The 66802-nt window shown below is 41.5% G+C and overlaps 3 long non-coding RNA genes across 4 annotated transcripts; 2 read left to right on the forward strand and 1 right to left on the reverse strand.

Moving 5' to 3' along the window:
- Positions 1-15795: 15795 nt before the first annotated feature.
- Positions 15796-39392, reverse strand: LOC116093899. Of its 2 annotated transcripts, XR_004119880.1 has the most exons (5): positions 39226-39392; positions 26764-26988; positions 21168-21263; positions 16486-16614; positions 15796-16111 (listed from the first exon to the last, which is right to left on the reverse strand). It is a non-coding gene; the product is annotated as an uncharacterized LOC116093899 (long non-coding RNA). The 2 variants fall into 2 exon arrangements; XR_004119879.1 differs by lacking the exon at positions 26764-26988.
- Positions 39393-39469: 77 nt separating this feature from the next.
- On the forward strand, positions 39470-47503 carry LOC116093900. Its single transcript, XR_004119881.1, has 3 exons — positions 39470-39550; positions 42326-42493; positions 47387-47503. It is a non-coding gene; the product is annotated as an uncharacterized LOC116093900 (long non-coding RNA).
- A 1362-nt stretch (positions 47504-48865) lies between these two features.
- On the forward strand, positions 48866-55998 carry LOC116093901. Its single transcript, XR_004119882.1, has 3 exons — positions 48866-48980; positions 55807-55880; positions 55981-55998. It is a non-coding gene; the product is annotated as an uncharacterized LOC116093901 (long non-coding RNA).
- Positions 55999-66802: the final 10804 nt, after the last annotated feature.

The raw sequence follows: 66802 nt of genomic DNA on the forward strand, positions 1-66802 counted from the left end.
TCTGTCCACCTTGGCGTGATCATTGGTATAGAATTGAGGCCCCGTGGACTCTCTCTGTCCACCTTGGTGTGATCCTTGGTGTAGAGTTGAGGCCCCATAGACTCTCCTCTGTCCACCTTGGTGTGATCCTTGGTGTAGACTTGAGGCCCCATAAACTCTCCTCTGTCCACCTTGGCGTGATCATTGGTATAGAATTGAGGCCCTGTGGATTCTCCTCTGTCTACCTTGGCGTGATCCTTGGCATAGAGTTGAGGCCCCGTGGACTCTTTCTGTCCACCTTAGCGTGATCCTTGGTGTAGGGTTGAGGCGCCGTGGACTTTCTCTGTCCACCTTGGCATGATCCTTGATGTAGAGTTGAGGCCCTGTGGGTTCTCCTCTGTCCACCTTGGCGTGACCATTGATGTCATCCTTGTTCAGCTTGTGTTTGGGCAGTCATGTTGGTGAGGGCCTGATGGGCATAGCCTCTGATATTTCTAGGAGACACAATCTCATAGCAAACTTCTCCATCTCCCTGGCTCTTACAGTCTTTCTTCCCTTCTTCCAGAATGTTCCCCAAACCTGAGGTACATGAGTGTTTTATAAATGTATCCAGAAACTTACCTAACTACTGGGTGCTAGTGAAGTCATGGGGAATCTAAAACTACTAATTTACTAAAGCAGTGTAGTTCCTGACAACCACCTATAGACTTTGTTCTTATACCACAGAGACATGTAGTCTTCACTTCTTAGCAAAGAAACCCCTCCTGGCAACAGATGGAGGTCACAACAGAAAGCCACAGCCAATCAGGATGGAAAGTTGTAGATCCCGATCCCCATGGGATACGGTCTTTATTATTGTTAGCATGAAGTCAAAGAAAGACCAAAGATCTGTTTCCTGTCTCCTCACCACCAAGTGCTGCTGTTGGGTTCTTGGAAAGGGGAGGAATGTGGCTTCCAGGAATGAAGTGATTAGCATCCTCTCAGACAGTGACTTAAGAGCATTGCTCAAAGGAATACTCACTCATTCGTAAAGATTATTCAAACTGGCTTTATTGGTATTGTAACTACTCTGGAAGCTGAGTCAGGAAGATTGAAAATGCAAAGAATAGAAGAAAAGAAAGAAGAAAGCAGAGAGGGAGAGAGAAAAGGAAAGAAAGAAAGAAAAGATAGAGAAAGAAAGAAAGAAGGAAGGAAGGCAGGCAGGCTGGATAAACAGCTCAACAGTAAATCTCCTGCCTACATGTAAGTTCTAGGTTCAGTCCTCAGTACCACAAATAATAAATATAATAATAATAGCAACAGTAATGACGCTGATGACAGTGTCAGCAGCAGTAGTAAAGTCATTCATGTAATGACTCATGTAATGAGTCTATGTAGCCCAGGCTGCTCCTGAGCTTGTGGCTCTCTGCATTAGTCTCCTAATTTTTGGAGTCAGTCATTTTCTACTTCATCCAGCTTCTGTTTTGCTTAAAGTAACACAGTTGTGACTGTCAGAAACTGTTTCCTTCCTTCGTTGATTCTCCTACGGCCTTGGGATGTGCCCTCGAGAGCTCCTGAGCACTCCCTACTCTCTGCTGGTCAAAGCAGACATACATGCTGTTCCTGTTGGTGTCTTAGGTCCTACAGAATGCTTTGCTAAGTACTAGGTACTCGGGTGATGGATGTGGAAAGAGATGACTGCCCATATTTGTGTTTTAGATATGAAAAAAAAAAACAGAAACATGACAGAATTAATGGTCATGGCTGCAGTGTGAAACAAATTCTAAAATTGGCATTTGAGCTTGTCTGTGGCTCCAGAAAATTCAAGTTGTGCATGCAGAACCATCTTCCCGCTGTAGGCACAGCAGAGCAGGAGGTGGCTCTTAGCTGTTAAGCACCTGTTACAAATGTAATCCGTGAATGACTCACTCACTTTTGAGGGAACTGAGGACTTAGAAGTCAAGCCACTCAGCCTCCTCACACAGCTGGCACACATCACTATACCCGGCCTCTGCTCCATCTGTGCTATTTAAAAAGACATTTAAAAAGAAAGGTAGTGACTTCTTGTACCAAAGATGCCCTTATTTATGAATGATTTCTGTTGATGTCCTGAAGTGCATTTTCATCAGAGTAACAAGTCCATAGCCTTTAAATATTTGCATGTGCAGTGTTTGAGCTAGAGTGTGAGAGGAAGAGACACAGCATCCCTGCAGTTGGTTCTTTGCCACCAGCGATCTAGATCCTGGGAATTTCACAGTCTCTGTGCTTCGTGTTCCCTGTGAAGCACTGAGTCCCAGCACTCATGAGGCCCCAGAGTCAACACCCAGTGTCCCTGAGCACTTTTTGTCTCCCAGCTTCACAGGACAGGGAACTGTCTTCCATCTGAGTTTTTTGACCACTAATAAAGTTTTGGAAGACAGTAATTCCCCTTTTTGATTGGAATGTTGAAGTTTTAATCTAAAACTTATGTTTCTAAGTTCCTGAAAGTACTCTTCTGAGTTATGTAATTCTGTTCTATTTTTGATTCCTTGGGCCCTCCTCCGTCTTCCCTTGCTTCTACTTAAGTAGGCTTCTCTTGTGTTGGTCTCTGGCCTTCCTGCCATCCAAGCCTCACAAGTGAGTTTCAGGTTTCCTCCTTATGGCTGTGCGTGTTCAACACTAGCCAGCAGCTTGCAGAGCACATCTGCTGAGTAGAGGCAGAAGTGCTGAGTGCTGAAAGGTGTGGGGACCTCAGTCCCCGTGGGCCTGTGAGCCACTCTGCCATCTGCCAAGTCAGCGACGGACTCTTCTGCCCACAGACTCTCTTGGTTATAAGCGGCCATTCTTTCTCAACTACAAAGATTGGAAACACTTCACTAGAGAGGCCCCTTCAAATTTTTCTCAGATCAACAGGTCTTGTGAGGCACACAACAAATGAAGTCTTATTCTTTAGAAGTGAGTCCGGCCAGCCATGACTCAAAGACTCTCATCTAGCTGCTGACTTTGGATTTATTCCTTTTTAGAATTTTTAAAAATATCCCCAAAACTGTGTTCATAATGAACACAAAATATTTTTGCTTGCATATTTAATTTGACAGATGTTTGGAAATTTCAGGGATGAGGACAACCTGCATGTCTCGGTAGGCTGAGGAAACTACTCAACCTCCTGTTTGTTTTGCTTATTCTAAATTTAGCAGTTTTATAATTTTAATGTTAATTTTCTACTCAGATAAATAAAAATCTTGAAGACTCCTTAGGTGGAAGGGAGTGGGGGGGAGGCGTTATTGAGATGCTGTGATCTAAGAAGGAAGTGCTGTGATGTGACTTTCAAAGCTGTAGTAAATTTAGACAAGAGTGAAAGAGTCAGCTTCCTGACATCAAGATAATGGCCACCAGAGTGAGGGTATAGAGAGATGTTGAACCCTGAGATGGTAAAGCTGGTTTGGTGTACCAGGAGTCAGAGTAGAGTGCAAGTGCGTGCCTGTGTTTATTGACTGTGAGAAGAAGCTGGTAACTGGTAAGGAATGGAGTTGTGAAAGTTCCTCTGAGTTTCTGTCCTCAGCATGATCCCTGAGGGCGGCGTGGTCTGCTGCTGCCCAACACCCTCTTCCTCACACAGCAGAAGCAGCTTGGCTTCCTTGAGAGCCAAGCTTCCTCCTTCCTTCCCACTCTCTTCTCCAAAAGCTTCTTCCCCTGCTCTTGCATCCTTGAAATTCTGTTCCTCTCAGGTACCTCCCTTTTCTTTCTTGATTGACAGTTGTTGATTTGTGTGACTATTTGTTCCCACACTTCTCTCTTCACTGCTCTAGCTGTGTCTGACAGAGCCTGGCCTATAACAAGAAGCAAATACAGGGCTACTGGATGGCCGAGTAGGTGGATGGATAGAGTTGCCTAAGGAATGGGAATACTCCAATGTGAGAGAATGATTAACTGTATGCCACCACCCCCCGTGCCCCCAGAAGTGGTCAGTTCTATCAGGCCTTCTCCTCTGACTGCCCTCCAAGGATGGAGTGGGCAGACTCAAGGGTGGATACAGGAGTTTTATTTGCCACAAGGAGAAAAAGATCAAATTGGGAAGTAGAAATCTGAATGGGAAAGTAGCAACAGATGCCCAGAGCAACAGGGTTCCAACTGACAGAAGGTAGAAGCCTTGAGCATTTGGGAGATGTGCTAAGCACTCACAAGGCCTCAGGAGTAGTCCCTTAAAGAGCAACTGCAGAAGGCTGGTCACTGTAGAGCCTAGCAAGAGAGTAGCTATTCTGACTCTTGACAAATCTTGAAGACTAAGTCTCCCTGCTTGCTGCTAAAACAGCAATCACAGGCCTCTCTGCTCTCAAGAGCAGTCCTCCTTCTGGAGCATCCCAGAGCCAGGCTAAGAGTCACACTTCAGTCAGGAGCCAATTTTGTAGAAAAGTGATTCTGGGCCCTGTCTTACCTAGTTTTATGTCAGACTGACCCAAGCTGAAGTTATCTGAGAGGAGGGAAACAATTAAGAAAATGCCTCCTTAAGAGCCAGCTAAAGGGCTTTTTCTTAGTTAGTGATTGATGGTCGAGGGCCCAGCCTGTTGTGGGTGGGACCATACCTGGGCTGGTGATCCTGACTTCTGTATGAAAGCAGGGTGAGGGCTAAGGGGTAGAGGCATATACCTTTAATCCCAGCACTCAGGAGGCAGAGATAGGCAGATCTCTTGAGTTCAAGATCAACCTGTTTCTACAGAGCAAGTTCCAGAACAGCCAGGCTACACGGAGAACCCCTCCCCTCCATCTTAAACCAAAAGTCAAAAACAAACAAACAACAAAAAAATAAGAACAAAGAAAGCAGGCTGAGGCTGGAGGGTAAGCAAGCACCCTTTCATGGCCTCTGCATCAGCTCTTGCCTCCCTGTTCTTAACCTGTTTGAGTTCCTGTCCTGACTTCCCTCGGTGATGAACTGTTACCTTGTAAAGGTAAACTGAAATAAAACCTTCCTTCTTTGAGTTGCTTTGGTCAGGGTGTTTCATTGCAGCGACAGAAACCCTAACAAGGACAGACCCTATTGTGTAAGTCTTGTGAGTTGTGATTGGCCAGTGTGTGTATACAAATGAAGTGTAAAAATGTAACCAATCAGGAGAGAGCTGTCTAACCTGAGAGGAATAAGAAAAAGTCCACCAAACCCTTACAGTGCCCTCGAAGCCACCACTCCTGAACCCACACTCACTCATGTCAGAGCATGCATGGAGACAGTGGCAGGCAAAACCCTTGATTTCTGTCCTTCTCGACAGGGCTCCAGTTGCCACCAGGTGAGAGTAGCCTGTTGAGCCAGAGATTTGGAGTTTGTTTTTAGCTGCCAGGTCTCTGGTCGCTAGCCATCAGAGGGAAAGCTATATTTGGTCACAGGCCAAGGTTCAGATGTTAAATCTGCTGTGATTGTTGGTCTCAGGACCACTTCTATGAGGGTCTCACTACCTTCAGCCATGGTTATCAAACCTCAACTGCTGCTATCAGCAGTGTCCAGATCACCAAGGGCTGAATGAAGTTCTCTTGAAAAGGTTAAATTTGCTTTCAGCAGAGAGATTCAAGAGTCACGAGACCTTCCTCCTCCTAATCAGATATGCATCCAATAGACTAGGGGTGAAGATGTTTGAATTAGCCCTGAAGGTGAGTAGAATCCATAGCTTGAGAAGTGCTACTTCCTCACCTTTGCTGCCCCTCCCCCTTCCTTTCTCCTCTTTAGATAGGGCACCAATTGTAACTTCCCTCAGCCAAAAGCCAGTTGATTCAGACCTTGCCCTTACCGCAAAGCAGCTACTCCACCTAGGATGAGGCTTCCTGAGATAAACAAAGCCTTTGTTCTGCCACTTCTCTGCCTTTCTCCAAGTTCCTGCTAGGAGCTACGCTCTGCTGAGCTGCTTCACCTGCCTCCAGGAACGAACATCAAGATATTAATTTGGCCACAAGATCCTGGCCTACTGGAGGATGGTTTTGCCTGCCTGTTTAATTCCCAGATTAAAAATACACATCGGACCTAGATCAGAAACCATGACTCAGTCTCATTTTTTCCCTCACTGTCTGATTCCCTTATTTTCTCAGGCCCCTGCCTCTCTTCCAGAGACCTGGTTTGCATAGCTGCTTACGGCTACAGCAGCCAATAATAAACCAAAGAAATAATTCTACTGAAGTCCAATTTGACCAACTAATGAGGTTAATGGAGTTTCTGTAGGAGTACGATTGACTTAAAAGGCAGCCACATCACTAAAAAGCCTACTCCAGAGTGTGTGACAGTCCCGAGTGGGAACCCTGGACAACATGCTTCAGTGGGACCGGTCAGCCTTTTCTCTCTCCAGTCCTCTACTGTTTACCTAAACTTGAGACTGGAGGGGGGAGGGTCTTGTGATTCTTGCAAATTTGGTGCAGTTCCTGAGACTTGGTAGTTGTTTACTTCCTGAGGCTTAATACTTAGTATTTATTCCTCTACTATGGAATGTTTCAAATTGGAATTAAAGTCTTAAGGATGCTTCCTCCAGGATGGAAATCTTTCAATTCCGATGCTATTGCTATAAAACTTCCTTCACTCCCTCCCTCTCTCCTTCCTTCCTTCCATTTCCTTCCACTTTTTTTTTTCTTTTTTAAGAATGAAAATCCTCGGTGTGGGGGTTGCTGGAGAGATGGCTTAGTGGTTAAAAGCACTGGATGCTCTTGCAGAGGACTGGGAATCTATGACCGTCACCCATAGGTGGCTCCCAAGCCCTGTTAACTCCAGTTCCAGCTAATCTGATGACCTCCCTTGGTCTCTGGAGCACAAGTACTGACACAATGTGTATATACATGTTAAACAAAACAGCCACATACATAAAATAAGTTTAAAAATATAGTAAAAATCCTGTGTGTTACGTTTCCCAGGTAGTGGTGGCACACGCCTTTAATCCCAGCACTTGGGAGGCAGAGACAGGCAGATTTCTGAGTTCAAGGCCAGCCTGGTCTACAGAGTGAGTTCCAGGACAGCCAAGGGCCAAGGCTATACAGAGAAACCCTGTCTCGAAACAAACAAACAAACAAACAAAAACAAAAACAACAAAAAAGCTTTCTATAACTAAATGTAAAAATCACTTTTAAAAAAGGAAAGTAAGAGAAAGGGCATCTAAAGCCAAAGGTATACAGGGGGAAAAGGTGTTTTCATTATGACAGTGATAAGCTGATGGCCATCTTTTTTGGTGCTGTCTTCCCAGCACCTCCTGTCTGTGAAACACTCATTGATGAGCTATAGCCCCACTTCAACAATGCTTTAGATGCCAACTTAGTGCAAAGTGAGCTAACACTTGTCATTTGTCTATCTTAAATTTGTTCTGTTTCTATAGGCAAATATAGTTAATTACCATAAGGCCTCACAAATTTGCATTTCTAGGCTAACAGTTTAACAGCCTTATAATTCTGAATTTGTCTTATTTGAAGAATTTAACTGTCTTTCTGAAGTCATCCATGTACTTTAATTTTTATTTTATAAATGCTTATAGCTAGAAGTTGCCTTGAGTCTCAGTATTTAAACTTAGACTCTTCTATTTTATTTATTTATTTATTTATTTATTTAAAACACAAATCCCATACAACACAAGCTGGCCACAAACTTGCTATTTTTTTAATTTGGTTTATTTTCTATTTCTTTGCATGCTTTTAAAGTTTGACAGTTATTCTCTTTTGATAAAAATATTTAGCCATTTATATTTAATTTAAATATAGTTCAGTGTATATCTACTATCCTACTCACTTGCTTTGTTCTGTTTGATCTATCCATCTATGTTCCATTTTCTTTCCTTGTATTTCACTTGTATCTTGTCAAATGTTTTAAATTTCACTTTCCTTTTGTCTTTAAAAGGCCATAAGAACTACAGATGTTATGATACATCTTTCAAACAGGACATACTTTCAGCAAGGCAAGTCTCCCTTTTGGGGTGTGGGGAGGCAGTATTAAGCAGATTATGTAAAGAGGCACAATGATTGAATTAGATTGTGGGTAGCACTTTATATGTCAAAGGCCTAACCCCCAACATCTTAGGATATAACTGTACTGAGACAGGGCATTCAAAAGGTAACTAAGTTAAATGAGGATGCTAAGGAGATTGGAGTACAAACTAACTCATCTGTCCATAGAAGAAAAACATGCCAGGCAACACAGGAGACGTAGAAGAAGGACCGAATATGTACAGCCAGAAGGATGCATATGTGAGATGACAGGAAGGGCTGGGAGAAACCAAACCAGACGTTGGCTCTTATTGCTTGTTTTGTTTTCATTGTTGCTAGATTCATGCTTTTTATTAAAAATTTTCAAACACTATATTTTGATCATATTTTCTCCTCTACCCAACTCTTCCTAGACCCTTCCCACCTCTCCAGCCACCCAATTGCACGCCCTGTGCCATTTTCTCTGTTCTCTTTCTCAAAACAAAGACAAATAACAACAAAAAGAAATAAAAACAAAAAAACAGTAAGAACAAAAAATGTTACAACAAAATAAAATTAAACAAAACACCCATCCAAAAAGTCCATTAAGTTTATTTTGTGTTGACTAACTTCTTCTGGGCATGGGGCCTGCCCTGGAGTGTGGTTGATACATCCAGGACAAGGAACCTGATTTCCCCTTTCTTAGCATTGATCAATTTCTGACAACTTGGCTAGGGTTGTGACCTCCTGTTCACTCCCTCCTCCCCTCAGTCCTAGGGCCCTGTCTGGCTTAAAATGTTCAGGCTTTGTGTGTGTGTGTGTTCAGATGTGCTTCACTTTTGCTGGGTCTGGAACACACTGTATTCTTGGAGTCACCTGTGACCTCTGGCTCTTAAAATGTTTTCACCTCCTCTCTTGCAGAGATTCCTGGACCCTGAGAGGTTTGATCCCATTTAGACTAAGTGCTCCAAAGTCTCTTGCTCTCTGCACATTTTCGGTTTGTGGCTCTCTGCTGATTACCATCTCTGTAGGAAGAGGCTTCTCTGAAGAGGCCTGCATGATGGTGGATTTCTGTGCTTGAGGACTACAATAAAATAAATCTCAGTCATGAGATGCTATGTGACAGCATCTCTAACAAACCCATACATCCAGTTAACATATTTGGATCTGCATTATTGTCTTCATTAAACACATATTATTTTTGGCTAAATGTATATAAGTGGTGTGTTCTTTGGGACTTTGGTGGGAATGTCTAACGAATTGTCTTCCATTCAGCTTTGACAGGGAACATGTAATTCTGCCCCGTTCTTTACAACTTTCCAGGCTAAGACTTTAGGCAATTTCCTCAGACAGTCTTGATTTCGGCATACATCTTGTATGTTCAAGACCATGAGCTGCATTTATCTTCAGTCTTTCCTGTATTCCAGTCTAACCACCAAAGCCTCCATCAGGTTCTGATATCCTTTACCCTCCTGAGGTGGCCTGTGCCAAGGGCAATGCCTGGTTTAGCAGCTGGTAGTCATGTCTGGAACTGATATGTGTACCCTTGGAAAGTGGCAACTCCCTCCAAAGCCTCCAGCCCTTGCCTCCCACTTGTTGGAGGGCTCCTACCCTCTCTGTAGGTCTTGGTCTTTCATCACGGTGACTGTGTGAGTCTGTATGAAATTATGCTTTGCTTTTCTGTGGTTTTCTGCTTAGCTCTTTAGTCTCCTACCCTGCATAGCTTCAGAACCTGACAAATATGTTGAAGTATAAACCAGCCATCCATTTGACTGGTTTCTGCCTCCAACTCCAGCCATGTGAGATCTCCAAAGCTTTTGCCAGGGTGCTGAGCCCCAGCTGTGGCTCCATGCTTGGCCAAGCCAACATTTTTAGCCTGTGCCCTTTCTGGGAAAACACAGCTGGGAATCCTTAGCTTACCTCTGAAAATGAGGTCCCTTAGTTATCGTTGTTTCCATGGCTCTCTATTGCTTTTTGAAAGGATTTATATACTTGACTGGGGCTTTCTTGTTCTTATAGAGTGGCCACCTATCCAGGTTTGCTTAAGAGTGAGACGTATTTTGGGAGTGAGGGCTTTCAATGTCAATACTGGGAGGCTTTTGGGAAACCAGGATGTTGGTGAGCCTAAACATCTTCAAGAAGTCTGAATGGCTGCAAAACTCTTTATCCCTACTTGGAACAGGATGTCTAATCACCATGATGTAACTCTTCTCCCAGCATTAGGAAAACCAGTCTTACTGCCCCATACTTTTGAACAATGGGAAGGAAGAACAGTTTTCAGAGAACACAACTTTGATGGGAAGACTTAACAAAACAAGCTTTTCTGTGCTGTATCCATACCCATGAAATCGTCATGACTGATTATGCTGGAAGTAGGGGAAGTGGAGGGAAAGCAGGAGAGTTGTTAATGTAAATCTTTTTATGGACTATAAGCCACAGGAGGGAGTGCTGACTCCTTTCTTTTTCATACCATCAGACTGAAGGGGAGTAAGGAAATGGGAAAACTCTCAAAACACATTGTGAGCATGTTGCTGGGCTTGATAGTGATCATGGGAAGATAGTTAGGGCCTCTTTCTGTGACTTACGATAAAGCTTCTAAACTTTTTGAAAACCATGGCACAAAGTTTTAAAATATATATTTTAATGTAAAACCATGTTTTAAAAAGTCCATGTGGTTGTGCATAGGTAGGCATTCTGGATCAGTCCTCTAGTCAATATAGGTGGGATTATCCAGATCAATTCTGAATTCCACCTGAGACTAATATCGTTCACAGTCATTACTTAATTGTGTCTGAATCTGTTCACTGGACTTTTCCTCTTCTGTTCCAGGCTTTCCTTAGCAGGTATGTGAGCATCTTCTCATGTGCCTGGGGAAGCTATGGTACCAATCCATAGCTTTGATCCATAAGAGGGTTTTGGACCTGAGATTGGGGTGTATATGTATGTGTGTGTGTGTGTGTGTGTGTGTGTGTACAAGATATGTGTGTGCATATATACATATACATGTTCTCTCTCTTCTCTCATTCTACCCTAACCTCCCATCTTCTCAAACGCGTGTGTGCGCTGATCCCATCACATCCCTTGCCAATCTGGACTCCTATAGTACACCACTCACCTGGTCACACAGAGGAAAGACTCCTATAGTACACCACTCACCTGGTCACACAGAGGAAAGAACCATTGTCCTATCAGGCAGTTTTGGCCTCAGCCCTGTCTTTTCTCTCTTCATTCTGTATTGAAAGTAGATGTTATCTGGTCTGAAGAGACTGTGCATTTGGTAAATTGATTACTATGCACGTTTGAAGACCTGAGTTTGGATCACCAGCACCCACAGAAGAGCCAACACAACTTCGTCTTAGAAGGTAAAAATAGGCAGATTCCTGGGCCTTGCTGGTCAGGTCTAGTAGATGCCATCTCAAAACTAAGGTGGAGAGCAATAAAGGATGACATCAACATTGACCTCTGACCTCCATATGGGCCTGAATAGTTGAGGGCACTGTATACACAAACCACCATCCACAACCCTCCTCCCATTAAACCAATAATAATTAGTGATGGGTATTATTATTGTGATACTTAACTGAGGATGATGTGCAAGTTTGACAGCATATATTCACATATAGGAAATCTATTGGTTTGATCTGATATCTTTTATAAGATAAATATATAGGGAAAGTTAATTCTCTCTCACAGAATTGTCTCTGGGTAGAATTAGATTATAACTGACAAGAAAATCACACAGGCACTCACACTGAGCAGTTGGACTGGGCCGGGTAGTAAGGACCCAAAGCAAGTCTTCAGAGTTGGTGTTGATGTGAGCCTCGCCTGTGATGGGCAGCAGAGCTATGCCAGGAGCATGCCTTCAACAGGCAAAGGCTGCTTAAGGAGGCAAGGTCATAAGCAATGGTCAAGGCTGAGTTCCCATATAGAACTTTCCATGGCTGCAATGACCTCCCAACCCCAGTGGCCACAGATGAACTTGCAGCTTCATGCTCATCAAAGGTACAAGACCTGGATGTGATTCTCCAGCTTCCTGTCATTCAGTGATTCTGTAACCACACTCAGTACATGGCTTTGAGACTCCTAGGGAAAGTCATGTTCAGCAAAAAAAATAAAATAAAATAAAAATTAAAAATACATTGCTTGTAGTAGTTACATTCATAAATTGGAGCTGGAGTTACAGATAGTTCAGATGCAGGAAACTGAATTTGGCTCTTCTGCAAGAAACAGCAAGTCTCCTAAGTCAGTGTTACTTCACTTTGCAGTCTGCTGATGGCTTTTCTGTGTCTTCCCTAAGTTGGCTGTCCAGATTGTAATGACATCATAACAAACACACTGTTACTTAGCATAAGTTCCAAATATCCTTACAAATAAGGTTTGCTCAGATCAGGGCCTACCATGCTGCCTGGTAGAAGAAACTTCTGTCATCTGTAATCATGTTTGCCTTTATTTTCCAGACTTTTACTGGATCGCTCACCATACGCTGTTTCCCACAGTCTGAGCTTGGTTATTTCATCCTTAGGACGCTGTATCGCTCACCATACGCTGTTTCCCACAGTCTGAGCTTGGTTATTTCATCCTTAGGACGCTGTCCAGTATGCTTCTTCTTCTCTGCTTCCTGTAAACTAGTAGTTGGGGCCAAATCCTGATTGGATTCAGGTTAGCTTTTCCCCTAAGAAATACTTCTTAAGTACTGAGCTTCCAGTCCTTGGTGTATCCCATTAAGGGCCCTGTGACATCTGCTTGTCCCTTCCATTAGTGTTAAAATGGATGTGTTTCAGGTGAAGTCAGACTTACTAGCCCTTTAAGACAATTAGGTCAGATTTCTTTACGCTGTGCTTTTAGGCAGCCCCTGCTGACTTTTACCCAAATCCATTATTCATTAAGAAGTAGTGGAACAGTGATTTTTTTCTATTGTCTGTCTATATTTATTTATTGTGCTTTGTCTATGTGGAATTTTTCTTCATCAGTTGGCTATTCTGACACAAGGACTACAGGAGAAAATTCAGAGGGTTGGGATGTGTGACTCCTCCAAAGAGTATCAGACATCCCTCCCCCCATGACATGCCGCATTTATATTTTGTTTTATTTTGGTGAATTTCTACAGAACATGGAGTAAAGACAGATCCACTCCAGTATATTTTTACTTCAAATCAAAGTAATACTCAAAACGTTTCTTGTTTGAATTTAGTCACATCTTGGGGGTGGGTTTGTTTGAAGCGTGTTTATTTGTGTTCCATGTGTAGAAATTTTTCAAGGTCTGAAACATCAACGTCTACTTTCTTGACTGATTTTCATTTCTTCAGTGATGTTTAGCTCTTGCAAAGCTTGAGACGTCATTCGCTGTCAACGCTTATGATTTTTTTTTTTTACTTGAAGATAAATGGAAATAGCGCTAAGGAGCTCGTTAGAGAAGCACACCATCAGCTGCTTCTCTCTCCACGGCCCTAACCAGCCGCCTGCCATGCTTCCCTAACTGAGAAAGTTCACTCCTTTGAGTAGTCTACTGAGAGGAGAAACAGAGGTTTCCCAGAGTGTAAGGGACAGGAGCTTCAGCGACACCCAAGATTGAAACCATGAACCCTGGAAGTGACCAGCCTGACGAGTGACCTCATGGCAAGTGATCACTTTTTCTTTGAATTTCCCATTGTTTCCTCTGAGTCAGAGAAGAAACCTCACTTTGAAGGATGATTCTCCCCGTTTCTGGTAGCCATAGCAGGACCTTCTAGCCACACAACGTAGAGTTTTAGTCATCTGAGTCTATTTTAAAGTGTTTATCAGAGACATTGTAAGTTGTATTCATCTTCATACAATCCTTGTATAAGGCCATGCATTACAGTACTGAAGCCTTAAACTAGGCCGTGTACACCCGGCAGGCAAGGCCTTGACTTTAATTGTTTCCTCACCAGAATGTCAATTATGCCAAGTGCTTTTTAATTAACCATGGCCCACACGTCTATTCTTAGTAAGAAGCTCAGGCAGGACACTCCTCCGCCACAACAGTCAGCTCACCACTTAGCAACCCCACCCATGACAAAAAGGCCCCAGTGATTAAAAGCTACTAAATTAAGAGTGTATTTTTAACAGCTTCAATTTTAAAGTCAATTTTTGGCATACAAGTTGAAGGTTTTTTTTTTCTTTCTTTTTTTTTTTTTTACAAAAATGCTATGTTGGCATTTCAGGGTGTTTCCGGAATGCAGCTGGTTGTTTGGGGCTGTCCCTTTTACAGAACTTAGGCAGTTTCTTAGAGTAAGCTTTTCTTTGTTCTAAAGGGGATATAGCTAATCAATTTGCCCTATCCCCTTTTTACTTTTGTACTATTTTTCACAAAGCAAATTCTGAGCCAAGAAAAATAATAGGAAAAGACTGTGTGTATAAAAAACAGGGACACATGAAATAGTAGTGTGTGGAAGGCCAGGGCAAAGAGACAACACAGGAAGTTGGAGGTCATCCTGGGCTACAGGAGACCCGATCTCAAAGATCAAACAACATCCCAGTCCTAATGCACACCAAACAAAAACAATGAAAAAAGTAGGAGTGGTATTCATTCATAAGGCGGAGCTGTAGGAAGGGGAGTGGTCTTCGTTCATGAGGCGGGGCTGTAGGAGAGTGTGGTCTTCATTCATGAGGCAGAGCTGTAGGAAGGAGTGGTCTTCATTCATGAGGCAGAGCTGTAGGAAGGGGAGTGGTCTTCATTCATGAGGCGGGGCTGTAGGAGGCGGAGAAAGGTGGAAGCACAGGTGTAATTGGTGAAATGTCTGACTGAAGAGGAAATCGATGAAAACATTAAGTACAAACTGAAAAGACAAGAGAAAAAAAATCACACAGGATTACTGGTTTTGTTTACTATATTTAATTCTCAGTGGAAAAAAAAACACTCCATTTTTTTTTCCAGATATAAATCCAAATATGTAGCATGCAAAGCTGGGAGGAAATGATTGTACAAGAGACATGCATGTGATATTGAATGATCTGTTCATTTGAGAAATGGTTCCTTAGCATCTATGACGTTTAAGGCTCTCTTTGCCATCCACAGTCTGATCTGGAACAGGAGTAGAGACCGTTAGCCTATCACCACCTGTTTTCACCCATTTAATAGCTTTATCTATTAAACGGGCCGGGTTGTTTCTCCTTGTCTTTTTCTATTACAGGTGTTGGGTTAGCTGAATATTCAGTTTCCCCAGAATTTCTTACAAATAAATACTGCATGAATAAGCAGAGGGAAGGCCATTGATGCTGCACTGCAGGCCCTTTCCAGCACGTCTAGAAGCGCTGAGGCTGTCTGGGGCAAGGAGCGATCCGTGACGTCACCAAAGCAGCTATACACCGCCCACGCTGGGATTTCTGAGAGCACAAAATAAGCAAACTGGTAGCTGCATGAGTTAATGAGGAAAAAACAATCAAGTGGCAATAGGCATACTGCAAGGTCATAGCTGAAGTTGTGGTGATCATTCTCTAAGATAGGTCACAATGAGCACAGTCTTCTTTATACCCAGTGCGGTTCCTCTTCCATTTGGTACCGGGGCCAGCATGTGGGCCAATAGCATACAGCAGCAATGAAGGCGTGTGACTTCTGAGTTCTGATTCATCTAGTTTTGGAAGTCTACAGTCCTCTCTCTCTTGGACACCCCTCTCGCCCTCCTCGTTATTCACTCTGGAGAAACTGGCAGCCATGTTTTGTGAGCGCCCCATAATGCCTGCCACCATGGAGAGATCCTGTGATGAAAAGCTGGAGTCTCTTGCCAAGGCTGCCTGGAAGAACTGATTCTGTGGTCCTTTCAGATGCCTGAAGCCCTGGGAGAGAGCCAGTAGACTGTGATCCAGAACCACACAGCCGACCTCTCTCAGATTCTCGACTCTCCCTCCGTATGACATATAAACATTGCTATAAGCTGCCGGCATAAAGGCAATTTATTACTCACCAATACAGAACCAATAAACAGATGGATTTATTATTGTGCTTTTAATAGTATTCTTTAAAGGTATGCAATTTATAAACATTTGGGGTAGAGTTCTCCCACAGGACATGGGGGATGGTTCAGGAAATGGCCATATCCTGTGTGTGCTGCACATGCTTTTGTTCATATGAAGACTCATGCCTTGACAGGTTGCTGCCAACAACTTCCACCTGCTCAGTGCTGAACTATCTTCCATCTTCGAGCACCAGTGTTTACCATTCAACTCAGAAATGCTATTTTAAAGTGGAGTGCTGATCACTGAACACACTAACAAGCAAGGCAACTTCTCCTGGTGCCAATCACTGTGGGAGCAGAAGACACAGAATGACAAACTAGGACACGGATGACACATTTACAGAGGGAACAGTTTCATATAAACCTGAGTGGGCAGGAGACAACATAGAGGTGACAGTCATCCCAACCACAGGGCGGAGGGAGTTCCAGGGCCTCGAGGTAGGTCTTAGCTTGTTCAGGCAGTGGGAGGCAAGGAATTGTGAGTGAAACACAGTGAAGGAGGAAGAGAGTAATGGCAGGTGAGACTTTGTGGGAAACAGCATAGCCTTCCCCAGTTACCCCAGGCACACATCCTCATTTGTCCTGCTTGAAACTCTCCATTTTAGCCTGTTAGCTTTGGTCAGGAAAGGAGAGTTAATTATATCTATTCTTGTGGGCTTACCTTTTTAGCTTTATGCTATTGTTACTTGGGGTCCAGGACTGAAAGGAAATGTATCTTCTAGCTTTGTGGTTTGCATAAGCCCCAGCGAGGCTCTCTTGGTGCATCTCTGAGTAGTGTTGAGTATAACTCCTGGAAAGGGAAGCATTTGAAAGTTTGAATTCACCTCCTTGAGCATCTGACACCTTTCCTAGTTGTCTAACCACATGGCTATCATGACACGGAGTAAAAGGCAAGAACATGTGTAGGAACTAGCTGTGCTGAGCTCATGGTAGGAGCTGGAGGAGAAGGTTCATGAATAAGTAAAGTTGTTGCAATCAGAGACGCACTTGGGTCAGTGTAATGGCTGGGGGGATATCATTTCACCCATATGATTTTCCCTTTATTTTGTGAATTGCTATGATTTGAATGTGAAATATCAGCTTAAGCTTCATGCATGTTTAAACACTTACTCTCCAGCTGATAGTGGTTTTGAGAGGTTGTGGAAACTCTAGGAGGTGGGACTTAGCCACACCTGTCTGAGAAACCAAGCGATGGATATTACGCTGGGCCAGGATCAGCGAAGGAGAAGATATTTGGGAGAGAAAAGGCCCTGCTAGTCTAGAAAGATCTTTGTTGTTCTCAGTGCAAATTGTACTCAGAAAATGGAGCTGGGTAGTTGTCCGCCTTACCATAAAAGGTCAGGGCAGAAGTAGTAATCCCAGAGCCGTTAAAGATGTCGGAGAGACTCCTAGTATTGACTGGTTTATCATAGATGCCCAAAATCAAAGTTAATGTTGTGCTATGTCAAGCTGAGGAGAGCCATCATAACTGACATGAACTGTGCAGATCAGGGTAGATGACAGTACTGATGAAGTCTAGCTCAGTGGTACTGCAAAAAGCACCCCACGATCCTCAGAGATGCTCCAACTTGACAAAATACATTTTCCTATTTCAAGTATAAACATATTTCAGTGGAAAAGTTTGAATAGTTTGCGCATCTTGTAGATCTCTTTTGTTGTTGCTGCTGCTATTGAAACTTTTCCAAGTAAACGGACACAGTCCTGTGTCTCAGAATCCTTTTGGCTCAGCCTTTTCTGCATCAGATAGACACATGGCCTTCCAAGCCTCCTTAGAACCACTAGTCTTTGTTTCCAAGGTTGTGCATGGTTTTTATTATTTTAAATTAAAATTTTCATCGTTGTGAATATATGTGAGTATGGTTGTATGCATGCCTCAGCACGTGTGTGGAGATCAGAGGACAACTTTAGGGAGTTTAATGGAAAGAGTTCCCCTTTTCCATAGTCTGTTCCAGGGGTCGAAAGCAGGTCACCAGGACTGCAGAGAGTGTGTTTTCAGCTAAGCTGACTGAGCAGCCCAATTGCATTTGTTTTTGGATTGTTGGTGTGTTCAAGAAAGGTTTGTGTAGAACTTCTTGACCCAGCCAGCATACAAGGGAAAGAAACACGTGGAAATTTTATGCTCTAGACTTACTGTATTGCCTGGTTCAGATCTGTTAGCAACAGGGAGCTGTGGCTTCTCGCTGCAGGTGTGATTCGAACCCTCAGGTGTTCTTGGCATATCATACACACACACACACTTGGCATAGCTGCACACACCTGCAGTTGTCCAACTTTCACACTCTTCCTGGAGTTAAGAGTTCTCATTTAAAATATTTAGCTTTGCAGAACAGTAACAATGGAGGTAAGTTGTTTACTGGAAGGCAATGTAGGTATCTAGACCATCTGCTGAGAGGAAAGGATTTCACTGACTGGAGGTGAAGCACTTTCAGGATGTGTGTGGAGTTAGAGAATTGCAGCCAAGATTCCCTGTACAGGTACGCAGGCTAGAAAAGCCCCCACTGTGTGCAACTTAATGACAAGAATGATTTCAAAGTAGCAATGGCTGTACATTACATTCAGAGGTATTTGCAACAACCAGTGGAAGGATGCTTATGTCTGTTTATTATTGGTGACACAATCAGCTTACTCTGCTCATTGTAATGTGATCTGAAGTTGGCATGAATGATTCAAAGAAAGGCTGAATGTCAGTAGTTTCTGAAGATAGAACTGAGGAGGTGCCTCAGCTGGAAGAATGCTGAGCTAATCTGCTCAAGGCCCTGCATAAACCAGCACTCCATAAACCAGCAATGGAAACCCATGCCTGTAATTCAAGCACTGTTCACATAAGAGGACCAAAAGCTCAAGGTTATCCTTGGCTGCATGGAGCATTCGAGGCCAACCTGGGATAAATGAGACCCTGTCTCAACAAAGTTAGTGAAAATAAATATCTCATTTCCCCCTCCATTTATATTTACATGCACATCCAGGGACCCTTGTCAGTCCCTTGGCTTCAATGTAAACTAAAATATTATTCTTGGCCACTTTAACATTTAAAATACTTCCCTTTAAGGGGCTTGTACTTTTATTCCTCCACCCAAATTAGAGCAAACTAAGAATAATAGGTCCTGAAATAAAATATAAGTCAGTTTGAAAAGTTTTACTGCAGATGGAGCTGTGTGAGCGAGCCTGCTCACAGACCCTTTATGGAGCCCGATTCTAACATCTGTGAAGCGTACTGCCTACCCTTCCCCTGCAGTCTTGACCAGAGAGAGCCACTGGCAATGTTCCTCCAGCACATGGATTCTTAGTCTCCTCTCTGTAGACACAATGCATTTGCAATGTGTAATCCTATTTTTTAGCCCAGCAGATGGGTTCCTGTTGGCACCATGGTTCCTTAGGCACTACGGTGTCTGTGGCTTTCCAGTAGCATTAACAGTGTTGAATACCATCCAGAACCAATAGAAGTGGCATCTTGCTGAAAACTGGGGTCAAGCTGTTAGGAGGAATAGAGGAGTAAAAACAGGTCAGATGGGTTCATCTAGAATATTAATGCCCAGAAGTCATGGTTCTGTGAGCATTTGAGATGCAGAAAACAAGATGCTTGCTACCCAGAGCCCACTCCTGATGTGCCCCTAAGGCAGCTGGAACTCCCTGAGATCATAACATAGGAAGTAGACAGTGAGTGCTCTCACAGGTGCCACAGGCTCCTGGGAGCCTTCGTACCAGCTGCTGTCCCTATTGTCCTGGACCATGGTGTGTGTGGCCCCTGTTCTCACATCTTCTGTCTAAACCATGGTGACTGAACAATGGATGTTCTGTGTTTCCCACTCACTTGCTGGTGCCTTGTGTGTCAAGCCACTTCCGGAAGGGAACTTCTCCTCCTCTCTAGTCTCTGACACCTTCCTACCAGCAGGCAGTTCCTGGGAGACAGCTGAGAAGGACATGTGGAGAAGACAGGCATAGGACAAGGTCTCTTCCCCTGCCATGATGAAGAACGCTCAGGAGGGTGGGAGAAGCGAGAGGCAATGGCCGATGAAACACTATGTTCCCAAACACTGGCAGGAAAGCATGTCCCTTCCTTTAGCATTGCTCCATGCCATGGTTAACTAGCTTTTCAGCTCAGCAGTTCAGGAAAGGCGATGAAGTGGACACGGGGTATCTTTTCTTGCTCTTGTGATAATATTAGCAAACAAAATCAACTTAGGCAGAAAAGGGTGGTTTTTAGCTTATAGTTCCAGAGGGATCCAGAACATCACATAGAAGCAGAGATTATAGCAATCAGGGAAGCCATGGCGGCACATGCAAGGAGGCTGGTTGGCTGGCCACACTGCATCCACACTCGAGGAGGAGAGAGACCTAGCACAAGTGGGGTCTCGTGGTAAGCCTCAGGGCCCAACTGCAGAGAGCCACTTCTTACAGCACGGTCCCACCTCCTGAAGTTTCCATACTTTTCCAAAATGGTGCCACCAGCCCTGAACATGTGTTCAAGCACACAAGCCTAGGGGGCATTCCACATTTAAGTTACAATACTTTTCATCTCCATAATACCTCCCATCATGACTCTGGCAGGACAGTGGTATCTTGAATTGAGCATATGAAGGCTAGACTGGGCTCATTCACTCCTCTACCCCAAGCTCAGGATACAAGGCCTGTCACTGACTATAATCACAAATGGCTATTTTTAATATAGACTAGTTTCTAACATATTCCATAGTGTATAATATATTTCCATAGTTCACATTAGCTGGTGAACATTGGTAGTAGAAATTTCACTTGTAAAAATATAGTGGATAGAGGAGCAAAAATAGATTTATGAATTGTGCTTGATTTTTTTTTCTTGTATTGGGCATAGCTAAGATAAACATGGTACCATATGTCTACCATGCGCATTGACTTAACTCACATATTTAGCCAGTATAAAAACATTAATAATGCTATTCCAAGCCACAGAGACACCATCATGAAATTAAGTTCCTTCCAGTCATCACCTTTAAATGCTAAGAAATTGGAATTAATTTCAAAGAGAACATGTCTGGCTGAGGTATTTTAATGATGGGGAAATTACAGAATATTCTATAGAAGGATCAGTTTTATATCAAACTAATGCTCCAAGCAGAACCAAGTTAGACTTTTCACCACCTCTCAAATGGAAAATATTTCTTCCAAAATGTTTTAATTTTAAAAGTTCTTGGGATGTGTGTATATAGAAAACATTTTCTTTTAATTGTAGAGACAGAAGGTTGACCTTTTGACCTGAGATTGTCTTAGTATTTGAAATTGTGTAGCTACAGTTTGAATGGTTGAGAACATGGTTAGAAATTTTTGGGGCTCTGATCTAAAGTGATTCAGGAGGCAGAGTCATACCTCTCAGATCTTCTCCATCCAAAATGTGCTACAGAGCTGACTCCAAAACTTCCTTAAGTTGAACAGGATAAAGAAGATTGGATAAAGCCTAAAGACCTAGAAAGGAGACCAAGACAGGGTAATATTAGGTAATGAGGAAGGATAGGGGTGTAGGCAACAGGGCACACAGAACTTGAAAGAGGGAGGAGGGGAGTGGTGGAGGTGGCGGAAAAGGGGAAACCCACAAACACACTTGGTTCAAAGAATCACAGTGATATAAAACACATATGCTTGGTCTAAAGAAGTCAGAGAGGCTGAACCAGGACGATAGATCAGCTGGCGCAGTGGGCATCACGTGGCACACACATGGGGGCAAGGATAAGGGACCATCATGTGCTGCTGATTCCAGCTAAGACTTTTTGTTGCTGTCTCTATTGTTAACTGTAGACAGTAGCTGTGCTTTTTAGTTCTTTTAGTGACATTGTGACCGGAGAGCCAGCTAACACTTCTGAGTCTATGACAGCTACACAGTGAGGGGGCAGGGTAGACACCTATCGTATCTGAGACCTGAACACTACTGCTTCTGGTCTGTTCACTTGGAGTGTAGGCCGGGTTTTATTTAACTTTCATAACCAGCATCCTGTGTATACTGTATAGTGCCAACTCAGAATGAGGTCACACTTCTTCCTTAAAAATATATTTATATAATAAAGAAACCTTCATGTAAGCAGTTGTCGACTGAAGTATATAGAAATGGAGGCCCCTATGAAATATGGAGTGCTACCACCCAGTCCCTTCTCAGCCATCAGAGGTGGTGTGAAAAGTCTCATCTGGGATTCCAGAGTTAAAAGCCAGGAACTCAGTTGAGACTTGGGAAAGGTTTTTCAAAAACATAACCATCTATGTGAAGTCTTGAAGGCTGTCTTAGTTAGGGTTTTACTGCTGTGAACAGACACCATGTCCAAGCCAAGTCTTATAAAGGACATTTAATTGGAGCTGGCTTACAGGTTCAGAGGTCCAGTCCATTATCAACATGGAACAAGACAGCGTCCAAGCAGACATGGTGCAGGAGGAGCTGAGAGTTCTACATCTTCATCTGAAGGCTGCTAGCAGAATACTGGCTTCCAGGCATCGAGGACAAGGATATTGATGCCCACACTCACAATGAGACACCTACTCCAACAGGGCACACCTTCTAATCGTGCCACTTCCTGAGCTGACCATATAGAAACCATCACAGAGGCGAGTCTAACACAATGAAGAACCAGTCCCCTGAATTTACTAGACACACTTCATTGTTTAGTTTCTGTGCATTGGCTTCACTTGGACTCTGTCATAACAGTGCTTGAAGGACTGGTAGCTTTGTCTCTGGTCAGGCTCCTTGCGACCTGTTCTGAGTGCGGGAGAGGGAAACTCAGAAGAGGGAACAGTCAGCACTCAGCTCGGCTCCTGCAGGAGGCAAAGAGACTAAGAAGAGGGGAGGACATGGGACAGAGCATCTTGGGGGAAGCAGAAGGGACACACAGCTTTAGCTTCAGAAAAGGATCTACTTTTGAGACATCTTTGTGGATATAGGTCCCATGTATGGTATCTGTTTCCACCAGCCATGGCTTCTTTCTCTCTGGAATCAGCAACCTATGCTGGCCCTCCTCTTCATCCTGTCCCTGTGAGATCTCCCTCTGCCATCTCTGTCCTTTCAGTTATGGCAACCCCAAACTGGGCAGAAACAAGATTCTTTAAAATGCTGTTATGAGGCTGAGCAGTGGTGGCACATGCCTTTAATCCCAGCACTTGGGAGGCAGAGGCAAATGTATTTTTGAGTTCAAGGCCAGCCTGGTCTGCAGAGTGAGTTCTAGGACAACCAGGGCTACACAAAGGAACCCTGTCTCAAAAAGCCAAATAAATAAATTTTAAAATGCTCTTATGAAAACTTGTCAATTACACATTTCCATACATCTTTAAAAGCTATTAAAACTATTGATCCAATGTGAATTGTTATAAACTTTATAAATAGTTCAAAGGAACAAGAAAAAAGTGGCAATTTGGTCTTGTGGAAAATTGGCTTCCTTTAGTTGATTTTTGGCTAATTGACTTTGAACTAGACTCGAAGGATTAATACACATTTACTTAGCAGAGTTGGGAAGGACTCATTCTGGGTGTGGAAGACTCAAATCGGAGAAGTAAACAAGAAATAAACATTTTTATTTCTTTATCAAAGGCAGCAGAGCACAAATGCAGAGCATGCAAACAAAATAGGGGAATATTGTAAGCAGTGATTTCATGAACTTTCCTTCTGTGCTAGAGGAAAACCCATGGATGAAAAGCAATTGACAATACATCAGGAGTCAGTGAAGAGTGCTGATTTCCATAGATACCAATCGACGAAATTCTTCATTTCCTCTAGTAAAAACTCATGGTAATGAGAAATAAACCTGCATGATATAATTATGAAGATTTTTTTTTTGTAAAAAACCAACTACATAAACAAGGCTGTGCCTATTACTAAAGGCTGCATATGTGTTCACTAAAATGAGGACCAAGGCACAAAAATAAGTATTTAGAGCATCTCATTGTGAGCTTCCTCAGAGCATCTCATTGTGAGCTTCCTCAGAGCATCTCTCATTGTGAGCGTCCTCAGAGCGTCTCATTGTGAGCTTCCAGGCCTCTGGTGGGATTGGCATTCTGCACCCCTATGGCATTAACATTTGATGTGGTTGTTCCTGCCAGAAGTGACATATGGCTCTGGTAAGACTTTGTCTCGGCGTGGAGACCCCTACTGTTCCCTGCTATGATAGTTACAGAAGCGTATGTTGAGATGGTATCTACAAACTTCTGACTCCTGAGGGACCTCGATGAACACTCATGAGTCTGGGCTGACTATGGATTTGAGGGAGAAAGAAGCCAGCCTATCTACTAGACTTGGGTAGGAGATCTCCGAGGAGTTCTGTACTGCCTCAAAGTATTGATTGTACTGAAGCCCATGCTCAGCTAGGATGAAGGGTAATTTATATTCCCTAGGCATGGTAGGAGGCTCTCAAAAGTCAGGCATAAAAATAGGATGATTATAGACAATATATTATGATAATAGTTATTTTAAACCTATAAATTACCCATGAAGTGTTCCATCCAACATTTCCAGGCCAAGTGCAGGGGATTAAAGCAGCAGAGCATGCACCCACACTTAGCACCCACACTTAGCACTCCGTACTCTATGCACACTGACTGGCTGGTGGCTGCACAACCTTCTGTCCTACTGGTTAGGGGTTGCTCTTGATAAAGGACACTAGGATGGGGCAATCAGCAATGCAAATGAGATGCAAAATAAATTAGATGTGAAGAATGGGAAAACAGAAAGTCTTAAGACATCTCCTAGGTCAGGCCAGTGGAGCAGAGATGTCATAGACCAGGTGGCTTGTAAACAGCAGAGATGGAGTTCTCTGCTTTTTCCAGAAATTCAGGATCTGCGTACCTCATGGTGAGGTGCTGCTTGGGGTTCCCTGTGGAGCTTCAGATGGCTGACTCCTCACTGTCTGGGACAGCGAGTGCTTTTCTGATTCATAAGGACACTGTTGTCATTCATGAAGTCTCTACCTTGATGACCATTAAACCCTAATTACCTTCTGAAGACTCCACGCCCCCAGGGCTGTCCTGGAGGGGAGAATATAGTTTCAGTGTAAATTTTGGGCAGCCACAATGTTCAGTCTATAGCAGATTAAGAAGCCAGAAAACAGGGCTGGAGGGTTGGCTCAGTGGTTGTGAGTACATGCATACCCACCTGGGCATTTCACCTATTCTGCTGGCACCCACTTCTGGCATCTGCACACACATAGACATATATACATACACATATACATAAATTAAAATATACACATATAAATTAAAATATATAGTACATACATACATACATACATACATACATACGAATAAAAACACTTAGAAGTTCAGCCAGCTGGTAATAGCACACACCTTTAAAGCCAGCACTCAGGAGGAATAGGTAGGCAGTCTTTGAGTTGGAGGCCAGCTTTGTCTATCTTTAGAGTGACTTTTAGTACAGCCAAGGCTACAGAGAGAAATCCTGTCTTAACAAACAAACAAACAAATAAAACAACAACAACAAAACATTTAAAAGTGTTAAAACTAAGAAGTGATAGAAAATAATTGGGATCAATAACACAGTTATGTAGCCAGATGTAAAACAAATAATAGTGAATGGTTTTCATACAAATAGCAAGAAATTAGCATCTGACCTATGCCACTATGGTGGCACACACCTTTAATTCCAGCACTCAGGAGGCAGAGGCAGTGAGATCTCTGAGTTCAAGGCCAGTTGGGATGCATAATGAGTCCCAGGCTGGCTAAGGCTTCAGAGTGAGAGTCCATCCAAAAACCAAAGCAAATCAAACACAGAGAAGAGAAGGAACATTAAAACTTGGCTCAGGGATAAAGTAAATGGAGGCACATGCCACGTGTCTAGATAAAGTCTAGGTAATAACAGCTCCTAAACTATTCGGTACCACACAGTGGAAAGCCACAACTGCAGAGCCGACGGGCTCGTCTGTGCTAACTATGGAAAGTGAACAATAAGTGGTATGAAGTAGGGGCATACTAGAGATGTGATTATTTAACTGCAACGCGACAGCAAAGTAGCAATAAAGCATTCTCTCAGAGACAGGTAGGCTGGTCAAGCTTTAAAAAAAAAACCCTGTTGCTGAAACTACGGAGTCTCCAGTAGACCGACTGAACATGGCCACCCTCTGAGGTTCCTTCTCCCTGTGGTGACTTGAATGGTACTAAAAACACACCAACAGAATATGGGAAGTATTTGAAGACACTGAGCTGAAGGCAACAAAGGACCACGGAGAGAAACAAAATAAGCAAGCGGAGGCTGTCACTGTCGCAGCTTGCAATCCCAGTTCCTGTACGAAGGGTTGTGAGGGGAAATTCAGGTGAGTGTGGTGACCAGATAAACTAGGGACAAGTCCAGTCAGACAAGGAGAGGCTGAGGTAAACCAAATATCCTGCCTCTACATTCAGAAATGGATTTCCCTTTAATGCCCCCCCAAAAATGTGGGGGGGGGGAGAAGAAATGGACACTTTTACCACTTCAAATAGCTGTGTTAGATAGTCTAACATCCAAAAAAGGCAACAGTGAAGGGCGTACAGACCAAAGCCACTTTCTCAGACAGCAAGATCACCTGCCTAGGAATTCACAATCTACATCATTGTGATCTTAAAAATCCTTGGTAGAATTAGTAAATACAACAGGGCCACAGAGTTCAGGGTTCATGAACAAAGACAATTTTTGGATATAATAGAAAAAAAGTAGCCAGAATGTGTTGACTGCTTCACCATGGCGGTGGGACCTGGGAGAGTGGAGCCTTAAAACGAGGTGGAGTCAAGTCTCATGCATAGCCAACTTTATTCAGAGCATCAGGCAATTTATACTCTGAGAGTTACGAAGAGTCACGTGAGTAAAGCGTACAATGGCAAGGCCAGGCTGCACACGGGGAACCAGCCTTATGCAGCCAAGCCACATTTTCCCCATAGAGGCATGTAAACAAGCAACAGTAGCCAGATGTAGTGTAATCTGAGGTGAACTCACTCCTATCCGCCATACCTGGCAGGGGCACGAAAGCATAATCCAAGAACAATTTCGTGTTTGTGAAGAAGCTGGGGTCCCAAGACTCTTGGTTTCCTGGAGTTTTTCTCTCAAGAGCTCAGAATTCTCCTCATATGACTCTCTTCTTGGACCATATTCTGACAGGATCATATTTTAAATTATCATTTACAACAGTGGTGTGAGCTTTCCCGGAATGAATCTAGCGAGGCTACAGAAATCCTGCTGTTTATCGTTGAAAAAACAAAACAAAACAAAAGAACAGCTAATGGAGTAAATACATCTAGACGAGGGACCCAGGGACTTCTGCCCCTCCAGATAGATCCATACAGCTTTAGTGTAATCTCAAGCACAGCACAGGAGTCCATTTTCCCATACAAGTTTCTTCCCGTAGGCATACATATTAGAAATGATATGATGTCATGTGATTATCAATGCTATAGAGAGAAAAGAGATTTCAAAGTAGTTCATATAATTAAAAAATAAAAATAGAACTACTAAAGGCAAGGCTTGTGTTCCATCCCGTAAAGGGTTACTTGGTGCTAAGGAGTCACTGCCAGTGTCTTAGGTGGGAACATGGCAGGTGAGATAATAACCGACTATGGAAAGACTTCTCATAAGTTTTAAAATCAAAGAGATAAATTTTGGTTAAGTGGAAATCTATGTATGCGGTGTGGCTTGACCTAGTGTAAAGTACCCTTGAGGCAAGTTTTGAAAACCACTGGCAGAACTGGATTCAGACTGAGCAAGCACATCTGTGTATGCGGTGTGGTTTGACCTAGTATAAAGTACCCTTGAGGCAAGTTTTGAAAACCACTGGCACAACTGGATTCAGACTGAGTACATCTGTGTATGCAGTGTGACTTGACCTAGTATAAAGTACCCTTGAAATCTGTGTATGCGGTGTGACTTGACCTAGTATAAAGTACCCTTGAGATCTGTGTATGCGATGTGGCTTGACCTAGTGTAAAGTACCCTTGAGGCAAGTTTTGAAAACCACTGGCACAACTGGACTCAGACAGAGTACATCTGTGTATGCAGTGTGACTTGACCTAGTGTAAAGTACCCTTGAGGCATGTTTGGAAAACCACTGGCAGAACTGCATTCAGACTGAGCACAGTTTTGGAAAGAGGATGAAATAATTCTAGAATTATAAACAGCAGACAGATTCAACCGGTCTCTCTTCCTTCATGAAGCATGTGCTTTGGAAGTGCTTTTTTGAGTTTAAACCAACTGAGGGAAATAACAAACCTTGGTGTCTTATGGCTTGAAGATTTGGTTTCCATTCAGTTCACATACAGCCTAGAACATTCATAATGGGAAACCGATCCATTTTTGACTGCTTGCCAGTCTATTACTTAAATTCATGCTTTATGTCACTCTTTTCAGAGACACTTCTGGAATTAGGCATGACTCTTCTGTTCCTGGAAATGACTCTGTTTTATTTCATTTTATTTAATGGTATTATTTCTGTTTTATTCTGCTAAACCTGTAATGAGAATATTGGAAAGCTCACATCTCTAAGAGTTCATCAAGATGGGGTGAATTCAGTAATGTTACCAAGGGTAAGCAAAACCAGTGAACTCCAAAAGTCTGGAACTAGTGTCTTAAAAAAACAACAGATATCAATACTCAGAAGGAAGAGAGCTAAGAACAGCAGGGCACTGCAGTCAGAGACAGCTGGTGTTCTCCGTCCTACTGTGACCATGACCCTGGCTTATACCGGGGAGACCAGAGGGACTCTGGCTCTGAGAAATTAGCTCTACATCCCTCTTACAGTTCAGCAAATAGCATCTGACCTTGGGTGTCGATGATTCTGGGGAGACATCTCTGTGGGGTCTTGTCATGGTAGTATTTCCGATAAAACATCTGAGATAAGCTGGGTGCTCTTCTGTCTACACTGCTCTGACAATGTTGAATCCAGCTGTGTTCTTTCCACTTCCAAATGTTCATCCCCTAGCAGGTTGCAATAAACTGATTTCTTCAACTAAGAAACCCACCAAAATTGCTATCATCTAGGGGTAGGCCAAGCCAATGTATTGCTTTGTTGTTTTAAAGGCAACTCCAAGCACAGGGGGTTACAAGCTTTAGAAACTTATTTATACTTCATTTAACTATCTAAAGGTGGGTCTTGGGGTCATTCTTCACAGAATCATCCAAGGACCAAGGCTGATGGGGAACCTCGGCCATCTCCTACATATGGCTTTCCTCTCTGGGTCTAAGGAGTTGCTGCAGCTGTTTTCTACTGCCTTGTATCCACATTCCAGGCCACAGAGAACACACGGCATAGAAGCAACTTCTTCATGAGGGACATGAAATCGAAGCTGTGGCATCTGTTTTTGAGCCACCAGAAGTCTCTTTGCCTGTAGCCCAGTGGTTCTCAACCTTCCTAATCCTGCAACATTTAAATCTAGTCTCTCGTGTTGTGTTGGCCGCAGCCATAAAATAGCTTGTGTTGCTACTCCATAGCTGTAATCTGGCTACCATTATGAATTGTAATGTAAATATCTGTGTTTTCAGACATGAGGTAATGCCTGCTAAAGGGTCATTTGACACCAGGGAGTTGCGACCCACAGGTTGAGAACCACAACTGTAGCCTGTCATCAGACAGCCAATTTCTCAAAATAAGTATATGTGAGGGGTGGGTGCTATCTTTACGTAGATCAGTGTGGTTTTCAGTCTCTCCTTCTAAGTAGCAATGTGGTAGGGAGAGAGACAGAGCTATTTTGACCCTCTTGGTAGAAAAGGAATACCTTGATTTTAAAATATACCAACATCTCTATTCACTGTGATGATGCTGCTCAGTGTAGACACATGGAATTGTACTTATAGAAGTAAAGATAGTGGACCTGTCTGCTGTTCTTCCAGGATGGATGGACACAGAACAGATCGTTAGGAGTGGACTATTTAATTGATAACTGCTTCAAGGAAGTAGAGTGTGGATATGTGACTATATATACAGCAAGGACTTTGACCAAGGCTGTAGAGACCGCGAATGCCTTTTATACTTAAAGGAACATTTAAGTATCAAAAGAATCACAGACAGATTTGAACAAATGAAGTTATCCCTGCTTATTGACAGATTGTTTATTTTAGGCCTTCTTATTTTTCTCACTGTGTTATGTTATACTGATTTTACTTATGTTTAGTTACATTAGGACTTTTGTCCTTTAAAATACTATTCACTTCTGTAACAGTCATTCATTTGCTTGTTTTAAGTATTAATAAGTACAAAAATGTATAGAGCCCCAATTCTTTCTTACATTTCTAACATCCATAGCTCTCCAATAAGAAACTGTTGTTGGTGGTTTTATATTTATCTTTGATAAGGTTTTGTATTTAATCAAGGTGTGGTACATGCTTATAATAATCCCAGTATCTGGGAAGCTCAGGCAGGAGAACTGCCTCAAGTTTAGGCCAGCCAGGACTACAGAGTGTGTTCATAACAAAAACAAACAAACAAAAAAAGAACTAGTGTTTACATAAAAAGTAATAAGGTGAATGGGATGGTCTTTGTTGGCTCTTAAAATTAAAGAGAATAGCAAGCTATAAACTTTACTGTCATTCACATTCTCTGTTCAGTGTTGCATGCAAGCTCCTATGAGCTCAGGTCGATGCCTGGCTGTATGCTCTGTTATGCTTTCTCCTTGGCTGTCTCTGTGGCAGTACCTTATTGACCACGGAAGCTTGACAAAAATATTTCCTTCAGTGCTCTTTTTTTTTTGGCTGGGATTTCTTGAATTCTTTTTATTTCTATTCTAAATGAAATTGAAAATCCCTTGATCTAGCTCTAGAAGAAAAACTTAAAGTTTATTATTGATTAAATCAAACTAACTTTCATAAATGGAAACATATAGCCAACATCTATATGATGCTGAGTCTTCTCATAAAAAATATACTTCCATATGCTCACTAATCCTTCCTTTATCTTTTAGAATGTTTTGATTTTCTTTTTGTAACATATTATAATTACGATATTTGACATGGTCAATAGAGCCTAAGCTCTTTATTTAGAGTAGGACCTGATCTTCCATTATATTTTCAACAATATTAATTATATGTAGGGAGTTCTCTGCATCAATTCTGTATCTTGCTAGCTTGCTGTAGTTTTTGTTTGTAGTACTATAGCCTGGTCTTCTTGAGTTTTCTAGATGATTCAACGTGTTCTGGATATGTTGGTAGCCTTTACCACTCTGTTAACTTTTACATTTCTAGTCTCTTTGTCTTATATAGTTGTACTGTCTAATACTCTCTGGTATAATGTTAGGCTATAATGATAATAGGAACTTTCATGACTTGTCTCTGAATAGGGATGCTCTCCATCCCTATTCAGGATATTTCATTCCTGAAATATCACACTGATTTGGGAACTAAAATAAATGTAGCATAAGAACAAGATCTTACAAGATCTTGCAGGGTTCCCTCATTAATGCTTTCCCCTGTTGTTTTGGCTAAGGAAAATGGGCAAAGGTGACAGGAACTCTTTGATGAATTTCTATCTTCTATGTAAATTGTGTGTGTGTGTGTATGTGTATGTGTGTGTGTGTGTGTGTGTGTATGCGTGTATATGTGTGTGTGCACATGTGTATGTGTGTGTATGTGCATGTGTATGTGCTTGTGTGTGCTCGTGCATGCATGCACATGCATACTCACACACACATATAAAATGAATGCTATTTTTTGTCTGTTCTGGAAATTGAACCTAGGGCCTAGAACATGCTCAGGTCAGCTTTAATAGTCCCTAGAAAGAAAATATTCCATTTTTGTAAGAATCTTTCCCCAACCTGTATTTTGTTTTTTGTCTATTACTTCTGGTTTTATTAGCAACTTTCCATTTTTTCCTTGATGAAGCTGGCTAGCATTTCAGCTGCTTAACTGACACCTTTCAGGGGATCACTCACATTTATGCTTTCACTCAGATCTTTTATCTCCATTTTCTTTCTTTGGGCCTTGCTTATTTTGTTTTGTTTATTTTCTAACTTCTTAAGTAGAATGTTGAATTCATTTCTCCTTGCTCTTTGAGGTTTACAGTCAAACACTGAAGGTGATGGTTTGCTCTTAGAATTTTTTAGCTGTCCATAGTTTTCTGAATGTCAATTTTTAGGTGTTTAGTGGTTTTCATTTTTACTCTTAGATGTGAAGAGTTTGTAAGGGAGACAGTTTTCATCAAGAGACACTGGCTTTTGTTTTCTGTTTTTATTCTGGCTTCTAGTATTTCACAATAAGCAGAGAATGTTATCCAAATAACTTCTGTTTTTGCAATGTATCAAGGAAAGATCAAAAAATGCTCTGAATATTTCACAAACATTTAAATAGGATGTTGTTTTCTGCTTGAGGGCATGTCCTAAGAAAGGCAAATAAAGTTTTCTTCTACTAGTAAATATCACTTCCTTTTTGTTTCTCTTTTACTAAGAGGGTAGAAATAATTCTAGTTGTATTTAATGTGTCTAATCTTTGGTGTTGTAAAGTTCCTTTCTGTGATTAATTTTAGTTCTACTTTCTATGCCAGGAGATTTTAATTTTCGATCTATATCTCTCCTCTCCCTTTCTTCCTTTCTCCTCATTCCTTCTTTTCCTCTCTTCCATCCTTCCTATCTTATGAATATGCTAATATTCCATTATTCAGCTGGCCACTCAGAAACACATTATTTTAGGATATAAATCTTGAAGATAATATATAGTAGGTTTAATAATATGATGTGAAATCCTTCTATATTTTACTTAAGCCTGCCTACACTTATCAATTTGACTAACAATTGTGTTTGATTTTTATTTCATTCTCTAGTGCTGTATTTTATGAATTTGTAGATTATTTTAAGCCTGATTTATATGTAAACCCTAACGTCTCTTCTTTTTCGTATATGATTCTGCAGATAGTAAGAATCTTATTCTTATTTTTTAAAAGTATAGTTTTAACATTCTCAGTTCTTCATGAGTCTATATTAGTACAGAGTCTCCAGATGAATAAAACTATTACAATAGTGTGATGGTTTCCATATGCTTGGCCCAGGGAGTGGCACTATTAGGAGGTGTGGCCTTGTTGGAGTAATGTGTCACTGTGGGTGTGGGCTATAAGACCCTCACCCTAGCTACCTGGAAGTTAGTCTTCCACTAGCAGCCTTCAGATGACGGTTTAGAACTCTTGGCTCCTCCTGCACTGTGTCTCTCTGGAAGCTTCCATGTTCCTGCCTTGAAGGTACTGGACTGAACATCTGAATCTGTAAGCCAGGCCCAATTAAATGTTGTCTTTTATAAGACTTGTCTTGGTCATGGTGTCTGTTCACAGTAGTAAAACCCCTAACTAAGACAAATTGGTAGGAGATTAACAGAGGTAGACAAAAGTAGATAGATCATGAGGCTCACAAGATTATGGGTTTTACAAAGTTCCAAGAACTTTGGTGGGAAAGAGTAGCTCTGATCACCCAGTTCTAGTCTAAGTTAGAAAGCCCAGAGCCAGGAGACACTGGTGTGAGTTCCAGCTTGAGAATAAAGACTAATAACCAAGACAGATGGTTTACAGTCTCATTCAGACTGAATCCAGACTCAAAGTAGAAAACCAATATCTTAGCTCTACGTTATACAGGCAGAAGAAAGAGGAGGGAAGAAAGGAAGGGGGAGGGGAGAAAGAGAAAGAGAGAGAGAGAGAGAGAGAGAGAGAGAGAGAGAGAGAGAAAGCGAGTGCTTATTTAGTCTTCTCTTATTTGTTCCATTCAAACTTCAGAGTAGATGAGGAGATTAGGTCCTTCGGTGGTGTTCTTTTCTCCTTAGTAGCTCCTAACTCAAATACTGTTAAATTTAAATTAATATTTAAATACTGTGGTATAAGATCAAACATTTTTGGTCAAGAGAATAAAACAGAATGAAATAAAAATACTTGATGTTTGTATCTCCTTACTTTGTTACAAATAAGTTTATATTTGACACAAAAATCTGTGTTGAAGTGATTTGCATCCTATCCACAGAAAAGTCAGGAACTACTTAAGGCAAGGACAGCACGTGCTTCTGCTGCTGGTCATGTGACTGCAGCAGGTCATGTGACTGCTGCTGGTCACGTGACTGCAGCAGGTCTGGGTGTGTGTGTGTGTGGGGGGGTGTTTTCATTTCCTAGTCTCTATTCCCTCCAGCTTTGGCAAGGATCTCTGCTGCCTACAGGTCTTTACCAGAAGTGAACCAACTCTTTTAAAGAGAAGGACACATTTGGATCAGATTGGTGCAGACTTAATTCCATTTTCGTCATAGGAACACTGAGGGATGTCCCAGACTTCTGGATCTCTGTTATGAAGTAACAGTTAAGACTCCTCTAAGTGGTCAAGATCAATAAGCCTGTGAGTAAGGATAGTGTCCCATTCCTGGCCCATTGATTAGGGATGTGAGGAACCTCAGATTGCCAGATAGGCAACTTAGCTTTCAGTTCATTTTAGTCATCGGTTTTTTGTTTTTGTTTTTGTTTTAATCGGACAGAAGCTTTCTTCTTCCCTCGAGCCATTACTATAAGGCCCTCAGAACATAAGGTTGTGAACATATGAAGAGAAGTTTTTGCCCGTGAATTCCTGGAGGCAAGAAAGTATGTTACTGCTCCTATTTCCTCTTGAAGTCTGGCTCATTAGTCATGGCTATAAGAGAAACTCCACCATGTACTGGACATCAGTTTAGAACATACATAGTCCTTTGGATAACATTGCCCCATCAAGCAAAGTGTTGCTGTGCAGCTGGTGCTAAGCCATTCTGTGAAGGGAGTACTTTAAGATGGCAGAGGGCATGCCAAGGTCAGTGAATTCCCTGAGTGGGGGCCGTTGCCACACTTCTTTGGTTGTGGAGTGAGTCCTTTAATGAGAAGCAGTGTTTCATGGAATATCATAAGGCATTCTTTGAGCCATGGATGGTAGCTTGGCAGAAACACTGCATCTAAGAGAAGAGAATTCACATCCATGATGGAGGAAATTTGACATAATCAACTTGCCACTTGAAAGCTGGTTGACTGCTCTAAGCAGCATCCATTTCGGGACCCAGCCTTGGTCTGTGCTGCCAAGCAGAATGAAAGAGTACTCCGTACAGCTTGCGTGAGGGAAGTCAGTTGCTAAGTCTATGCATAACCACCATCCTTACTACCAACATGTTCTGGATTTTGTTGGTCAAAGACAGGGGTGGAAGTGCAAAGAAAGTGACAAGTTCCCAGGTATCAGGATACTCATGTCCCTCTCTGGTGATGTCACCCTCAGTGGGCATCCATATAGAAAATAAACATTTTCATTCTAAACATGTTTCCAGGTGGACATTTTGGTTCAGTCAGAGATCGAACAGTCAGCATACGTTTTCCTCCAGATTTCTTCCTTGCCAAATTGCTACTATACTCCCTCCAAGACCTGATCATCTGATTAAGCCGTGGCTACAGCCCACATTGTAGAATGCAATCAGACATCTGGCCATCCTCTTCTTAAGCAAAGGCCATATGGGGATGTGTTGTCCAAACAGCTGCCCGGGAGGATTTCTCTTCAGGATTGTTTTTCTGGGATGTCCCTGAAGGTTCTGCAATGCTGCAGCTGTCCCCTCTTGGGTGGTTCAAGCATGTCAGAACACCTGTGAGGGAGGAGGGAGGTGGGGCTCTTTTCTTCCTCTGCCTGTGAATAATAGAGAACTTCTCTTGAGAGGTGAGAAGAAAAGCTGCAGCCCTGTGGAGGGCAGCCGCTGCCAGCTTCATTTGACTTATGGGCGTGATTCTTCCACTTAGTACAAATTTTCCATTGTGTTCTCGTTGTCACTTTTACCGTCATAGCCATATGTAATATTCTTGGTTACTTACATATTTAGACACACTGGGTCCTATGTATGAAAAAACACAAAACTAGGATTTTTCTTTTTCTATCTTGTCATCTAGTTTTAGAGTTTACCTTGGTTTTGTGAAGTATAAATATGGTGTTATTGAAGGTGTCATTTTAAACAATATTTTTTTATTCCAGCTCCATGGCTGTTACTTTGAACCTTCCAGGTTCTTTCTCATTCTCCTAATTTTTTTTTAAAATGATATAGCCTCTGCCTTCTTAGGGTATAAAAACATATATAACATAAACAGTTTTGTGTCTCTCCGATATCTAGATTCTTTTAGTTTTCGTACAAACTGCATTAGCATCGTGTGCTCAGTCTCTTGTTGATGGACTTATGAGATCAGCTTGCAGCTATTCAGTCCCATACCTGCCTTCAGGAAAACCGAACACAAACATCAGGAAAGAATAAACCCCCCAAAGCCCAAGAATTATTCAAAAAGAAAGACATGCTAAAGTATTTTTCTGGCAGTAATCCTTTTCATTTGGCCTTTCCTCTTCTCTTTCCAACTTAAAAAAAAAAAGTAAATCAAGAAATCAAAAAGCAACTATCTTTAAATCCACGTTGAATCCACATATGGTCTGAAAATATTTGAGAGCCAGCCATGTGTAAGAAAATGCAGATGCTTAGCCCTTTTTTGTTGACAGTATCACCATTATTAACTCTGTTTGATGATAACACATCACACAGCGCTCTAGAATTGATATCTTCTCTTTCAGAGCTCAAGGTTCCAGAGATAGCCCATGACTCACTGGTCCCCAGTAATCATTAGGAGAACCCCATTGCTTCCTGTTAAGTCTGATTCCATGTCTCACCTCCAGATCTGTGAACTAAAGGTCTGTAAACACTGAGTGAGTCCAGGGAACTGATCTTATTAGTGCTGATGTCCAGATGATGAGAACACTTCAGAAGGAAGTCATCAGTTTATCTGTCCCCTCCCGGATAGGTAACTTCAACTTCCTTGGTTCTCAAAATGTGACGAATACTCTTCTCTTAGATTCACAGATTCTATTTTATTTGGACATAAGGGCTAAAGAGCAATTCAGGACAAAGTAGTTTGTAAGTGGTAACTAAGAAAAGTGGCATTATTTAGTGTTCTATGGTGGCAGAGAGAAGAAGAGACCAAATAAGCTACTTATTGAATTGGCATTAGACAAAGTGGAGGAGAACACAAGGAAGTATTCTAAAACTGTGCTTAGTATTTATTCAGCTCCATCCTGTGAGGTACAACTGTCCAAGTCTCCATCAATTCATGCACTGCTGGCAAGCATGGTTTGACATTTGACCTATACACCTGGCTTAGAAAGAATATCAATGTCAGGGGTGTTCTTGGACTTGCTTTCTTGAATGACATTTTATCAACACATTGACACCAGCTGTGGCTACAGAAAAACATTCAAAGCAGCATATTTAAGTGCTTTAAGTCATACTGAATAGAGGTTTTTTATTGAGTCTAATAAAATTATTACCAAATGGGACATTTGAGAGCAAGGGAAACTTTTGAACACATTTTAAAGTGCAGTGATGTTGAAAAACTTATGTATGCATTTTGAATTTTTGTGATTTCCTATGCTTGGTTTTGATCAATACATCTTTGAAACTTTGACTCAGATTTTCAAAACTTGCTAGAAGTATTATTCGGATGAACCTGATAATTGGATGAAATTTTGTTGTGTACCTCAGGCTATCTTCAAACTTAAAATGAAGCTCAGGCTGGCCTCTAATTTGTGATCCTCCTGCCTCAGCCTCCCAAGTGCTGGGTTTACAGGGTTGTGACTTCTGGCCCAGCTGAAAGTGTTCTGGACAGTTTGCTCTACAGCGATTGGGCCTTGAGGTTCAGAGGAAGTGCCCTCTAGTGGACAGCCCTTTGCTCTGTTAAACGTGGTTTGAACTCTGGTCTTAGAAAGGCGATTTTCAGAAGTCCAGCCTTTCCTTCCACTTTAGAGTGCATGTGAAGGGGAGTGAGTGTAAACCACAAAGTCTTCTCCTCCTTAAGGCTCCAGAGGCTTTTCTTAGTCCCAAGAAATTCCCCCAGTCCACACATGGCTCTGATAAAGACAACTCAAAGTAATCAGTCAGCGGTTTTCTGGACTAACCAACCTAGATAAGAATGTTTTGATAGCACTGCATTTGCTTTGATGAGTCAGGGTAAAAAAACAAGAAAACCACTGGACCTGCACCACACCACGGAACCTTACAGCAATTCTATGACGTAAGCGGGGTCCCTCTCACTGAGCAGGTAACCAGTGCACAGAGCATTCACGCAGCTTGTTGGAGTCTATCCACAAAGCTTCTATGTTCTTAATCATAGCTGCTTCAAATTCTCTCATCTAAGCATGCTATCTATTTTATTAACATTGGCTTTGTAACATTGTCATATGGCAGAAGTTCATCATTTTTTTTTCAAAAATTTAAGCACAATAAATATTTAAGCTAACACATATGGAGAATATTGACATTTGGAAAACAAATGTCGACTTCTAGGCTCTTGTTGATATTTCATTTGAACTCTTCTTCTGACGCTGCCTGCATACTAATACAACTAACGTTGGAGATATAAGGACTTTGATCATTTAAAAAACTGTAGAGGGACTCTGGAGAGGTGGCTCAGTGAGTATAGGGGCTGTGCAGGGATGTAAAGTAAATGAGTACAATTAATGGAGGAAAAAATGTAGATGAGGAGAGATGGCTCAGTAGTCAAGAATACTTCTTGCTGAAGACCTGGGTTCAGTTCTCTCCACATACATGGTGGCTCATAGCAGTCTGTGATTCCAATTCTAGGGACCCAGGGCCCTTTTCTGGCCTCCAGAGGTACCAGGTATGCATATGTCATATATATACACATGCAGACTTTTGTATACATAAAAATTAATATATCTTTAAATAAATAAATAAATAAATAAATGAAGGAAGGAAGGAAGAAAGAAAGAAGGGAAGAAAGAAAGGCATACCTGAAATTGTACACTTTTAAGATTGTACTATACTTATATCTTAAGCTCCCCCTCGACAGTCTGAAGATGAACTACAGTACTAAGAACACATAGCCCAGGGTTCTGCTGCACCATTCATGTGTTAGGCAGTAGACATTTGAAAAGAAAATCAGTGCTGTTTAATGTCTTAGTTAAAGTTCTATTGCTGTGAAGAGATACCTGACCACAGAAACTCTTATAAAGGAAAGCCTTTAGCTGGGACTTGTTCACAGGTTCAGAGGTTCAGTGTATGCGATCATGGTGGGGAGCATGGTGGCACATGGGAGACATGGTGCTGGGGAAGGAGCTGAGATGTCTAAAGCAGGATTTGCAGGCGCAGGAACAGAGAGACACACACTTGGCCTGGCTTTAGCATCTGAAAGCCCAAAGCCCACCCCCCAGTGACATATCTCCTCCAGCAAGGCTACCCCTACTCAAACAAGGCCACACATTGTAATCCCTGTCAAATAGTGGCTCTCACTAATGACCAAGCATTCAAATCTATATCTATGGGGGCCATTCCTGCTCAATGCACCACATTCAGCATGCAGTACGCTCAAACACTCAGTATGTTTGCCACCTGCAAAAATCACTAATTAGACATGTCTATACTAATTATAATATACTAATTATACATTATATACATGGTATTTACTTATACCATGCTTCTCACCTCGATCAAATACACATCCATCACCCTGAGTGGTTCCATCCTGTGCCCTGTTAAGGATCTAGTGGTCTGCTTCCTGACATCCCAAAGTTGTCTGTCCTAGAATTTCACATGCATGGGATCAGTAGTACACATTCATCATGCCAGGCTGCTTAGACACAGTATACTCTTTTGAGATTCTCCATATTGTGACATAGCTCAGTGCTTCATTCTACTGTGTTGCTAAGTAGTTTTCCATTGTTAAGTTATTCTAGTTACCTGTTAAAGATCTGGGATATTCCCACTTTTAATGTGTTAGGAATATAGCTGTAATGAGAACTGATCCTTGGTAAACATAATTTTCCATTCCTGGCTTCTACTTTCTTCTGAGTTATTTGAGTATTCCTTTTAAGATATTTAAAATTAAATCATTTCAGTTATTTTTAATAAAAGTGTTATTTTTTTCTGAATTTGGCCTGTTAAAATATATTCATTTAAAGATAGTTATTTTTTTAAGAATCATTTTATAAATAGTTCATGTTTTTATTTTGATTTTAGGCTAATTTGAATATGTTTAATTTTCAGAAGTTAAACCTCTTATTTTAATATATTATCTTACAATAAGAAAGTAATACCTGGAAATTTTCTGCTTTTTGTAATACTGTTTTTTGATTTGGGCCTTTTATGGTAGGCAACTATATAATCAAATATATTCAAAGGGATAATATGTTTTATTTCTGTAAGGTGCATATTTATGATCTATTCATTTCTGTATAAATAGAATTATATAATTTACATAAATTATATAATTTTTATATAAATGTAATTATTTTTTAATATCCTTATTTTCTAATGATTAATTTGGTATTAATATTACATGGCACAAGAAATAGTGTTCTATCTTTTTTGTGAATTATACATTGTATCATTCTATAACCCCTTTTCCCTTGAATTCTTATGTAGTCTAATATTACTATTACTAATATTATTTTTGCATATATTTTTGGTTTATGCTAAATGAAAATATATTTTTGTCTTTAATTTGTTCCCTTCAGGCGTGTTCCTTATTGGAAACACTGAGTAGCTAGGACAAGCTGTATGTCTTCAGGAGAAGCCACTGGCATTCACTGTCTAATATTTGTGGTCAGCCATGCTGGCTGTGGTCTGTCCCAGACTTACATCAAGGGCAGGCTTGTGCAGAAGCTGGTCCATTTGCTTTTTTTCTGAGCCATACAGAATGGCTGACTAGTTTATCCTCTGGGAATACCTGGAGAATGCAGAGTCTTAGACACATCCTACAGAATTATCAGTGTGCTCTGTGGACCCTCTTGTGGAACAAGTCAGGGCCTGGGCATTTCTCCAAGGTCAACATCTTCACATGTGTTGACAGGTCACATTTCAGGTCTGTCTTTTTTATGTAGGGCAACTTATTTATATGATGCAATACTTTGATCCTTTTATTAATTCAACTAGCTACATTCTTTAGTCAAGTTAACGTCTCTGAAACTTTGGTCTCCATCTTGAAAGTGGAGATATATTTTTGCATAAGAACTTCATTATACTGAACATCTAACAGTATCCAGAGAATATGAATTCCATGTTTTCTCCTCACCCCTGGGGAAAATTTGACTGATCAGCAACAGGAAGTCTGTTTGTAGACAAAGATGGCTTAGTAGCCAGTAAGCTTATCATAGAATTGTTTTGGAATGATGCCGTTACCATAACGACTGTAAGATAACTGCTCTTTTAATAGGGACACTACTGAGAACACTGTATTTCATAAAATGGCTCCCTGTGCAGTTTTCCCTTTTCCTCTGAGCTTCGTTCACTTTCACTGGTTCCTGACCTAAGAATGTCCCATAATTCATTCCCTCAGCTTTTGGAGCAGTCAAAGAGGGAGAATGCCAGCCACTCTTTCTTAGCTCTTCTTACAAATTAGTTCAAAGTTTACACAATGCTCTTTTCAGTTACTCATGTTCTAATGTAAAATAAAACTCATTTTCTCCACACTACAATTCATAAAGCCATTTTCTAGGAGTTATTTAAGGTAGTTAATAATAAAATAACAAAATAATATTTGGGTAAGATTCTGAATCTGTACATGCTAAATGAAATAGGGAAAGCTCTTCAGTAAAATGGGACTTTACTGTATGCATTAAGTCTTAAAAAATTCACTGGGCCAATAAGTGGGAGAGGGTGGGGTGGCAGGCATGGGGAGGGGGAAGGCAACAGGGGTTTGTTCTTGTTGTTTTTGTTTGTTTGTTTGTTTTTTGGAGGGGAAACTGGGAAAGGAGAAATTTACAGGTAAATAAAGAAAATATCTAAAAAAACATTTGAAATGTAAATAAGAAAATTTTCATTAAAAAAAATTCACTGTTGTTGAGTTAAACTGTTGCTTGCTTCTTTTGTTTTGCGTTTGCTTTGTTGTAGGGCAACCATTAGGATTTTACATAAAAGTTATCATTTTGAATAAAAAAAATCATTTTTAAGGACTCACCCCGAAGGAGCAAATGGGAATTAAGGCAAATGGCATTAGGCTAAGTTAAAAGCATGCAAGATAATTGACTTACTTGCAATTCCCTTAACTGCATGATTTAAACAAAAAATCATTAGCTTCTCCTTTTTTTCCAAATTAAACCTCTGCGTATAAATCACACTACATAATGTGTGACTTCAAAATATAAATAGAATTTTGATTAGCCTACACTCATAACTACACTCAGTGTTGGGTGATGCCCTCTCATTTGGTGGTTGAAAACTGAGACGTGGTAGAAGGGATAAGTATTGGAATCAGGGTCCTGACAGCACATCATGCTGATCTTCCACTGAGAAAATAAATGCAAAGATTCAGGTGTTACTGTCTAAAGGTCACCCTGGCTGCATGCTATGCCACTAAAGGCAAGTGGTGGCCACAGGGCCTACCTTGGGCAGTAAGCCAATACAGTGTGCCAGCTTAGTGCCAGCCAAGGACAGGGTGGGCTACTGACCGACCCAGGAAACTGCAGGCTGGCAGGCGTTGTTTTAAATGTATAGGCAGTGCCAAAAAGGAGTTGAGTTTCTATGAGAATATAACATATCCATACAACATTATTCTAATAGATGTCTTTTCTTTCTTTCACTTCAGAGAATTTTTTTTATAAGAAATATGTCTGAAGATCATATTCACCTCAGTGCCCAGGGGCAGGCAAGCCACAAGGCCCACTCTATGGACATGAGCCCGTGCCAGGCATGTGGAGGTGCTCTGAAACAGGATCAATTCAACGATGGAAGAACATGGTGGCTGTAGAAGTGGGTAAGTCTCTAGATCCAGGGCCAGACGGAGGCTTCTCTGTTTGATACTAGAATTGGTTTTGGCAACTGACTTCTCAGAGTGGAGATGAAATCTGTCTGTCGTCTGTCTGTCTTTCTGTCTGTCTTGGCTTTACAGCCAGGCTTACAGGGATGCCAGCCAGTCACCTCTCCATACTTCAGTCTCTTCAGCATTTATGAAGAACCATGTGGTCCTCTCTGACTCCTGCTCCGTCAACTCCCCACGACTCACAGTTTCCTCTCTGTTATCACTCAGCCCAGCCTTTCTCCTACATTCACCGCCATTGTCTGAGTCCAAGGGGCTGTCAGGTCTTTCTCTTCCTTGACTCCCTTGCCGCACACACAGGGGTACTCCCTCCCTCAAACCCAGGCTCTATTCTTGTTTTCCATGACTGTGTCAGACACTCCCTTCCCACTCCTCTGGACCATACATCTCCCACTCCTGACCTTTCAGGGCTCTCTGGTCCATTCTTACATTCTCTAATCTTTCCTTAAAACTGTCACCATTCCCGCTGCTTCAACTCCCACATAGAAATTTACTCCCTCCCACCCCCAAAAGGACTCAAAATGTAAGCCCAAACTCTCCATCAGCACCCCTACTTGACACATTAGTGGCACCTCAGGCTCTCCTGTACAAGTGAAAGCCATCATCACCCCGAACCCCATCACAACCTGCTCCTTTGCCAGCAGTTGCTGAATCCAGAATCTTACAAATTTTCCAGAGTGCCCCGTACCATTATAAATAACTGAAAACAATTACTCTGTATTATAATCATCCTTTTTCCCCTTTCTGTCTTCCTCACAAAGACTTACCACGTTGCCCATAGGCTGAGCACGTGATGTCACAGGAGACATGGAATCCAGAAGTGATGTGCTGTATAATGCCTCAAAAAAGCTGGGCTATATTTAGTCTGAATTCAAACACTAAGTCACTCATTTAAAATATGAAGTCCCTAGTTCCATCCAGTTGCCTAAAAATGTCACAATGTCTTGGTTTTTAATAGCTGAGTAGTATTCCATTGTGTAAATGTTCCATATCCATTTTCCTTATCCATTCTGTTGAAGGATATCTAGGTTGTTTCCAGTTTCTGGTTATTATGAATAAGCTGCTATGAACATAGTTAAATAATTGTCCTTGTGGTGTCATGGAACATCTTTTGGGTATATGCCCAGGAATTGTATAACTCAGTTTTGAGGTAGATTGGTTCTCATTTTCTGACTAGCTGCCATATTGCCACACAGCAATGGATTAGTGATCCTTTTGCTCCACATCCTCGCTAGCATTTGCTGTCACTTGAGTTTTTTATCTTAGCCATTTTGATTGGTGTAAGATGAAATCTCAGAATCATTTTGATTTGCACTTTCTTAATGACTAAGGACATTGAACATTTCTTTAAGTATTCCTTGGCCATTACAGAGTCCCCTGTTGAGAATTCTCTGTTTAGATCTATACTCTATCTTCAACCCAAAATTTGTCCAGTGTACAAGATATTCAAGGATAAAAATGGAGCAGAGACTGAGGGAATGGCCATACAATGACTGACCCAAGTTGATACCTACCCCATGGCAGAGAGCCAGTCCCTGACAGTAGTAATGGTACTTTGCTATGCTTATAGACAGGAGCCTAGCATAACTGTCTTTTGAGAGGGTTGATACAGGAGCGGATGGAAATGGATGCAGAAAACCATAGCCAAACATCAAGCAGAACTCGGGGAGTCTTGTGGAAGAGTCCGAGAAGAATTAAAGGAGCTGGAGGGGTCAAGGACACCACAAGAAGACCTACCCTGTCGACTCACCTGGGCCCATGGGAGCCTACAGAGACTGAACCACCAACCAAAGAACATGCGTGGGCTAGACCAAGTTCCCCTGCACATTTGTAGCAGATGTTCAGCTTGGTCTTCATGTGGAGTCGGGGCTGAACTCTCTGACTCGGTTGCCTGCCTTTAAATCTCTTTCCTCCCTAGCTGGACTACTTTGTCTGGCCTCAGTGGCAGAGGATGTGTTGTGGTGACTTGATGTACCTGGATGAGTTAGTACCAATGAGAGGCTTCCATTTTCTGAGAAGAGGAGAAGGGGGTCATTGGGGAAGGAGATGTGAGAGTGGGATTGGGAGAAGAGGAGGTGGGCGCTGTGATCAGGATGTAAAGTGAATAAATAAGCTAATAAAAAATAAAACAAAGTCCTTTTAACTTTAATGACAGGGTTGTTACTATTTCTCATAGATGATGAATTTCATTGTGCTTACTTTGTGATAGATTACTTTGTTAGGTAGCAAACATTTGAAAATCTTGTTTGAAAGAAAAGCCAACTTTCAGCATATAGTTTACTAATATATTCAGTATGTTTGCCACCAGTAAAATGCACTAACTATTCGTGTCTGCATAGCCATATTCCTTACCTCAATCAAATACATATCCAGCATGCTAGTTTCTTCCTGGTGCCCTGATGTTAGGGATCCGATGGTCTGCTCCCTGACATCACAAAGTTGTCTGTTGTAGAACGTCACATGAGTGGAATCAGAGGCCCTTCTTCATTACTGCAAGCTTCCTAGACAAGCATAGTTTTTAAGAGATTGCTCATTGTATCACCTCACCTTCCACTGCGTTTCTAAGTAGCTCTTCATGTTAGGGACACGCCATGCTTACTCCATTTATCTGTTAAACATCTGGGATGTTTCCACTTTTGATGTTATGAATATGCCTGTAATGAGTATTAATGTACAAGCCTTCATATACATAGAGAATTGCTTTTTCTGGACAATAATGTAATAGAAGTGTTCGGCCACACTATTATAAGATAATTATTGCTGAATGTATAACTTCCACAGTGTTGTGTTTAAAGCATTTAACACACTCCTTGGCAATGTGTGAAAATTCTAGATGCTCTGTACCCACTTCCATACTTTGAATCACTATTTTTAAGCTTTAGGTGTTCTCTTTGAATTTAACAGTTTTCCATTGTGATTTAATTTGTTCACTGTGGCTAGGTTGAGAAGGGCCTTTTACTAGGATGCACATACCACCTGGTTACTATTGCTTTACTGTTACACTGGACATTATTTTGACAAGGTAAACATCTATTAGAACACACTGCTTTGTATCACAGCCACAAGACTGGGTCCTTGAAGTCAGAGTTGACTTTGGTATTTACAACCACTTATTCACTATGACTGTGCAATTTATATGGAACCTTATTAGAAGGAACAAGGAATAGCCATGTCCGGGGCTGACTTGTAATTTAAAAATAATAACGAAGAAGCCCCTGCCATTGTGCCTTAAAGGAGAAGTGAAAAGTGACACCAAGGACTGGAAATAGAATCATTTTTTCTTACCCTGCCCTATAATTTAATATGTGATCTGTCAGGTCATGACATCTGAGTGCAAAAGCTATACTAACTCCAGTGAAAAATGGGTAAAGCAGCCAATTGCTGAATGCAGAATGCTGGAATTGAGCTTCACAATTTCTCAGGGAAAGAAGAAAAAAATACATCCCAGAACTTGCCTGTCTAGTTGGCTTTTACTTTGAATTAGCATTAATTATTGGGCCTTAGTGACTTCTGTGTCTTAGGCATCTTTCAGCAGGCTTCTGTCTGTCCCTTTCAGTTGGGTCCACTGGGTCTCTATAGACAGCCAGGCCAGCTACCAGGCTTAAGTATTAGGGGGACTATAATACTGAGGTGTTTATACAAACAATTAGATGCGTTGTCTGGATCAACTCTCCTGTCCCTCCTGGGATCACGAACCCATGGCCTCTCATATGCCAGCATTCGTATATGCTCAGCCCTTTGCCTTATTTTGAGACAGGGTCTTGCTAAGTAAGCTTTCCTTGACCCATCATATCCAGAATATAAAACTGACATGCATTAGCATGTACTGTGTCTTGTTGTTGGCTGTCCCCTGGGTACTCACTCTCATTGGTTGATATTCATGCCATGGATGCAGATGTCCAGTAACAATCCAATGAATGAATATTCAATCAAACCAGCTAATGAAAATGTCAGGCACAAAAATTCAGAAATAAGAGAGACACGTCATGGCTTATTCCTGGGACTGAAGGGTTTGTGATGTAGGGTCTGAGTGCTAAAGCCAGCAACAGTGACATTCATTTAGCACTTGGTGTGTAAGGGTTCCAAGACTTTTTACTCAGTGTCTCATGGAAACCTCCACCCATTGCCTCACAGCAACCTTTAGAGATCAGTATTGTTCCTATCGCTACTTTATGGATGGGAGGTAGGAACTCAGCAAGATTAAGGGCAAATATCCATCTCTGGAAGAACCAGGAAGACCATATATCTCTAGGCCACAGAATGACATCTCCAATAGCCTGTGAGGAGTGTCAGGCAAGAGATGAGAAGAGCAGATTTTTGTTGGTTTGCATTTTCAGAGACTGTTGTGGGAGAGCAAATAATTTCACAGAGGTCAGAAGAGAAGTAAGGGCAGGAAAGCTTTTAGTGCACTCCCAGCAATAAGTAATGGTGGTGACAGCACACAGGCAAGAATGGTCCTTGTGGCTTCCCAATGTGGCCAGAGGTTGGGGAACGTAGGGTAAGGATGCTTGTGAGAGTAGAGGAAGGGAGGCATGGATGAGTCAGCAGAGGCGTGGATGCGAGGGTTGAATGTCTGTGATTTTTCCTCATACTCCCGACCCCAGTGATGCCATGGCATCCCCAAAGCCAAGTTCCTCACTCCCGTGTTTCCTTTATGACCTGAGAAGGCCTGAGAGGCAGCACTGAGGTATCTCTGCTGAGGCTGATACCTGACTTCAGCATGCACATGAATATGGAAGTCAGCCAGGGACCAAAAGGTCTGGATCATCAAGATTTCACCTTCTCTACCAAGTCTCATCTCCTAATCCTATTTCCATGTTATCAACACAGGAGGAGCAGAGCATTTCACCTCTTACTCCATGTTATCAACACAAGAGGAGCAGAGCATTTCACCTCTTACTCCATGTTATCAACACAAGAGGAGCATCTCAACTCCTGCTCAACGAAACCAAGGCAGGAGTTAGGGTTTGAAATGCATTGTATGTGGGTGAATTCATTTTTTTTGTTTTTTGTTTTTTGTTTTTTGATTTTTTGTTTTTTCAAGACAGGGTTTCTCTGTATAGTCCTATCTGTCCTGGAACTCACTCTGTAGACCAGGCTGGCCTTGCACTCAGAAATCTGCCTGCCTCTGCCTCCCAAGTGCTGGGATCAAAGGGGTGCGCCACCACTGCCCAGTGGGTGAATTCATTTTTAAAGGAGCACTACTCATTTTATTTTTCCTTGAGCACTTGCCCTTGTTAGGCCATCGTTCATATAGCCAGACCACTGAGAATGCTTGAATAACGTGTCCAGTGATGTGTTCTGGAAAGTCCGTGGGTAGGGTCAGAGCTCAGCTGTTCCTGCCTATGGCCTCCCTGTCACTCTTCATGGAGAACACTGCCCTGTTGGCCCTGAGGTCATCTTAAACCATTTGTGGTGCTTGGCTCAGCTGCAGCGATGTTCCTGGTTCAATTCTGTTTGACCTCTCTTTTTATTGACACATTTGTGCGTGTTTATGAAGGGTCAGTATAGTAATTCAATAATGTGTATGGTATGAGAAATTAGCATTTTCATTTTCTCAAACACAACTAATTTATGTGTGGGAGCCTCTGGATCCTTCTGGTTGTTTTGTTTATAGATTGTTGGAGACTTTGGTCACCCTCCTGTTCTATGGAGCACCAGCCGACCTCTCTCTTTTCAGTGCCCTTTGGGGAATATTTGCTTCCCCTCAACTGCTTTTCTCAAAATCTATTGATCACAGTGGACTCCCTTTATGAGGTTGATAGTGTAGTTTCTACAAATGCAGAGGAACACATATTTATCTTTTATTTCATGTAACATAGTTACAGTTTCATCAACATTGACACAAATTAGAGAGATTCATTTTTATGAATGAGTTCATATTTTATGAATCATTCATAAATTATGCTCCACCACATACATCACATTTTCTTTATCCATTTCTCCCATTGATGGGCACTTTGGTCATGTCCATGTCTTGACTGCTATGAATTAAATAGCTGTCTAATTCTTATTAACTCATTTCCTCTATATTCTTTTTCATAATGGTGACGTTATAATATTCATATCAATAGTGGGATATTCCTATCAATTCCTATCAATGGTGGGCAAGAGTTCTGCTTTCTCCTAATCTTTGCCACATGAATTTTTGTGATTTTGATAATTGATATTCTATCTGGAGTGACAACGACATCTCATTCTGGTTTGGCTTTAAGTTCCTGGCTGGCTCAGGGTCCTAAGTATTTGATGGACTCACCAGCCATTTTTATATCTTCTTTGCATACTGCCCATTTAGATCCTATTCTGAAGGTTTAACATGAATAAAAGCATGTTCCTACCAGCAAGCCAGACTACCTTATGACAGACAACTCACTCATAATACAAGTTCTGGACAAGAGGAGCCTGAGGTTGAGCTCTTCCCTTGGTAAGTGTTCTTTTTTTTTTTTTTTTTTTTTTTCTGTCTCCATCCAGTTAGATAGTTGACAGAGATGATAGTCAGCAAATAATGGTGTCTGAAGGAAACCTCCCAGTTCAATGAAAGACTGCCTCTCTCCTTTGGGAGATGCCATCCCATAAGTGGCGGTTTGTGTTGCTCAGTTGATTAAAAAAAAAAAGTAGGGCGGTCCTCAAACTGTTAATGAGAGAACACATGGCAGAAATTAGACCATAGACTCTAAACAACTCTGAAATTATAAACATTGCTTAGTGGAAGCTTTTCTTTAATGATGCCCTGATGCGGCTGGCATACCCCAGTGATTTCAGCCAGTGTTATTTTACTTGAAAGGGGGAATTTACCCCCCAAAAAGTATCTTTAAGAAAAGCTTTCTTCCCATCTTGTATCATGAAACAATGACATCTCATTCTGGTTTGGCTTTAAGTTCCATCAAGCTTTAAGTTGCTTGATGGCCATGTCCGTCATGTTCTGCTGGCAGCTGACATCAGGCAGTGTGCAATCAATAAGACAATTAGAAGAATCATGTGATGAAGAGAAGCTGCGGGCTCTATCCCTACATAGGTAGGCAGAAGGCTAACTCAGTGGGAGCCATAACTAAACCAGGCTGTCAGGCTCCTATGCAGCCATCCAGGTCTCCCTTCACATGTCCATCGGCATCCTTCTAGGAGGGCAGCAGAGAGACATCTTAAATGGTAATATTTATACCATTTACAGCTGTCTTTTATTAAGCACTTATTCTGTCTGAGACAATGAGACAAATATTTTATGCAACTATCTTATCTAATCTTAAAGACGTAAGATACATACTGCTCATATCTTTCCAGTAAGCATGGAAACTGGGGCTCCAAGAAATTAATGTCTGTCCAAAGTCATATTGCAAGTACACGGAAGCCAGTATGTAACCCAGTTTGACTCAGCGCCTGGACAGGGAGCTATTAATAACTCAGCCTTGATTCTTCCAAGAAGATGAATTAAGAATATGTGTGTAAAAGTGGAAATAGCATATGCTGTACAAGTGCTAAAGATAAGCTCTTGAGCCATGAGAATAGACTCTATCTACCACTTAATAACAAGATAGTTAGTCTGTGGAGACTCTTTTACTCCTGTCTCTCACAACTCTGTACATCCTTGATGGAGACCAGAGCTAGAGTAGCCTATCTTCAGTGCTCATGGTGAGAGTCTCTTTTTGCCAGGCCATTCATCACAAACGTCTCCTTTCCATGAGACGGATTGACTGGTGCATCTTCATGCTAGCAGCTTTTGGATGCTGGCTACAGGTTACACTCGACTCCCAGGCTTCTCAGCCTGTAGATTCTGCTGTTGTTTGGGAAAGGGAAAACTAAGAAAGCACTCAGCACATTCCCACTATTGAAGGAAAGAAGGAAGTGAGACTGTCCTTTGGTGAGGTAGAGTAGGGACGCCTCTGTCTGACCTGTCCTTGTTTCTAACAGAGACTGTGATGTGGAAAGTAGATTTAAATGAAGAGGAATTTAACTATTTAACACCATGCTGAAATTTCCTCTTGGCCAAAAATGGGTTACACAAATGACCAGACAGTGTATCTGGTGCTTCCTGAAACATGGGGCTGCTGTGGCTCCCCGATTCTCCCAACCTCGGAGTTTGTTCATGCAGCGTGTCATCTGACATCATACTTAGTGATGTTATGAGTGTCCATGAAGCCTTTTCGCTTTTTGAGGTGCTATACAATTTAGATGCTAAATAGTCCTATTCTAGAAGGAATCATAGTATTACACTAAATTACAGTTTAATTAAAGGCAATATGGGATGATGAGGTGAGAGTCACAACAGAATGTGGACTAAGTAGTAAAGAAAAAAAAAATGTAAGTTTTAAAGTACTACAGGAAAGCTGTGTGTGAACTGCACCTGGCTTTAACTCCCAGAACAGAGACTGGAATATGTGGTTTACTCTCTTAGTCTCAACAGCAGCCCCAGAAAAGCAAGAGATGGGGACCCTCTGAGTCCTACATCCTCACTCTCAGTATCAGCAACTATGGCATGTTAAAAAACTGCCAAAGTGTTTCTATCCATTTGTGTTTTACTCAGTGAAGCTGGGAAGTAGTATAGCGCCCAGCCCCGGTATTGTGACGGGCGAGAAATTTCTGCATAAACCCAGGACTCAGCAACTTCCAACCCTTCACTCCATGGTGAAAGGATATCCAGGCAGAGACTCCTAGCCAATAAGATTTGTTTAAACTCTCCTAGTGAAGTCCTAGTGAGAGCATGAGGTTAGCTTAGGTGTGTGAGTCAGCTCCAGCGTCTGTGGCAGCCTTGTGGGAAGCTGAGTAAGTTACTGAATTTGCTGAGCCTCAGTTTTCCCCCAGCCCTGGATAAAAAGGATAGTAAATTTCATTTAAATTTACGTATCTGAAAATTTACAGTGGTTTGTAAGCAGTAAGTAACAGTCCCTGTTAGCTCGTTATCAGTCTTTTTCTTAAACACTAAAGTGTTATGGAGGTAGATGGAGGACAGACTCCCTCTTAGATGTGGAAAACCCTTCTGAGTTGGTTGCTCTAAGACGCAAGTTCCTGCCCCACCATCCATACCCTGGTCCTTACAGCTTCCAGAGCAGCGGTTTCTGTTTATTTTGTAGTCATGACTTGTGCATTGGAACAGCGGTCCTTGAAAAATTATGCTTATAAATAATCATCAACAATAACAGTAATTTGGATTTGACTTATGATTTCCCCCTTTCTATTTGCAACGTTAAAACAAAGAACCTTTTTGAAGAGGAACTTTTTTTCCTTTTGAATCTGTGAGAATTGTGGCCCAAAATTCAATCCAAACCAAATTTCAGATGTGGAATTGTAAGCCCTCGAATGGAAAGCATGGGGCCCCTCAGCCAGTGGCTATTGGCAGTTCTACCCTGGTCTCCAAGGACACATACAGTGGGATACCAACCAAGAAAAAGAACTAGGAAGGAATAGGAAGGAAAATGTTAAAAACATCTGTAGAGAGTTGGGGTTTCTATGCTACTGGTACAAGGGAGTCCTTCTTGTTACTACAATGACAGCCCCTTCTCATGGCTATAACTACATATAAACTAATAGTGAATCTCGATAAAAGTGTAACTTCAGAGGGCTAGCAACATTTAAGGGATAGGTCAGAGTCCTCACCAACTCCATCATGGATACCCTAATATTTTGCTGCAACTCTCTTGCCTCCTCCCCTGAAACTCTGATGTGTCAAGTATACATGCACACATTAATAGTCACACTATCATAGGTCATGTTGGAAAACACAGGCTATGTCGCAGCATATACAATATTCCTTCAGGATCTCACACCAAGAGGGCCTAGTTTCTCTCAATACTCAGGCTGGTAAGCTATCCCGAAGCCCTGAACAAGATTCGCTTTCTGGGGGCACGCCGAGCTGCTTTCTCTTGTGTGCAGTACAGGAAACCACCTCCCAGTGTGGTATTAAGATAACTCTTCTCTGGTGGTCTGTCCCCACCACTTTGGCCTTCACACCTCAGACAGTGCCAGGAGGCAAATCTGTCACTGCTTTATTTTGGGGCATTCTACCTCAGAAGCAATGGTGTGAGCAGCTGGCCTCAGGTCTGCAGGGTGTCTGGCCCTTGCTACTTGCCAACCTGTGGTCTTGGTCATGGACCACATCCTGTGACCCCCGATTCGGTCCTAATCACTACCACTTTGCAAAAGTAGCTGAGCTTGTAGATTTTGTGAAAGAGAGAAATTGTCATAAACCCTTAGACAAATAAGTGAGATCAGAAGCCATGATGGGCTTTAGATATAAGGAAGAAGATGGTGGTAGTGAAAGAATTATTAATCAAAGTGAAAATCACATCATCTTCTACATCTGATCAGGTATACAACTGTTTACAGCCATGCTAGCAAGGGCACCATTTGCTAACTGTCCGCATAAGTGGCTTCCACTGAGGTTTTAACAGATCTTGATTCACCTCATAGATGCTTAGCCAAAGAACAGCCTTTGCAACTGCTGACAGACAGCTGAAAATCCTTACAGCAGCACACTCTGGCCAAGGATCTTCTTTTTACTGTCTTCCAAAGAGTGTACACACCTGAGTAAGTCTTCAAGAGGCTAACCTACAACCAGCTCAGGCCCAGGTATAGGATGAAGGTATCTTCCTATTTACTTGTGGATTATTTTCTGCATTTCCCCAGCTCTAAACCCTCCCCAAAGCAAGACCAGTTTTCTTTGGTGTCAGAGAATATAGTTCTCCTTAAATTGATAGAAGGAGCTACCCTCCCACCCCCAGGCACATGATTCAAATGCACTGTCAAGTGCATCTTTCCTGGGAGAGGGGCAGCGGTAGAGAATTATCAAGTTTGTCTGATGATACCTCAAAGAGATTTAATTTAATGAAACATGAGATCTTCAATTATAAATTGTTCCCACATTTCAGGCTTGCCTAGTAGACTTTCAAACTTTAAGCTGGTTTTTGTTATTATTGAAAAACGTCATTACTTGTTTACAAAGTCTGTTTCTTCTTAGTGTTTTGACTTCAGAAGAGGATTGACTTTAGAAAGTTAACCTGTAGAATAAACTATGCCTCACATGAAACCAAGCAGAGACGAATGGATTTCTAGAGTAGTCACTCAAGCGCTAATTTATACATTACTTAAAAGCCACCACATTCAATAGCAGATCAAATTAGCAGTAGATCCAATGCAATATTTAATATATGGAAAATTTGCTTTTACAAATTCCAAGGAGGAAATCTTTCTGAGCCTGGAGTCCTCTGTTTTGTTGATCCAAGATGTCAAGTACTGCTGTAGTTACCTGAAGCAAGTGGGCATTAAATTGCAGCTGGAGATGAAAACAGGAAGACGAATAGAACAGATGAAAAAAAGGCATAAAATAAAAAAGAAAACATAGAAAGGTGAAGAAACTCAATAATGCCTGCAGAATCTTAAGGGGAGCTAGGTTGTATATTTCACAAAGGAAGCAAAGTCAGAATGAAATTACTTAAAAGTTTGCACAGAGGTGCTATGCTTTATTAAGATCACAAACCTCGCCACTGGACAAGGGGCTCACATTCCTCCTCTCTATATTCTTCCTCTAGTGACTGAATTTCTGCTTATTTTTTTTTCTGTGACCATTTCTACATATCTAAGTTGGAAAATAATTCCTACTTCTAAGGGTTATTGTGATAATTAAATAAAACAATTTCAGAAGACTTTAACAGAAACATACTGAAGTTCAATAAATAGGATCAGGTCTAGGAATTTTCAGCTTTAATGTAGTAAGAAGTATAGAACAACTTACCCTGTAATCTTTTCAAAGGCCATGTTAGTAAGATATAATTTACATACCATAAAATTCACCCACTATAACTATGTAACCCAGTGACTTTTCTTACTAAATTTATAGCATCATATACTTCTATCTATAATCTAGATATACTGTTAAAACATTTTTACCACCATAACCCATTCTCTTCTACAACTGACCTATAAAATATAGCAACTGTAAACATATATACCCTAAATGTTGGGTCTCCCAATTACATGAAATAAACCCTAATGGACATAAAAGGTCAGATCAGTTCTGACATTAATTTTGTATCTTCAGATACCAGCCCAATATTTCAGGATTTTTTTTGGTTTCATTTCATTAAAAAAAAAAAGAAAGAAAACAAAAAACAAACAAACAAACAAAAACCAGCCTCTCTACAAACCAAGAGTAAGACATCCCAGTCAAGGACATCTGCGACATCTCTGGGCTCCATGTTGGCAGTGTTGAAAGCACAGTGTTTTGTCTGTGAGGATGGAGATGGGTAGATGCTGGGATGGGCCAATCCAAAGCCCTGGATGTGGGGCCGAGGTGTCTGCTATCACCACGCACATGAGAGGACGTGAAGAAAGGGAGCGCAGCTAGGCATCCATATTAGAGAAAAAGAACCGGAGCTGCCCCTATTTGCAGAACATGTGGTCCTATGACTAGAAAACACCGAGCAGAATTTTAATTAATTGGAATTAAGAACTTTTTAGTAGAGTGTAAGGAGTTTCACAGAATATGAAATCAATATGCACAAATACTTTCTATTTAATTGCTGAAAATATGAAAATGAAATTGAAAAAACTAATTCCATTTGCATTGTTGTTGGAAGTAATCAAATACAAAGGGGATTGCTCTCAGGACATCTGTGAGTTCCAGAATCTGTGGTTACAAAAGTCAGTTATGCAGCCCAATGTTTTCATACAGCCTACACTCATCCCTCATATACTGTAATAGACTGTAGGTTACTAAGAATACCTAATGTAATATAAGTAGTATATAAATATTATGCTACATTGTTTATAGTATAATGCTACACAGTTAGATGGATCATAGATATGAAGGAATGAATGGAGTCAGAGCAAACCTGAGAGAATAAGCATGATAGCTGTACACTGAAAACATTACTGAAGAAAATTAAACATCTAAATAAATGGCCATTCCCAATATTCAACAATGTTAGACTCTGTACTGAGGTAAAAACAGTTTTGTCTAAACTGATATATATAATACACACACACACACACACACACAAAATAATCTCTATCAACATCTCCTTTGGTTTTTAACACATATTAACTAGTTATTCTCAAAGTTTACATGAAAGGCAAAGGACCATTTTTGACCAAATAATCTGGCTTTGCTCACCGGGTACCAATCGTATGTTTTCATGAATAAAGACAGCTTTCTGTTTTTAATCTGCCTTGTGGGAGTTATTGTGATTGTCAGTGAGTTCCTAAAGTTCCTTAGGTGATTGGTTCTAATCTCACTCTCTCTCTCTTTTTTTTTTAAACAGCGACTCACAAATGCTAACAAACAATGAAACAAATTAGCTGATTTGCACAGTTTGAGATATTTGTCTCTGGGAAGGTAGGACCTCCAACATTGTGAGAAAGAGATACAGTTGATCTTTCCCTTTAAGCTGAATGTTGTTATTTCAGGTCTATGCTTTCCACTTGAACATTGACAGGTAACATGGTTTTTGCTGACTGAAAATGGAGACACAAATATACCAAGGTATTTCCCCCAGTTCTTTGTGCACTCCAGCAGTTCATTGATTGGGTAGATGCTGGGATGGGCCAATCCAAAGCCCTGGATGTGGGCATGATAGGTATCTGAGCTGGTCAACGGGCTGGCCCTCCTGCACCCATACCACCAGGTTGAGCTTTCCTGCCCTGCCCCAGGCTGGCTCATCCAATACTGCAGCCAGCAAGAAGCACAGCAGAGCTCTTCCACTCTTGTGCCCTCAGGGCTGGCTCTACTGTGCTATCTTGGTGAGGTGTAAGGTGTGGCATCCCATGAGGGACAGGGCCAGCTCTCTGGTCTGTAATAGGTGGGGAGGGATGAAGAAGGGGATGGCGGCATCTCTTGTGTATCTTCACCACTGCACAGCAGCGAAGAGGCAGGCCCAGCTTTCCCAAGCTCACACCCTCAGGGCCATGGTGGCTCACCCTCAACCACCACATCCAGGGCCATCTCTTGATGATGATTTGAAAGGTGTCATCATTTGTAAGTCCCCCTCTTTTACCTGCCATCTCTTAGGCACCACCAGTCACTACACCAGACTCTGACAGTAGACCAAGCAAAATGCTCTAGCATAAGTTTGTGCTGCTTCATGCAAACCCGTTGTCTTTCAACGGCCCTGAAGAAGCTAGCTTGTTTTCCAGTGATGTTGCATCCATCGTCAAGACCTAGAGTGAAAACGGCCAACAGGGCCATATTGCAGCTTCAGTGTTGGCATCACTGAAATTTAAAGCGTCACCAGTACTTTACAAAGAGTTTTGATATAGTCATGTCTGATCTGTATTTAGCTTACATTGTTCCTCAAAGGTACTCTGTTGTGTACATGGGGTTGAGCTAATCATGTCAAGATGGTTTTCACCAGATTGTACTGTGCTTAAACAGAATCCTCGAACCACGCAGGGTCAGACTCCCAAAGTTTGAACCAACACTGGCTACTGAGTCCTGCCGTGCAGAATGAAGTGTCTTCTTGCCTCCTGGAACTCCTTCATTGAGGCTTGGGAAGGTCAGAGAGACTCCTACAAGCTTGTTTGTTTGTTTGATGTTGGTGGGGGGGGGGGGTTCCATTGAATTTGCTACCACACTATTTATTAGCTTTTACCAGAGAATCTGAGTTGTAATGTTTTAAAAAATATTGAGAAGACAGACAGACATCTTTTTTAATTCTACTGTTTCACATTTATAACACAATCCTGACATCAAATTTAGTGCACTGCTAAATAAAAAGCGTGTCTTTACGTATTGTGCCTTTTCAAGCCGGAGTGTTTCCAAGCTTGCATCCTGTTTTACTTGACTTTATGTCCTTCACTGAACAATCAGTCTTTCTTCTTTCAGGCCTTTTTCTCTAGTGATGTTCTGGTTTTTTTTTTCTTGTGTGTGTGTGTGTGTGTGTGTGTGTGTGTGTTTGTCTTAGAGTAAGCAAAGATAAAGTAATCATAATCCACATAATCACATAATCCACAAAATAAAATTCCTTAATTTTTAGATACACCGAATACTCATAAATCCACAAAAACTTAAAAGAACAATACTAGCGATCAATGGAAACCCTGTCTTTTTTATACAAAGGTCTAGAGAGACTCTTGGCTGGAGAGATGTCTTAGCAGTGAAGAGTGTCTTCCATTCTCCCAGACGACCTATGTTACTTCCCAGCACTGTCACTGGTGGCTCCCAAATGCCTGCAACTACAGCCCCAGATCTGACCCACTCTTCTGGCCTCTACAGACACCTGCATGTATATGCCATACATTCATATAACCAGACACACATATGCGTAAGTAAAAACAAGTCTAAAAAAAAAAAAAAACACCGGTGCTTTCTTGTGTCCTTCCTGGTGCTCCAGGCCTTCTGAGAGCTGCTGTCCTATCCAGGGCGCCTGTGGGATGCTGAAGAGGACAGGGGATGACTGTTACTTTTAAAAGTACAATTAGGTGAGTGCCAGCATCAGAGTTGTGTCAGTGTGGAGTGATAACATGTCTGGAGTGATAACATGCAGCTTGTGAGTAAAGGATTTTTACTTTTCTTCAGAAAACCCCTCACATGTCCAGCAGTTCCCCAGGGAACCCAGCAAGACAACCAATGGAAGATTTGGAACCACAGACTTAAAACTGCCTTCTGGGAAAATGGCTCTTTGTAAATTTGAAACAGTGGTTAAAGGCTTTCTAATCACTCTGCCCAGACTCTTCTCTCTTCACTGGCCTCAAGGAGAATCTTCTATTGGCCTTGACACAGTCCACAGTTTACACAACATGCAAAAGTACTTGTCATAATCTTCCCACCTCAGATCTATTTAGCCCACAGTGATAAAATATCTGTATGCCTCGAACCAAAGGTTCCAAAGAACAACTTTTGAACCTTTTCAAAGGACCCCAATGAAAGAGGCAAGGGGAGGACTGAAGGAGTGAAGGAGGTTGCAACCCCCATAGGAAGAACAACAGTATCAACTAACCAGACCCCTCAGAGCTCCCAGGAGCTAGACCACCAACGAGAGAGTACGCATCGGGGAACCCATGGCTCCAGATACATACGTAGCAGAGGATGGCCTTATCTGGCATCAGTGGGAAGGGAGGAAGGCTTGATGCTCCAACGTAGGGGCATTCTACAGGGGTGAGGCAGGAGTGGGTGACTGGGTATAGGAGCACCCTCATAGAGGCAAAGGGAAGGAGGATGGAATGGGAGGGTTACAGAGGGAAAACCGGGAATGTAGTGTAAATGAATAAAATGATTAACGAATTAAAAAGAGAGGATTCTAGAGGTACTGACACAGGTCACAGTGGCTGTACACTCCCAGGGTACTGATGGACTGCCCCACAGAAGACAGGTAGTCCTAGGTTTTCACTCAGACTCTTCCCTCCATCCTTCCAGCTTCTGGGCTCTAGGGAGTGGCTCTCACTTCCTCATTCCACGTGGACTCGGTAAGTACCAGTTTGAAGGTCAGTCCCACCTCTGCCCAGATGGCTCTAGAATATCACAATCAGCTTGAATCAGAACAATGGACACACACACACACACACACACACACACACAGAGAGAGAGAGAGAGAGAGAGACAGACAGACAGACAGACAGACAGACAGACAGACAGACAGAGACAGAGACAGAGAGACACAGAGAGGGAGACAAAGAAAGACAGAGAAAGAGAGAGAGAGAACTCTCTAACAATCGGTAGTTCCTTCCTCTCTCAGCAGCCCACGATGGAGTGTGTGGCTCCTCACTAGGACCACACAGAATGTGACTACACCCAGCAAGAGCTTGAAGGCTCTGTGAAGCAGAAGTCTGCTAACTGGAGAGAATGTGCTGATGGCTGGGAAAGTCAGGGGGCTTTCCCAACAGTCCTTGCTTTTCATCTTTAGTTTCTAAAGCAGCCAGAGAAGTTCTTCAAGCTGTAATAGAAAGCACAGGCTTTGATGAGGGCTAGTTGTCTTCTAGTCCCACCTCATCAGCCTACGGAGCAGAAAGCCAACTTAAGAGTCCAACATTCTACTGTGCAGTATTAAGTTTCAATAGTAGCTACACATGTGTAACGAAGCTAGGCTTCGGCCCAGAAAACTAATCCCAGAATGTAATCAGGAGGTAGGATTTGTTCAGAGTACAAAGATGGAAGGAACTAATGACAAGTCCCAAGTAAAGAGGATGCTGCCAGGGAGAACGGAACATAGCACAGGGGCAGGGGATAGGAGCCAGCTTGGGTACCCTCCCTGTGGCTCCTTAGCGCCCTGCCCCCGCCTCGTGGAAGCCTGGCATGCGATGGAACCCTTTCAGTAGCTTTCAGAATGAAAGAGACATTGCTGCAGTGTCCATGGCAGCTAATCATAAAAGGCAAGCCCTCAAGAAAATTTTGTGGTGAATTTTCCAAAGAGGAATTTGTATGTCTGCGTGTCTCTTAATGAATCTGTCTGCTTCTTTCCTGAGTGCTAACCAAGAGAACATCTGTGTGACAGAAAGTAGAACAAGATGCCCCGTGGAGCCTCAGGGAATGCTCTTAATAGAAAGGAGCTTTATCCTGTGTGTGGGTGGGTGGGGGGAGTGAGGGTGTGGAAATAAAAGCAAGTCTGGATTAACCAAAGGTTCACACTGACGGTAGTCAGAGACTCGGCTGTATCCCCACAGGTATTGCCCCTTAAAGATAACGTAGGAACTTGCTCATGGTGGGAATTGGTGAAGCATCTCCTCTTGCTTGTTTCTGAGATGGCATTCTGTCATTCCTCTTACAGAAGCTAACCCTGGACTACTTCAGGGAACTACCATGCATTTTTGTCTTTATTTACTCTTACACACGGGCATGTGAGGTGAGCAGATTCACTACCAGAGCTGGCCTCTGTGGATACTTGCTGATGGGCTCGCTAGAAATCGAGCAAGCAAACAGCATGCACCAAACATTATTTGTGACGTGGAAGAGACAGAAAGTTTCTTGTCACTGTGGACTCTTACACTTTCAGCAATTGAATGGGAGCTGGTAGATTTTGTGACCCAGTAATTACCGTGATAATCCAACTTATCTAGTGAGACTACCACCAGCTCAAACACTGGCAATGGTCTCTGAGGCTTAGGGAGTTTCAAGTCATATTTTAAGAAAAATGTAAATCTCTCTTCTTTACTCGTCAAGAGTCTACCAAACTGAAAGTCTCTGTTTTGTTCTGGCCTATACTATGTGTATTCGTCACTCGGTATGTTTAACATTTACCTGTCCTTATATGATAATTCATGATTCCCACTAAGTAATTTGAAAATATAAGTCCATGAACCCTGACCTGGGCCCCCTTCTACATTCCTTTTGGCCAATTAGTAATGGGAGGTTTCAGATTTAACTGTTGGCTCACAGACACTTCTGAAGCAGGAGGCCTTTGTGCACCTCATGAGGAGCTAACTCTAGCTGGCTCTGCCTTCAAGCTTATTCGTCACCTCAGCCTAGGTTCCCTTATCTGAAAGCGGTGGTACAGAAAGAATTTTTTCTCAAAACTCTTCATTTATATTTGATTCCTCAATATGTAATATTAAAGCTCTTTGCTTCAATTAAAATTTCATTTAAATTTCAAATTTCTGTTTAAAAATACAGATAAGCTTGTACTCTTTTCTATATAATCCTAAGCTATTTAGCCAATGAGCTTTTGCCCCAATCTCCAAGTAAAACTAAAATTCAAGTAAAGAGTGGCCAGGTTATCTAATGTCTTCATGTACCCTGGTATGGAGTGACATCCTTCAGTTTGAACTGCATGTGCTAGAGTCACTCTGTGGCCTTCCACATCCTGTTAATCATTGTACTTCAGTCAACACACACAGCATACATTCTCCGTGCAATGGTAGAGTCAGACTCTGATATTGGACAGGGTGCTCTTGCTTCTAACATCCTGAGGCTGATCCTTGGCCCGGTCCATGGCATAGGTACAACATGGACTGAGGGCTCAGTTACTTAATAGACTGTTGGGTTTCATGGTCCCCCATTGCTGATTTTCAGTTTTCATGATTCCTGGAGCCTTGGAGGCCATCAGAAATGCCATGAGTCTCCGTCTGGAGGGAGAGCTCAAAGGATGGACTGAGCTGTCTCAAGCCACAGCAGTTTTGCCTTTGTCTATTGTTGCGCAGTGTGTAGATATTTACACAGAGCTTTAGTTTTGTATATGTGTGTTATCCAGACGAGCCCTTCTTCTCTGTGCTTTGATTTGGTCTTATTGAGGATCTGATGTTGGGTTCTCTGGAATGCTTTCCCCTAGTCACTGAGATCATCCCATAAGTTTTTGTTACTGGAGGGAATTTGTTAATATAGTGAATTGTGCTTGGTTTTTAAATGTTGAACCAACCTTGCATGTCAGATGTATGTGTTATCTTTTGTATATTCAGTGCTTTGACTTGTTAATATTTTTGTAGTTCATGATACCCATTGGTCTGTAATTTTCTTGTAATGTCTTTGTCTTGTTTTGCATCATTGTAAGACTGTGCTAGAATGTGTTGGTATTTAGTACCTATTTTAAATTTATCTTTATTCTTTTTCTTCTTCCTATCTTAAACTTAATTTGCCCTTTCTTTGCTTATATAAGTAGAAGCTAGGTTATTTTGAGGATTTACTTGTTTTTTTTTTAATAGGTATCTAACACTGTAATTTCTTCTGTTGTGGTAATGCTTTACACTTACATATACATTTTTATATTTCCATGATAATTTAATTTAAAACACTTCTAAATTTATTGTTTAGTCTTATGAGTCAGTAAAACAAAAGAATTGCGATTTTCCAATGCAGGTAAGCATAATTCAGTCAGTTGAAGGACCAAATAGAAGGAAAGAAGGCATGGTGAGTGTGCGCATTAGTCTTTTTCTGTACTTGAACACTGGCACACAAGTTCTTGACAACTAGGACTTGGACAGAAAATACACAGTCATCTTTCCAGGCCTTCAGCTTTCCTGTGAAGTATGGGATTTCTCAGACTTTACAGCCCTATGAGGCAATCCCTCCATACAAGCACACACACACACACACACACACACACACACACACACACACACACACACACAGAGAAAGATAGAGCCATACTTTCTAAAAGAAAGATTCAAAGCATTGGAATACTTTGTAATTTAATATATTTATGCCTTACTATGGTAGCAACCAAGAAGAATTAAAAGTTTATACCATATATTTGTTCTGAGCATCTCTTTATTGCAAGATATAAGACCCAAGTTCAATGGGGCTTTATATTACTATAATTTCCTAGTTAGAGAATAATAAAAATGAGACCAGTGTTTTTTGTCTTGTTATCTTATCAGATGCAGCTAGGGCAACAAAGGTGCTCTACCTGACCAAACATCATACCAGTGAGGTCCTGTGCACCATGGCAGGGGGAATGAGGGTGTGTGATTGACATGATCCAGAAAATATGTGAGTGAATTGGCTCACAGGAAATTCACATATTTGTTGCTATAAACCGTTTGGTTTATAGCAAACTGTAGTTTGGTTTATATAATCTATAGTCACATCTGATCTTACATTTAGCAATATAAACCTGTTATTCTCCTTTAGTGTTGATGAATGAACCACATAAATAAGAGAATGTGGTCAATTGGCCCACATGGTTCTGTCTACACAGGAATGTTGGTATATTAGTTAGTTTTATGGTTTGTAATCAAATGCCTTGGCATAAAGCAGGTTGGAAGAGATAAGGTTCATTTTAGCTTACAGTTCCAGAGGAGATATGGTTCATTATGGCAGCAGGCAAGGCTGACATGGCTAGCAGAGTGGGTAGTTGGATGATCTCATTTCATCTACACACAGAAAGCAGAGACACAGGATGGGGAGTTGGGCCACGTTATCAAACCTCAGAGCCAGTCTTTGGTGACATGCTCCTTTAGCAAGGCTCTGCATCTTACAGGTTCTACACTTTCCTAAGACAGCACCACCTGGTGGAGACCAAGTGTTATAACACACGAGCCCATGGGGACACTTCACATCCTGATCAGAGCAATCTCCAGGTTTATCTTTCTTAAATGGACCAAGAGAAGATTGAGGTTCACTAGAGAGAGAAAGTATTTATGGATTTATAAAGAATAAATAAAACAGTATTAGAGAACTGATTGCTTTTTTAAGAAAAGGCATGTTCTCAAATCAAATAGCTCAGTTGATGGTTGAAATAACTTCAATGTTCTCAATATATTCATGTTGAAGTTGCTAATGTTATGAATTCCAGCCCTCTGAAAGCCTTGGAAGAACAAACCAGAATGTTACTTGTTTTTCTGTTTTGTTTTTCCATTAGAAATCAAAACCTCTTGACAATTATTTTGTATCTTCTAATACTGTCTGGTGGGAGAATCCACTCAGGAATGAATTTCTGTGTAACACTGAAATCTTGTCCTTCAAATTATGTTATATTAAGGAGCTGTTGTTTCCAGGCAAATATCATAAATCAGAAAGTATCAGTGCATAGATTAGTAGGTCAGTATGGCTACAATTGAAAATTCAGATAAGATTACTTTTGTTGATTATCCTAGATACATTCCTACTTTATTTGTGAATCTCAGTGTTTTGAAGATAAATGTTCCATTCTGACTAACAGATAATTCTTTAAATTAAAAAACCACTAGAAGTTCTACCACAATCATGTGTTTTTTCCCCAGTGAGGGTTTCAGGCTCCTGATTTCTGTTTTGAAAGTTTCCTTGAGCGTATTACAATACCCTAGAAGGAGACATCTATGACAATATGAACTTTGGATCATCCATGAATTCATAAAATGAGAAAGATCTCATTCATCTTTGAATCCCAGGTACCTGGTTTAGTGCTTTGCATGAGTTAAGCTCTCAATGGCTGTTTTGTTTATGATGAAGGCTTTGCTGTCTGGATTCCAATGGAAGAACATCAGAGAGTCAGGAAATGATTTATATGTTCCTTGCCAGAAGCAGCCCTTATTGAGATTGAGGTTGGATTTCAACATCTCCCTTTAGTTCATAATGTATATCTTCTTCTCAACAATGAGTTCTGATGCAGTCTTTGACAATGGCCTTCAGTGCACAGCACAGAACATACAAGGCATCCATTGAAGAAACCTTCTTGAGCTGGATCTTGATCTTTCTATGAGCAGAACCCAGAGAGATGTTCTCTTGGACTGTCTTCACCCATGTATTAGCCACACTCTGTTGTCCAAAACCAGACAAGAAACACTGATCAGGCAATGATTCCTGATAAAATAGCCACATAAAAGAATAAATATGAAGTAGATTGTGTCATATAAAGGGGCTAATCATCATGGATGCCCTGTGTATGCCCCCAGATGGACCTGGGGCATGCCAGTGTCTGACCTTCACCTGGACTGAATAGTGTCACATCTGCTCGTGACTCTGAACAGCTGCTTTAATCCCCAACCCCTCAGGACCTTCTTTTCTGGCCTCAGAGCTCTCACAGACCCAGCATTCACATGCACTAATATGTCACTTTGAAATACTCTATGTTTTTGTTTTCATTCTTACATCATTGGGAAAACTGATAATAAGCAATTTGCTTCTTACTAATTCTTTAGACCAGTGCTTCCAAACACTCAAAGCTTCTGTGTTGTTAAAGTTCAGATTCTGATTCAGCAGCTTAGGAGTGGGGGGGTGGGTGGAATTATGCATTCCCAACAAAGTTTCAAAAAGCTCCTGACTGGCTTCAGAGCTGTAGGCTACAGTTACAATCTAGACTTTAGTTTTCTATTCATTTTTTCTCTCCCTTTTCTCTTTGGCTCCCCCTTGCTGCTTTCCCTTGAAGCAGGGTATCATATATTCTGGACTAGCCTCTTCTGCCATTGTATCCTAAGTGCTGAGATTACAGATATTATCCATTGCATCAAACCTATGCTTTAATCTTTAGGATCTGTACTTAACCACACATTTTAAGCCTCCCGCCCCCGGACTGTTTTTAAAATCTGCATGTCTGGGCTAGACTCAGAAGCAATTGATAGAATCTTTGAAGGTAGGAATCCATGGTATGCTGATAAATACCTAGCAATCAACTATTCTGGGAACAAAATTAATTCTGACATATAACAGTTGCCAGTTTCCATGGTGTAAATTCTCCATTTATTTTGTTACCCATTCGGTCACAAACAGGATTTAAAATGCTACACAACTCATTATCTATAATTTTTATATGTCTCTAAATGGCTAAGCTAGAAATATGATTGCAATATGAGCCCAAAATTGACAACTGCTGCTTTCAAGTTAAAATATCTTCAGTATTTATAGCTACTATAAATTCTATTCTATTTTCACAGAGGTCGACTTTTCCATCTCATCTTTACTCTTTACTTCATTATCCCATTTTTATCCTCAAAATTACCCTAGAACTCCCCTCAGATACCACTTCTCCTAAAGGATCTCCTAAGGGCACAGTATTCACTTAAGCACTTCTGAATTTCAATTTGACATTATTCTTAGACCCCTTTCTTGTACTCAGTCCAACCTCAGTAGCATGGGGCAGGTTGTGCAATCTTACATACAAGAGACTATCATGTTTCAACAGCTATAAGATTTGAAACCTAACTTAAAGTTCAAATTCTGTTTCTCAGTTACAGAACCAGAAATCCCCTTAATATTAAATAGCTTTGTACAAGGAGATAAGCATGGATCAATTTGCCTTCTTCTACATGCTAACCGCCAGTTGAGCTAAAAGCATCCAGTGGAAAAAAGACAGCATTTTCAACAAATGGTGCTGGCTCAACTGGCAGCTAGCATGTAGAAGAAGGCAAATTGATCCATTCTTATCTCCTGTACAAAGCTCAAGTCCAAGGGGATCAAGGACCTCCACATAAAACCAGATACACTCAAACTAATAGGAAAGAAAGTGGGGAAGAGCCTCAAGCACATATGCACAGGGGAAATTTTCCTGAACAGAACACCAATATCTTATGCTCTAAGATCAAGAATCGACAAATGGGAGCTCATAAAATTGCAAAGCTTCTTTCTGTAAGGCAAAAGACACTGTCAATAGGACAAAACAGCAACCAACAAATTGGGAAAACATCTTTACCAATCCTATATCTGATAGAGGGCTAATATCCAATATATACAAAGAACTCAAGACTCCAAAGAAATAAATAACCCTATTAAAAATGGGGTACAGAGCTAAACAAAGAATTCTCAACTGTCGAATACCGAATGGCTGAGAAATGTTCAATTTCTAAATAAATTCCTAAATAAATGTTCAATATCCTTAGTCATCTGAGAAATGCAAATCAAAACAACCCTGAAATTCCACCTTACACCAGTCAGAATGGCTAGGATAAAAAACTCAGGTGACAACAGATGCTGGGGAGGTT

This window comes from Mastomys coucha, unplaced genomic scaffold (assembly GCF_008632895.1).
Source record: "Mastomys coucha isolate ucsf_1 unplaced genomic scaffold, UCSF_Mcou_1 pScaffold16, whole genome shotgun sequence".
NCBI lineage: Eukaryota > Metazoa > Chordata > Mammalia > Rodentia > Muridae > Mastomys > Mastomys coucha.